Source organism: Triticum urartu, chromosome 2A (assembly GCF_056163025.1).
Source record: "Triticum urartu cultivar PI428250 chromosome 2A, HENAU_Tu73, whole genome shotgun sequence".
Taxonomy (NCBI): domain Eukaryota; kingdom Viridiplantae; phylum Streptophyta; class Magnoliopsida; order Poales; family Poaceae; genus Triticum; species Triticum urartu.
The window spans coordinates 495,092,113-495,164,201 of record NC_141874.1 but is presented as its reverse complement, the minus strand read 5'-3'; the positions used below and the strand labels follow the sequence as shown (position 1 = coordinate 495,164,201).

Genomic DNA, 72,089 nt, shown 5'->3' with positions numbered 1-72,089 from the left:
TGCCCACATGGTACATGAGAAGAACTTCAAGCCCAACCGGCCCCAAAACAACAAGAACAAATCTCAGGGGAAAGGCAAGTTTGATGCAAAGAACAAGCTGTCACATTCTACCAACTTCAAGAAGAATTCTCATAATGGGAAGGGATACAAACCTCAATTTTGGTTGCACCACACAAAACTTATATGGCTGCATCTACCTGTTGTCAGCTAACCTCATGGTGCTCCAGGTATTCCTACATTCGTAACTAGGTACAATCACCACCGCAAGATGAAATAAGCTTATTCGTCCGTTGACTTGCTGATTGCAGTGCAGAACGATCCTGTCATGTGTGAAGTAGAAAACAAGCAGTGCAGCCGAAGGTGGAAATCAACCAAGGACTTATGACATTATATATAATCTTCCTCAGGCAGGTCAGTATCCCCTTCGTCTAGATGATCATGTTTGTCATGCCGAGCTATTGATATGTGCTACTGTTTTGCAACACCGTTTAAGTATAGCTATTGTTTTCCTATCTTTTCAGATTCAGGACAATGAAGATGATTTTAGGGGAACTGCACAATATGGACTCATGTTGAGTCATCTCTATTGCCTCATGTGTTTGCTGCAAATGTGTCAGCATTAATTGCAAGATGAGGCAACTAGCTAGCTATGGAGTTGCCAACATGCTCAAAGTGCTCGCAACATTGAGAAGAAACAAGCATGCCTAGGAAATTAATGCGTGCGCAGGGAGGCCCTTTGCTCAGAGAAGCATCGACCGATTTTCTTTATTTCCACACCTTCTCACAACTTTGTATTGGTTATAGTATGGTGAATCATTGAGATGCATAAACATGCTGAACTTTTGTTCTTCTGAATGTTAGTATGCATATCGTATCTTCTGAAGCTTAGTATAATGTAAATGTTGACTAGCCTATGAACCTTCACAATCTAGTAAGTATATTGTAGGCCTGTTATTTGACACCTCACTTTGCCGCGCTACGCGACCAGTGTGAGTGTCTGCATCCAGTACCGCATCCTCTAATTTGGTGGATGCCAAGTTGAAAAAGGTTACTGATGAGTAGCCATAAGCTGGAGGCGTCTCTTTTTTTCTTTTGAATGGGCAATAAGCTGGAGAGTGTCTCGGGATGCCTCTGGCACAAGGCCCTCCAGTACGAGACACAGGCAGCCGACTGGGACGATACAAAAGCCTATCCATCTTAAAGCCCATTTGTTTTTGTTTTTTGCGAGGAGAAGCCCATATTTCTTGAAGAGGGGGCGATCCCAAGAAAACCCTCCTTCCTCCTCGCTTCCACTTACGCTTCCGTCTCGCCCCAATTCCCCCCACTCCTCATCTTCCTCACTCTTCCCAAAAAAATGCTCACCTTCTTCCTCACTCGTACAGAAAATGCCTGCTCCTCTTCTTCCACTCCTACAGAAAACCCCAGCCCTCCTTCTTCCCCACTCGCACTGCCACTAGGCTCATTCTGGCTACTCTGCTCAAACCTGTGAGCTCGGCGCGAAGCCCACAAGGAAAATGGAGTCGGCTGGCCCCATCGCCAAGAAGATGAGGCTCCCGCCAGCAGAGACGCCGGTTGTAGATGCTGCACCTGGCACCGCGGGGAGAAACAGCGAGCCCCCCCAACCCGGATCTAAGGAACCGGTAGAATCTGCGGTGGACCGCATTAGCGATCTCCCGGACGTCATCCTTGAGGAGATCATCTCGCTTCTCCCCACCAAGGGTTGCTGCCGCACACAAGTCCTCTCAACTCGGTGGAGCCCTCTATGGCGCACCGCGCCCCTCAATCTCGACTGTCGTCAGATGTTTGTCCTTCCTGAATTTGATCTCCTTAGAGCCATCATCTCCTCTCACCAGCAGGGCCCCGTTCAATGCCTCTGCATCCCGACACGCTACCTGCTGTCCATACCCGGCATGGTGGACGCTTGGCTGACATCCCCTGAATTTGAAAAACTCCAGCAGTTTGAGTTCTACCATTACAGCGAAAGTTTCATACCACGAACATACCAAGAATTCGTGCCCACACCACCGTTGTCCATCTCGCGGTTTTCCTCCTCTCTCTCCACACCGCCACCTTCGCCCGGTTCCATCTACTAGACAATCTGGTACAAATGCTTCGACTCCCACTGCTAAAAAACTTTCGCTTGTGGTGGTTTATCTGTCAGAGGCCTCACTACACAGCATCATCCACTCCAGTTTCCCTGCCCTGGAGCGCTTGCTGATTGTTTTGGGAATATAAATCCCTATCAGTTGTCTCCAAATAAAGTCGCCTCACCTTAAAAGCATTGGAATTTGTTTTGAAGGACAGCAGCTCATCATCGAAGATGCCCCTTCACTTGAAAGGTTGCTCCTTGATAATTGTTATAAACCTTCGCAAATAACTGTCGTCTTTGCGCCCAAACTGGAGACCTTGGGTGTAATTCATGATCTGTTTAATGATCACAAGAAGTTGGTGTTTGGATCCTCACTTTTTCAGGTACCATATATTATCATCTACAGATTAGTAATCATAAGCTGCATTTTTCATTTGTGTGCATAAGTTTTATATCATCTTGGAGTACACTTTGGGTACTAATATTATGTTATATGCTCAATGAAGAGTTCGTCCATGGATAGCCTATCAATGCTGCTGGATTCTGTCAAGATCTTATATACCAGAATGTATAGTTATGATCTGAACATAATTATTGGCTTGTTGTGATGCTTTCGGTCTCTGGTGAATTTTTATATGGAGGTGATGATTTCATGCACATTGAAAGACTATATATATTGTACTAGAATTAACCGTTCAGTTGTTGCTCTTTCGACATACTCCTTTTTCAGACCTTAACTGTTTTCAAATCTTCATGTCTACTTAGGTACTACAAGCACATGGACAAAAACGTATAACCAATCGGTCGCGTAATAACAACCAGGATTTTCTCAGTTCTCATGACGTTTGTTTGAGGACAATAACGATGGAAGGATATGCATCCAACCAGGCAAACAGAAGCTTTGTCACATTCTTCATGTTGAATGCGAGGTTACTATTGTCCATGAGGCTTAAGTTTTACCACAAGAGATTTCTCACAGACGGACACATTGAAGAGCAAAAAAAGAAGTTTCAGGTGGACAAATGGGCTTCTAAACGTGCTCGGCTTCTATTTACAACAAGTTGTAGTCATCGTGCAATAAATTTTTATGCACAGGATGTTGATTTTATGGATCAGACTGATCCATTTGTTTGTGACTGCGAAAAAGAGTGGTTGGGTTAGATGTTACTGCCATGTTCAATTTGGGTTTTGTCTAAAAATTTGATGAACAATTAATCCTTGGGCTTTTTGTACCGTTTGTAAGCTTGAGTTGCATGTTGTTGCCCTCGTACTCCCCTCCACCTGCCACTATACTGCCACATCTTCCACGGTTGCTGTTCCTTCCCATCCGAGGCCTCACCGTCGTTCTCCGCCTTGGTTCGCTCGCTGTGCCCGCCTCCGTATGGCATTGTCAACATGGTCAACAACCAAGATGAATCAGGAGATGATTGTACGTGGAGAGGCTGACAGTAGGGACCCACCAGGGTCATTGCATTACACAAGCAGGTGCCTCGTTATTACAAGCCAAAAAAATACTTCCTCCTAATTCCTCACTGCTAGAAAATCACTTAAATGTCTTAAAAGGTCAAATGACCCCTGAAATTTTCCAAAATTTGACATGACAGTTGTATTAGTACTACAAAATTTCTCGTTCATTTAAAACACCATCTGTTGCCACTTTACTCCAAATTCGTCTTTCACAGCTAATAAAAAATATGTAGAACATCACACACGGTTGTTTTCTAGGAACCATTTGCGATGAAAATATCTGGGTCTATTTAAGTCTTCCCCTTAAGCTTCGCCGGCTCGTCTGCTCCATTGCCGGCAACCCCCGAATCCATGAATCCTAATCCCCATTCCCGCACCCCCTTCTTGCAAAGACAATGCCGTGGAAACACTTCGTGAAGGCCTGTATGATGGTCACGTCCCCCCCCCCCCGAGCATCGTCGCCTACGCTGAGAATGCTGCCGCATCCGCATTGAGCGCAGCCGCTTCCATCGAGAGGGAGTCTACAGCAGCCGACAGGGCAGCCGCGGCAGCCGAGACGGCTGCAGCTGCTGCTGCGACGGCGGCTACAAACGCCGAGAGCACTCGAGCTGCTGTCCGCGCCGCCGATGTCGCCCTGGCCCGGGTCGAGGCCATCCACGCCAAGATCGAGGATGCACATGCCAAGATATTCCAGGCCACTTCGGACTCCAGCATGCAACCCACGTCTGAAAAGGCGATGGTGGCCATGGAGCACATGCTTCCTCATGAGGTCGTCGAGGGGAGCTGGAGATGCAGGAGGCGGCGGAGATCGAGGAGCGCCGGGAGGAGGACTTGCGCGTGGCCGAGGTCGAGGTAGAGAAGAGTCTATCCGTTGAGGAATCGGCGGTGGAGTACCAACGCTAGCTCTGGCGCAGCCACTACTACGAGTAATACAACCTTGAGGGTGGCACCGAGGACGAGGACGCGGTCGACTTCAGCAAGGGGGACGCGGAGTCCACCAATGGCGGCATGTCGCCAGGACAAGTCATGGACGTCTCATCTCACACCGGTGATGCATAGGCCAGCGCAGCGGCGAATTTGTTAAAATTACACAACGAGCGGATAACACCAGGAACCCAGCAGCTTGCCCAGTTGTTTTTTTAGTTTTAGAGACGGAGCTTGCACGCTGTGCAGGGGCTGTGGCCCGTCTAGCCCATGCTTATGCTTTTATTTAAGCACATGACGAGCCCAGTTGATATCTTTTTTCTTTCTAAAAATGGCTAGCCCAATTCTTTTTTTTAGAACACCAAAACTGAGGCCTACTTGCTTTTCTCAGCCCTGCTGGGCAGCAAATCTTTCAAGACGAGGAGGGAGGGATGTAAAGTAGTAAGAAATGGGCTTCCCCAGAAAACGGGCTATAAGTTGTAAGAAATAGGCTGTAAATTTTTAAACCAAAGCCAACCGGCAATTACATTAAAATATCATTTTTCTAGATTTCTCTACTCTCTACTCTTATGAAAACCAAAGCCAACTGGCAATTACATTAAAAGATCATCTTTTCTCCCACAAGATAAACTACTCATACAAATGCATCTTCATCATCTTGCTAGTGAAGATTTTAAATTTCATTCATTTTTTTGCGGAGAATTGTTTTTTGAATTTTATTTTGATATATTTTTTAAAAATATATTTTTAATGCGACTCGAAATTTCGTGATTAAAAGAGTTCAGACCCCACCGAAATATGAAAATTTTCGTTGAATTTTTTAGCAGTGCCCAGAATATATGGTCTGTAATGCTAATAAAAAGAATATGGGCTTCAAATATCCTTAAGAATTAGAAAATGGGCTGTAAATTATTGAAAATAATGGCTAATGGGTTGTATGTTGTTTTTCAGATTTGGAGACTAACTTCTGGGCCTACTAGGTTGACGATGATGTTGTCCTAAATTATTTTTGACGCGTACGCAAGGCTTTGTAAACTTGGTCAACACAGAGTAGTGATTGTTGGATGTCCATCCAACGGCCACCGTGCTTCTTCAATATCTGATCTTCCTGCTCCAGCCGCCCAAACCAGCGCCGGCAAGACTGCCTGCTCCCTCCTCCTGTGGCTGGCTGTGCTGCCGCCAAGCCATCCCTCTACCCACCCGCACATCCTGTTATTTTTCAGCGATGTCGACCTCACCCCGCAGCCGACCAGTCAGCACTCGTACACCCCTCAGCGTGGGCATCCGCTGCGGTGGCTTCACCGGCTCCGGGTCGTTCCCGTCCTGGGCCTCGCCCTCGTCCACCGCGTTTGTGCTCTCGACGCGCCGAGGTCAACATGGTCAACAAACAATAGCCATCGGAAGAGGCTGACAATAGGGGTCCACACAAGGAAATGCCTCCTTATTACGCGAGAAAAATGATTCCTCCACCTGACAGTTGGGACCCACCAGAAGGGCCTCTGTATTTCTTGAAAAAAATGTTCCCCCCGATGTCAGCTCGGACCCACCAGCTATATCTTCGCACACAAGGAAGTGCCTCCTTATTACGCACAAAAAAATGAATACTCCCCCTGCTAGCTGGGACCCACCATTGTGGGAGGCTGACCTGTGGGCCTACTAAGATGACGGGGACGGAGGGATTTGTCAACTTAGTCAATATGAACGATTCTAGCTCCAGTGACCGTACGATGTACATCCAACGGTCGTAGTGCTTCTTCAACCTCTGGTCTTCTTGCTCCAGCCGCCCAAACAAGCACGCCGTGCCGCCGGCTCCTGCCTCCCATGTCCGGCTGTGCTGCCACCGCTGGCCAAGCCATCCCTCTATACTTACCCAGACCTCCTGTTATTCTCCAACGACAATAGCCTCACACCGTAGCTGAAGCAGTCAACCCACGTACTCCCCTCCGCGTGGGCATCCACTGCCGCGTCTTCCCCAGCTCCGCATCGTCCCATTCCTAGGCCTCGCCATCTTCCACCGCCCTGTTGCTCTCAGCGCGGCGTGGTCAACGTGGTTAACGAACGACTTTGATCGGAAGAGTACTGTACGTGGAGAGGCTGACAGCTGGGTCCACGGCCATAGCAAGGAAGTGCTTCCTTATTAAACAGAAAATAATGATTCCTCCACCTGACAACAGGGACCCATCGGATGGGCCACCGTATTTCATGAAAGAATGTTTCCCCCCTGACTGCTAGGACCCACCAGCTACATCTTCGGACGCAAGGAAGTGCTTGACAGTCGGGACCCACCCGTTTGAAGCGTACAAAGCGTTGTCATTCTGGTCGTGAATGTGTACATACATATGATCAGTCTGTCTGGAGGTTGTAGCGATGCCATGGCCGTGTAAGGAAGGGCACGTGTCGTAGTAGAGGTGCCCATGTAGCATGTACACGTACGTACAACGGCCAGGGTGCAAGAAAGTAAATACAGCCACATACGTACATACGAGCTGGGTCTCGAACGCCTACTCGCGCATGCGTAGTCAAGGCTCGTGTACATGGTTGTGGCTGGGTCAGAACGGAGAAAATGCGTCGTCGTCGTGTTCATGGGGAGGCAACCGGAACGCGTCGTGTTCATCGGGAGGCAACGAAACGCGTGTTGTTCATCAGGAGCCAACCGGTTTGGACGGAACAGCCGATGGAAACTAGGCCTGGCGTACCACAGAACAGAGGAAACGGCCTTGTGTTCGACCGGCCACGGTCGAAATGGGATCCTGTTCATCGAGAGGGGTCTGGCGTACTGTAAAACGGAGGAAACGGACCTCCTACGGTCAAAACGAGGTCTTGTTGATCGGGAGGGTGTGGCATACCGCAAAATAGAGGAAACGGACTTGTGTTGGAGTGCTATGGTCGAAACAGGGGTCCTGTTCATCGGGAGGTGTTGGGGATATTACTACTGGAGGTAAACCGGCCTTATGTAGCCGGGTTGACTCCTTGAAGATTAGAAGCCCATGAAGACGTAAAGATGCTAGCGCTTTACGGAGGGCCCAAAGGCGAGTTACAATATGTAAATGTAAACCGGCCTAGTCATGTAACTTGTATAGTAAGATAGAAAGAAAGAGGCCGAACCGGATACGTTTATGAACTGGCTTCGGGACTCTGTAGCCCGGCGGGCATCAACCTATGTATATAAAGGGACGACCCGGCCGCGGTTTAGGGATAGACAACAACAACTCGAAAGCCAGACAAAGCAGATTCGCTCCCTGGCCTTCGAAACCCTAGCAATACCAATCACAACTAGACGTAGGCTTTTACCTTCATCGAAGGGGCCGAACTAGTATAAACTCTCGTGTCCCCTTGTCCGGTTTAACCCCTTTAAGCTAACCCGTTGTGATGGCTCCACAACTAAGTCCTTTCACGAGGACATCTGTCGTGACAAACCCACGATAGTTGGCGCCCACCGTGGGGCTATCGCACGATGGTTTCGAGTTCTTGAAGGGCAGCTTCGATGGACTTAAGGGATACGCTGTGGGCCGGATGACGAAGAGTCGCCGCGGCAAGCTCTACATCGACAACGCAGGATGGGGTCCCAAGGCCAATTCAATCGAATACGGGTACCGAGTCCCCTTTGGTGGGATTCACGTCTTCATCGGCAAGATCGGGGAACCGGCCCCCGAGCCGGACATCTGCACCGACATCATCGAAACGGCTCAGCGTGCAAGTACTTCGCCGGTTCAGCCCGAGGCAAGGCATGTTTTCGTAGGTGTCGTCCATGGATCAGGGCACGAGGACGGACCGGTGTCCGAAGGAGAAACCGTAGTCTGCTCTGATGACGAGTCTTCTCGAGAAACCGAATCGCTTTACCAGTTGCAGGAAGGCCGGATTGAGGGAGGATCCGTTGGCAACAGTATTCCGGATTCCCCCGGTCTGCCAAACCGGGCCGCCATCTTCATGGCCGGCACACAATCGGCGCCTCATTCATCTACCGCTGCAGCAATGCTCTCCGGTTCAACAACGGCCACACCAGCAGGGGCAGGAAGCTCGGCGCCACCTCCGGCCCAAGTCTTATCTGATTTGTTCGATGCTCTGGCAACATTGATGTCCGCGGAGGTAGACGCAGCAGCCAGGGATCAGCACGATGCGGAGATTGCAAAGGTGAAAGATCAGATAGCCCAGGCCAAGGCGGACCTGGCGGCAGAGAACACCAGGATGGCTACGGAGCGGGCCGAGTTGGAAGCACAGGCTTACCGGATTAGACTGGACCAGAATGCTTCAGAGGAAGTCATGAGAAGAAGGTACCGATCACGTCTCCCGTAGGTTTATGAGCCGCAGAATCTTTTCAACACGCCAGGCACAGGAGCTGGTAACCAACCCACACTAAACCAGGCGGGGGCGCCGGGAGCAGGAGCGCCGGTTCAGACGCGCACGACGGACCTGCCTCGCCAGAACAACATTGTACCATCAACGCCGCCCGGGCATTATTCCAACCTGTTGGACAACATTGTGGCCGCTGCGTCACGCCTGGCGGCCCTCCCAACCGACGGCGAGTCACCAATGGCAGTGGAAGCACGTCGGGCCAGGGATCTCCTTCAGACAGCACTAAATCAACAGCAAGCATATTCACACAGCCGTGAGAGGATTCACTCCACTCCCCGCCCAACCGGAGTTATAGCAGACACGTGGAAGATGAACCGGCCGTGTCCAGTAGTACACGCCGCCGAAATTCGCCACGAGGGAACAACCCGGCTGGAGGAGGTGCCAATGCACAAGATGTTGTGGATCATGGCCGCGCACGTCGAGAGGCCGAGTTGACAGCTCGACACGAGGCGCGACAGCATACTCCGGTTCACCCCACTGCCTCCGTGGAGCCAGGGGCGATGTTCAGTTCCTTAGGGGTACCGTGTTTATCTCCTGCTTTGCGTAATGTGCGACTACCCAAGGATTTCAAGGGACCTCGTAAGGTACCAAATTATACCGCCGATTTGCAGCCAGAGGCGTGGGTGGGGAGCTATGAGATGGCAATGGAGATGTTAGATGTGGATGAGGCGGTGTGTGCTAAATATTTCACCATGATGTTAGAAGGAACAGCTCGCACTTGGTTGAAGAGCTTGCCGACCAACTCTATTGGATCATGGGCCGAATTGAAGCACCGATTTATCCAGAACTTCAAGGATATGTGTAAGCAGCCGATGTCAATTGTAGATCTGGCCGCTTGTGTCCAAGAGGAAGGGGAGTCCACGACCCATTGGGTCAAACGGGTCTTGGCGATTTTGCATTCGTCAGATCGTATCAACGCAGACACCGCAGTGTTAACGTTATAGGGTAATTGCGGTTTCAAACCGTTGAAACAGAAGTTGGGAAGGCTCAAACGTCACTGCACATGTCAACACTCATGGCTGATTTGGTTAAATACGCCGATTCAGATAATACCAAGGATCCGGATTCAGAGGAGGACAAACCGGAGAAGGGTAAGAAGACCGGCAATGCCAAAGGCCAACAACACAATCTGGTAGGCCATGGAAACACTGGTAAGCGCAAGGCCGACAGTGGTTTGGACTTTGTCGCAAATACCAACGCACAGGAGAATGGCCAACGCCATAAAGGCAAGCAGTCCTAGAGGGGTGGAGGTCCAGGCAACAATTTGGAGCGTTTGTTAAATCAGCCCTGTCCAAAGCATGGATCAAAGGAGAAACCGGCATCACATCTCTGGAAAGATTGTTATATCATGCGGGATTTCAAGAATTCCAATATGTTCCAATATGACAACGGCCCGCCCGGCGGTTTAGGAGGAGGTTTCCACGGGTCGGGTTATGGAGGCGGTGGTTCCGGTTCAGGGTTTCCAAGCAATCAAGCCGGACATGTCAATCAAGGACACCAAGGCAACCAGAGAGGTTACAACCATCAGGGGGGGTCAACAGCAGCAGCAGCAGTCGGGTTATCAGAGCAATCCCAAACAGCTGAACAGCGGGCAATATCATGTCTTCACTACTAGTTTGTGCAAACGTGACCAGAAGCTTCACAAAAGGGTAGTCAACTCTGTTGAACCGGCAGTACCTCAGTATTTACGCTGGTTGGAGCAACCTATTTTGTGGAGCAGAGAGGATCACCCGTCCCGGGTTGATAATCCAGGTCACTTGGCCTTGGTGGTAGCCCCTCAAGTTGGGGGATACAAGTTCACTAAAGTGCTCATGGATGGGGGAAGTAGTATCAATATTTTGTATTATGATACATTCCGCCGTATGGGGTTGACAGATAAGGATCTTAAACCATCGAATACGGTATTTCATGGTGTGGTGCCTAGTAAGTCTGCATATCCTGTTGGTAAGATAGCTTTGAAGTTAGCTTTTGGAGATGACTACGATTCAAGGTCAGAAACAGTGACATTTGAGGTGGTGAAGATCAAAAGTCTGTATCACGCTCTATTTGGGCGGCCGGTTTATGCTAAGTTTATGGCAAGGCCATGTTATGTTTACCTGCAGCTTAAAATGCCAGGTCATAAGGGGATTATCACAGTACATGGAAGTAGAAAGATTGCTTTGGAGTGTGAAGAAGGCGATGCGGCTTATGCTGAGTCGGTTTGAGCCACGGACGAGTTAACATTCTATAAGGAGCAAGTTGATCCGGCAGACATGACCTCCTTAAAAAAGCCAACCATGGAACATGATCCAGCATTGAAGTTCAAATCAGCTATGCACTAAGATGGTTGACTTTGTCCCTGGCGATTCATCCAAATAGTTCAGCATCAGCGCTAACCTGGATCCCAAATAGGAAAGCACGCACATCGAGTTCATCCGTGAGAATCGGGACATCTTTGCATGGAAACCTTCTGACATGCCATGTGTACCGAGAGAACTCGCTGAGCACACACTCAACATTGATCCGAAATTCAAACCGGTCCGACAGTTCCTCCGCCACTTCAACGAGGAAAGTCACAAGGCCATAGGTGAAGAGGTCGCCCGTTTGTGGGCTGCTGGGTTTATTGTTGAAGTTTTTCATCCAGAGTGGTTAGCCAATCCGGTGCTGGTTCTTAAGAAAAACGGCACTTGGCGCATGTGTGTGGACTACACAGATTTAAACAAGGCTTGCCCTGCAGACCCCTTTGCTCTCCCTCGCATTGACCAGATAATTGATGCTACGGTGGGTTGTGACCGTTTGTGTTTTTTGGATGCTTACTCTGGTTATCATCAGATCAAAATGGCGGTTAAGAACCAGGAGAAGACAGCCTTTATAACTCCCTTTGGAGCCTTCTGCTATGTTTCCATGCCCTTTGGACTCAAGAGTGCCCAGGCAACTTACCAGCGATGTGTTTAGAATTGCCTTCATAATCAAATTGGGCGCAATGTCCATGCGTATGTAGATGATATTGTGATCAAATCCAGAAAGGAGGAGACTTTGATAGATGATCTACAGGAAACTTTTGACAATCTCCGGGTCTACAAGATGATGCTCAATCCGGAGAAATGTGTTTTCGGTGTCCCGGCAGGCAAGCTCTTAGGCTTTCTGGTTTCAAACAGAGGCATTGAGGCTAATCCGGAAAAGATTGCAGCAATTACGTCCTTGGCTAAACCGGCGTGTATTAACGATGTGCAATGTCTGGCCGGCCGGATTACAGCCTTGAGCCGGTTTATCAGCCACCTTGGAGAGAAGGCCATTCCCATATATCAGATGCTCAAGAAAACGGATAACTTTGTCTGGACTGAAGCAGCTGATAAGGCGTTTGAAGATCTGAAGAAACAGCTCATGGAACTGCCCGTGCAGGCAGCACTGATCGATAAAGAGCCCTTATTATTATATGTGGCTGCTAATGCCCAGGCTGTCAGCGTAGCCATTGTGGTAGAGCGCAAAGAGCCTGGCAAAGAGTATCCGGTTCAACGGCCGGTTTATTATATCAGTGAGGTGCTCATTGAGTCAAAACAGAGGTATCCGCATTGGCAGAAACTGGTGTATGGGGTGTTTATGGCAAGCCGGAAGCTCAAACACTATTTTCAGGGCCATCTGAAACGCCCTCGATGCGGCTATAGCTCCCACGTGTCGAGGCACGACTTAGAGACATAACCGCATTGAAAGCAATGTCGCAAGTCAGGCAATCATTACAACATCCCATGTAACATATAACAAAAGGGGGAGATACATAGTTGGCTTACACTCGCCATGTCACATCAAAGTACATAAATAACATCCATCATACGAACACTCATGGCCCGACTACGGCGCCAAAATAGAAGAAAACCCAACATGCGACAAGGCCCTGAATCAAACCCCAACTAGGCACCACTACTGATCATCAGGAAAAGACACGTAGTAACGCTGAGAGTCCTCGTCGAACTCCCACTTGAGCTCGTACTCGTCACCTGGAGCGGAATCACCTGGACCTGCATCTGGAGTTATAGTATCTGTGAGCCACAGGGACTCAGCAATCTCGCACCCTCGCGATCAAGACTATTTAAGCTTATAGGAAGGGTAAGGTGAAATATGAGTGGAGCTGCAGCAAGCGACTAGCATATATGGTGGCTAACTTATACGCAAAGGAGAGCGAGAAGAGGAGGCAAGCACGAGCGAGAAACTAGAGGAACAACCTGCGCAAACATTACTCCAACCTGCGCTAACTCAACTCTGACTAATGCAGGCATCGTAGCATTGGCATAGCAAAGAGCGAGCAAACTAGCATAGCAAAGATAGTGGTGATTTCAAGGGTATGATCATCTTGCCTGCACAGTTGTCAGAGTTGACTGGATCCTCACAAGCAAACTCAACGGGCTCCTCGGTAGCGAACTCATCTCCCCTCTCTACCCAAACAAGACAAACAAGCAACAAGGATACAATCAACCACGTGCAAGACCAAGCAATATGATGAAATAAAGATATGTTATGCGGGATGCGATGCGGGATGCAAAATGCAAGATATGACAGGAAATGCATGAACCTGGCCTCAACTTGGAATTCCAAGGGTTCCACCGGAAAGATGAGATGAAATCGCTTGAAAACGATATAAAGATCATCGGAATCGGAGTTACGGTTTGGAAATGGCAAGCGTTTTAAGAATGACACCGGTCTGCGATTTACAGCAAGTAGGAATCTAAATGCAATGAAATGAACATGCTACAGCCACCAAACATGACAACAAAATACATGGCAGGGATGCACACAAGATGCTTAACAAAAGACTAGCACTGAGCCACGTCCAATTCATCCATTATGAGGTTCAAACAAGCATGGCAAAAACGCAAATGCAAAACACATTCCAGACTTGGTGAAATTAACACTTGTCTGAAATTTCAGATCACGAAGCCCTCTTCGGAGCAGCAAAACAACATGATACATGACCTGATTAAGACAAACAAGAACATGGCATGGAGCTACTCAACAAGCTTAACAAAAGTCCCTAAGTGACCTGGGGCCAAAAGGGATCACAAAATATATAACGGGCACACGAACATAGCTAAAGCACAATCAGTTTTGAGACTTAGTGAAAACTGAGACATGCTGAAATATAACTCACGAAGGCATGTAAACGAGCTCGATGCACTCACCACGGTGCAATTCATGGCAAGACAATCATACATCCATAAATAAGGCACAAAATACAAGCTAGACATGGCAATAACAATGGCATGGCATGTACGGATCAACTACAATAACATCGGCAAAATCGCAAACTAGTTGACGATCTGCCCAGATTCACAACGAAGCAAAAGTAGAGCTCTATTGACTCAAGCTAGGGTGCTCCATAATTTCAAACAAAGACATTGATGGATAGAGCATAACATGATTAACAAAACTCCTTTACTGATCATCCTCAAAAGAGGCACGGATCACTAGGAAACAAGCTGAACATATGGCATCATGGACTAAATAATCCCAGACTTAGTGAAAACAACTAAGTCTCTGAAAACAGATTTCCCGGGTGCCTCACTTTGCAAGCTTGCACAAGTCACCACACAAATCCTAAAAATGCATGGATTGCACCTCTGGAAAGAAGATAAAATCCTTAACAAAACATATGAAGGACTCACAGGCATAGCATGCACACAATAATCATGGCAAAAATGACAAAAGTCTAAGATGAACTAGCAGATCTGACAAACTCACGAAGCCTCCTTCTAACAGAATTTTGGGCATCAAGATGAGGTCAAATGAAAATGATGCAATGGAATGAAATGATGTACTCATCGAGACAAACATTTTGATATACTATACATCCAAAACGGAGCTACGGATGCAAAGTTACGGGGCCACAAACATGAGCATATGAAGCAAAAATTCTGGGACTTAGAAGAAAAAACGAGGGTTAGGGTTTACTGTAGCTCCGGTCCAGATCTGGATCGCGCGGAGCCCGAGGACACCGGATCCTAACCGGAGCTACGCTGGCGACCCGGTCGGCGACGATGGACGGAGAGGAGGCGCGGGCTCACCGGAGCACGAAGAGGCGGCGGGCGGCGGTGGTCCGGCGGGCGCAGACGCGGCGGCGGCGACGACGTCGGCGGGCGGAGGCGGCGGGGTCGGCGGTGGCGTGGCGGATGGCGGCGGCGGCGCGCGGCACGGAAGGAGGGAGGAGGCGGCACGGGGCGGCTGGGCCCGGAGGGCTGGGCGCGGGCTCCCGGGCCTCGGCGGCGGCTGGCGGCGGAAGCGCCACGTGGCGGGCGGCGGATGGCTGGGCGCGGCAGGGCGGACACGTCCGGCCCGTTTCGGACGTGTCCGTCGGGAGGGGGGAGCGGCGGATCTGGAAAAATTAGGGTTTCGAGGGGGGGAGAGATCCGAAAAACGGGGGGGCTATTTATAGGCATAAGTGGAGCTAGGAGAGTTCAAATGAGGTGCGGTTTTCGGCCACGCGATCGTGATCGAACGCTCTAGGACATGGAGCAGAGTTTGGTGGGTTTTGGGCCAAATTGAAGGGATGTTGGGCTGCAACACACACGAGGCCTTTTCGGTCCCTCGGTTAACCGTTGGAGTATCAAACGAAGTCCAAATGATACGAAACTTGACAGGCGGTCTACCGGTAGTAAACCAAGGCCGCTTGGCAAGTCTCGGTCCAATCCGGAAATGTTCAATCCCCACACACGAAAGAAAGCTAGAAATGACCACCGGAGGAGAACGAAGCGCCGGAATGCAAAACGGACAACGGGGAAAATGCTCGGGTGCATGAGACGAACACGTATGCAAATGCAATGCACATGATGACATGATATGAGATGCATGACAAAGAAAACAACACACGGAGACAAAGACCCGAACCCGAGAAATAAATATAACTTAACGCCGGAAACGGCAAGAGTTGGAGTATAAATAGGGAAATTTACATCCGGGGTGTTACACCATCCTATCACAGTAGTCAGTTCAGCTCCTCTGGGTGACATCATTCAAAACAGAGAGGCAACTGGCCGGATTGCCAAGTGGGCCATTGAGCTCAGACCCCACGGGCTCAGATATATACCCCGCACGGCGATCAAGTCCCAGGCACTCGTAGATTTCATCAACGATTGGACGGAGTTATAGGCACCCGAGGAGAAACCAGATAATACATATTAGACTATTCATTTTGATGGGTCCAGACAGCTAGAGGGTTCGGGGGCTGGAGTCATATTAACTTCCCCACGAGGTGATAAGTTTTGTTATGTCCTCCGTTTAATGTTCCCTTGTACTAATAATGCAGCTGAATATGAGGCTTTACTCCACGGTCTTCGGATGGCTAAAGAGATGAATTCAAGCCGGGTTAAGTGCTTCGGCGATTCAGATCTAGTGGCTCAGCAAGTGTCTGGCACTTGGAATTCTAAAGACCCACTCATGGCTGCATATCGGTGAGAGGTGGACACAGTGGCTAGTCACTTTAAAGGTTATCAGGTGGACCATATAGACCGGCGGAAGAATGAAGCGGCGGAGGCTTTAAGTCATCTTGGTTCCCAACGTAAACCGATTCCGCCCAATGTCTTTCTTGATGTGTTGCATAATCCGTCAGTCAAAATACCAACCGAGGAAGATTTGGATGTTCCTGATCCAGAGGCTCAATTGGTGGCAGCTTTGCATGCCATACCGGATTGGACGATCCCATATCTGGATTACATGAACCTGGGCGAGTTACCAGCTGAGGAAACGTTGGCTCGACAGATAATCCAGCGTTCCAAGTCCATGACCATACTCAATGGGGAGTTACATCGTTACATGTTTCAGGAGCGATTCAACGATGTGTTTCTCCTCAAGAAGGTTGTGAGATTTTGCAAGAAATTCATGAAGGGGATTGCGGTCATCACGCCGGTTCAAAGTCGTTGGTTGCTAAAGCTTTTCACCACGGTTTTTACTGGTTGACGGCGCATGCTGATGCGGAGGATTTGGTCAAAAGATGTGATGGATGTCAAAAGTTTGCCCGTCGTGCGCATGTTCCGGCTCAAGAGTTACGGATGATTCCAATTATGTGGTTGTTTGCCAGTTGGGGGCTGGATATGGTTGGACCCTTCAAGCGCTCCAAGGACAAGAAGACCCATCTATTAGTAGCAGTTGATAAATTCACTAAATGGGTAGAGGCAGAGCCAGTCAGCAAGTGTGATGCAGCCACAGCGGTTCAATTCATCAAAAAGGTGATATTCCGGTTTGGCTTTCCACATAGCATTATAACAGATAATGGCACTAACTTGTCAAAAGGAGAGATGGAAGAATTCTGTCAACGTGAGCATATCCGGCTTGATCTAGCATCAGTGGCTCACCCCCAATCTAATGGTCAAGCGGAAAGGGCAAATCAAGAAATTCTGTGGGGTATCAAACCAAGGGTTATGGTTCCCTTAAAGCGGACGCCGGGTTGTTGGGTCGACGAGCTACCTTCTGTGTTATGGAGCATCAACACCACGCCCAATAGGTCTACGGGTTACACGCCTTTGTTCATGGTTTATGGAGCAGAGGCGGTTCTTCCTAGTGACATCCGTCACGATTCGCCCCGTGTGGCAGCTTATGTTGAAGCTGATAATGAGAAGGCACGTCAGGATTCTCTGGACCTGTTGGATGAAGAGCGGGATCTTGTAGCAGCGCGTTCGGCGATTTATCAACAAGATCTCCAACGTTATCACAGCCGCCGGGTTAAAACTAGAACCTTTCAAGAAGGTGATTTGGTGCTCCGGCTCATCTAGGATCAGACTGATATGCATAAGTTATCCCCCCTTGGGAAGGACCCTTTGTGGTCAGCAAAAATCTGCACAACGGATCCTACTACCTCATTGATGTTCGAGAGCATGAAGACTCACGTCAATCGGAGGAGGAGACAAAGCGGCCATGGAACATAGCTCTCCTTCTGCCTTACTATACTTGAAGCCATAGGCTTTTTCACCTGTACATATTTATGACAGTGTATATACCATATAATAAACCGGAGCCTCCGTTATAAGCGGGGTATCTGTTCTTTCTTATATCATATGTGTGCTTTTACAAGTTAACGGTCAAAGCAGAGTCTTTGTTAAATCGGATTTAGCAACTGCATAAAGATAAAGAAAATCACTAGGGGGCTTGGTCATGTTTGAACCACAGCTACACCTCTTGATAGGCATTTCAGCCACACAAGGAAAAAATTGTGGAGCCAAAGAGAGTATTATACACTGTACAAACTCAAACATAGGCACACACTGAGCATCGCTCACAAAGTTACTTGGGGGCTCTTTTTTGCAAAGCAACAAAGAGTTTGAAAGGACCCTCGTAATTGGCTATCAAGCCACGGCTTGGAAGCCTGGTGTATTCACCTAAAACTCCGGGTTAACCTGCCTTCATCAAGTAAGCCACTCCTATCCAGGTAATCCTGTCATGACCCATCGAACGTATGACAAGTCAATCTTTTACAGACCTTGAACTTGTCATAGTTAAAACGGTGATTGGTTAATTGGAGGCCCATCTTAAAAGGCTTTGTTAAATGGTTTAACTCAGAGGCCTGGCAGCCCATGAAAAGCCTCGATTTGGAGCCTGGCAGCTCATAAAAAGCCTCGCATATTTTCCTATTTGAATTCTGTTTGTTGACAATCTAAGTATTTTTTGATAAACCGGCATCCTTGATCCGGCTTGCTTTCCAACCACCAGCTATTGGCTCGTGATCAGTTATAAACCGATGGTCACTGACCCGGTATGGTTTGACTAAATCACCAGTGTTATGAAGAAAATCCGGTAGGTATACCGGTCCGGTTTAATAGATAGACCAGCATTATGAAGATGAGATTATCAAACGTATCGGGTTGGTGTTAAACACCTTTCCTGTATACATGTTTGCTCACTCAATGAGGTATGTTCTGTACATTATTTTTTTGTACAAACACTTGATTATTCAGCTCAAGTACTATATACTTCTTGGATATTATGACATGTTTAGCGGTAAACCGCTAGACACTTTTAAGTTTTTTGTACCCAGGAAGGCAAGTCATCATAGACTATTCATAAAATATATCCTGAAGGGCAGCACAGATTGTCACAATGGGCTATGAAGCATGCTCGATGGCATGGCAGATAAACAAAGTTTCAGCTATCCTATTACATGAAGCTTTAAAGCGGCTCAATAGTGCCATTGTTTTTCACAGTAGCCATATAAACCGGCGACCGGATTAGGACTCTTCATCACGACGGTTTGACGGTTGCGGATCAGTTGGTGTACACACTTCTTCATCCCTCCCCAGCCGCTGGAAATCAGCCGTTGACCAATCGATTTCGATTAAAGCTTGGAATACTGCTTCTTCATGGATAAGATCGGAAGGGTTAATATCAGGGGCATAAGTGTGCTTACGAATCGGAGGCACAAGTTCTTCGACTTCATGGATCTCGGCCGGTTGTCTTTTCCCTTCTGCATCATAAAACAGATGAAAATGGGACAAATCGGTGTCTTCAGCTAATTTGCTGGCCGCTGGCCGCATCTCTTTGGTCAACCGTCGAAGATCATCATTATCAAAGTTTGAACCGTCTTCTTTAACGCCTGGATACCCTTTAATGATATCCTCCGCTTCAAGATCTGGAATCCAGGCCTTGGCTCAAATAAGGGCAGTTAATGCTCTGGCTCTTGCAGCGGCTCTTTTCAACTCGGCAATACGCGCCGGTAACATGCCCAGCTTCTCAAGGGTTTCCTTAATCAACGTTGGCGCCGGTTTGTTATAAGCCGCTGTACTAATGGCTCGCTGAGATCCAGAGTATAGCTGCTCAACCAATGTGTATGCCGCTTTGAGCTTCATCCGCATATCTGCACCAAGATGAGTGATCCGAGTTCCTGCCAAAGATTTTTTCAGCACCGTGGTCAGTTTTAAGATTCATTGACTGATGCAACATACATAAGCAGATACTTACAAAAGATAGCAGAGGTCATAGCGTTGATTTGGCGCTTCAAACCGGCTAGTTCTTCAGCCACCGGTTTCAGGGCTTCCTCGGCATCTACGGCTCTTTTGGTCAAACCGGCTTTTTTGGTTTCCCATGTAGCACGATCTTGATTGAAGGATTCTTTCAATTTTTCCATTCCGGCCAGGGCCTGGGTCAGCTCCTCTTTGGCTTTTGCAGCTTTGGCTTGTTGTGACTTCACATTTTCTTGCAAGTCAGAGTTTTTGGCATCTTTGCTTCTCAGTTCAGCCTGCAACATTGAAGGTGTCTTCAACAAAACAACATATATATGCACTAAGTATAAAGCATATAACAAGTTATCCACTTCATACTTGGGGGCTAATTCTTATTTGCTCTCAAATACTACCTTCTATGCAAGTCTCCAGAACAATGCAAGTATTATCCTTGACACTTGGGGGATAATGTACGTTTGTTCTACACTAGCGTTGTGGATTAAAAACCGGATTAACTTGCCAAGTTAAACCGGCCTTTGGGGGCTATGCTACAGAACGCTATCTAAATTTTCAAACATGAGTTTTATCTATGATTGAAGACACGCCTTGGCAAGGATTAATGATGGGATGCTTAAAGTATTACAAAAACCCGGTTTATGATTGACAATCATAAAATGGCTCTTGGGGGCTACTTAGAATAGTATTTCAGCTATAAATCAATGTGCAAGGGAGAAGAATTTACCTCATATTGTTCTTTCATCAAATTCACCAAACCGGCTTCATAATCCCGGTTTGAGTGCAGACGGTTCAAGAAGCTGGAATGAAGCTCATCAGCATTAAGATGAGCATAATTTGATAAGTCGCTGCTCCATTTACCTTTATCCCTGGCAATTTGCTCTTCTTTGGCACTATGTTGAGCCAAAATGACGGGATGACCAAGAGAGTTGTGGCCTGCTCCAGTAATAATAACGTCATCGCCTTGGCCTTCAGGATTTTGGGCGGATGATGATGGAATTTTAGTGTCTTTCATTCGATTAGCCCGGTTTGGTTCTGCCGGTTCAGCATCAGGGGTGGCAGGCTCAACATCTGTGGGTTCGTCAGTATGTTGGCCGTCAAGGGGCTGATCACCAAAAGTTGTTTCAGGATGGAGGCCTTTCGGTTCACCTGTTTGCTCCGGTTCAACTCTTGGTTCTTCTTCTTCAGCAACAGGGTCTTCTGGCGGATTGGTGACCCGAGATTTCTTGCTAGGTCTGGCTTTGGCCCTGCAAACAGAATAAAAAGGGTTAACATCCTGTTCAAAAGATGTAGGGCGCATTGAAAGGAAAGGTTTTTCGTAACTCACCAGCCACAGTTTTCAAAGGGGGGAGTTGAGTTGCTGTCGAGTCACCAGAAGAGGAAGGAGGTGTCACCTGATAATTTGAGTCGGACGGATTAAGAGGCTGTCTGAAATAACCTGCCTTGGGGTAAGAATGGTCAGAAGTAGGAGAGACCTCAGACCGACGCTTCGGAACCGGAGTATCAGGTAAACCGGTAGAGGTGACCTGTTGGCCACTGTGCCGAGTTGTCCGGCGAGCCTCATGCTGTTGAGTCTTCAAAATAAATGTTGGATCCAAGTGAGCAAGAGGATGAGAAAAGCTTACTTTTCGGATTGTTTGGCGAGGTTTTTGTGTTGGCATAGAGTCTGAACCGGAGGAAAGGGTAATTACCTCTACATCCTCAGCCTGACTAGCTTCGGCCTCCTCCTGAGGAAGATCATTGTTAACAAGATGCATAAAAAGAGAGCCAAGTGAGTCAAGTTCTACCTCAGCTTCTGGGTCATCAGTATCATCATCAAGCTCCATATTAATCCGGTCAGCCGTTTTCCGCTTTGACGTCCGTTTTACGGCTTTGGTCTTCGGGCGGGTTGGCTTGGCCACTTTGTCTCTAGTTGGCTTTGCCGCTTTCTCTATGGATTTCCGTTTCCAGAAGGGGTCATCACCCTATACATATAAAGAAGAAGGATTACAGCTTGTATAAGTCAAAGGTATTAGAGATGAAGAGGAAGTGTAATGCTTACAGCAGGCGGTTTGTTCTTGGTGTAGAAGGGACTTAGACCGGTTTGACTACAGACCAGTTCCGATTCATTCAGAATCTTCTTTACACCTTCAGTGACTTCTTCCTCAGATAATTGGATGTTGCAGTGGCGTTGAGGATCGTCAACCTCATCGGTATATTCGCACATTAAACCGGGATGCCGGCTTAGTGGCAAGATACTCCAGGATATCCAACAGCATACAAAATCCACACATGTTAAACCGTTTGCCATAAAGGCCCGGAGCTTGGCGATTTGAGGAGCATGTTTTTCCCTTTCTGAGGAGCTCAGGCGTTGTGGCACTGGGTGAGTATTGGATAATCTATGATCTCGGAAGCCGGGGAGGGGATTCTCATCTTCAGGCGAAGTGTCTCTGCAATAGAACCATGTTTGGTTCCATTCCTTTGGGTGGCTATGGTGTTTGGCATGAGGAAATTCCACTTCTTTCCGCTTTTGAATCGAAACACCACCAAGCTCTGTATTCAGGCCATTCACAAACTCTGTGCGCCGGTTTAAGTGAAAGAAATCCCGGAACAATTCTGCAGTTGGTTCTTCCTGTAAATAGGCTTCACAGAAGACTTGGAAATTGCATAAGTTGGAGACTGAATTAGGACCAATATCTTGTGGATGCAGTTGGAAGCTGGCAAGCACATCTCGATAAAATTTTGACCCTGACGGTTTGAAACCACGACTTATATGGTCAACAAAGATTACCACTTCGCCTTGTCTTGGGGTTGGAGGATTCTCAGTTCCTGGGGCTCGCCATTTGATCTCCGTTTTCTTAGGCAGAGAGCCAATGCTAACCATCTCATCCAGTTGAGCCTCAGTAACCCGGGAACGAGCCCAGTTGCAGGCAGTGAATTGTTTGGCCATTGCAAAGCGAACAAACTGAAAATGAAAGGCCGTTTTATAAATTATGCATGATCATACACAAGATACAAGGGAGTAAGAAATGTACTAATATAATAAATGGTACAACCCGGAGACTAGTATAATGAGAAAGAAGGTAATGCTAGCACGGGATTGATCAGACACTGTTAAACCGGAGCGTAATTATGAAGGTAACATGCTCTTCCGGTTTACCAGAGGGCTAATGGCATAGACTATTTATCCAATGTCAAATCGCTTATATTGGTGCGAGGAGAAACAGATCTCACAGTGATGTATAAAACTTTCGGATCTAGAGATAAGACAGAAAAGCAAAAATAATTGGATCTTGAAGGGGTGCAGAACTGAAGCAATTTTTGACTGACAAATCAGTTCTTTGCGCATAAAGATTTGTGATGATCATGGTAAGTAAGCTACGGTAAGAGATGTATCAAGCATGAAGTGTCCATCTATTAAAGGAAGAACATGGAAGAATAGCACTGATGAACTTCGGAAGAACTGCGAGGAATATCAAAACCCTAGAACAGATCTATGGTGAAAAAAGCAGAGAACTTACCGGAGCTAGTGAGGAAGCGGAAGGGCACCGCAGTTCTCTGGTGCGTTCAGGGCGATGCAGCGGCCCAGGTCAGAGCAGAAACGACGGTCGACGGTGACGGCGGAGTTCCAGAGGCTGAGCGGCGCGAGGAAGACGATGCGAAGAGGCACGGGGGGAAACAGTAAAAATGACCCCTCGGTCCTATTTATAAGGCGAAGTGAAAAATGGCAAGTGCGGGAATTGAGGAGTCCAAAATATGGATAAGTTAATAAAGGTGTCGCCTCGACAAATGGATATATATTAAATGAAGGAAATCTCCGATATCAACGGACGGATGACGTCAGGACGGTTTATCGTAATTTTGAAGTATGACGTCACGGCGGTTTACAAGATCAAAAATGAAGACAAGAGAGAAGATTTTTTCTAAAGTGTGGAAGATTGACATGAACAAGTTCAAACCAATCTGGGGCCTAATGTTGGGGATATTACTACTGGAGGTAAACCGGTCTTATGTAGCCGGGTTGACTCCTTGAAGATTAGAAGCCCATGAAGACGTAAAGATGCTACGCTTTACGGAGGGCCCAAAGGCGAGTTACAATATGTAAATGTAAACCGGCCTAGTCATGTAACTTGTATAGTAAGATAGAAAGAAAGAGGCCGAACCGGATACGTTTATAAACTGGCTTTGGGACTCTGTAGCCCGGCGGGCATCAACCTATGTATATAAAGGGACGACCCGGCCGCGGTTTAGGGACAGACAACAACAACAACTCGAAAGCCAGACAAAGCAGATTCGCTCCCTGGCCTTCGAAACCCTAGCAATACCAATCACAACTAGACATAGGCTTTTACCTTCATTGAAGGGGCCGAACTAGTATAAACTCCCGTCTCCCCTTGTCCGGTTTAACCCCTTTAAGCTAACCCGTTGCGATGGCTCCACAACTAAGTCCTTTCACGAGGACATCTGCCGTGACAAACCCACGACAGGAGGGGTGTGGCGTACCGCAAAACGGAACTCCACGGGATATTGTTCATCTCCACCGTCGACTGCCTCCACGGGCTACTGTTCATCCACCGTCGACTACCTCCATGGGCTACTGTTCATCCCCCGTCAACCTCCTCCAGCCTCCACCTGCGACTGTTCATCCACGGGCTCATGTTCATCCAGCCTCCACCGCGCGCTCCTTCACCGGCTACTGTTCAACCAACCCTCTACATTTGGTCCTGTTCAACCACCCCTCCATGGGCTACTGTTCATCCAACCCTCTACCGGCTACTGTTCAACCAGCCCTCCACCAGCTATCGTTCAACCAGCCCTCCATGGGGTCTTGTTCATCCAGCCCTCCACGGGGTCCTGTTCATCCACCGGCTCGATCGATCGGGGTCCTGTTCATCCAGTGGCAATGGCCTCTACTACCACGGGGTCCTGTTCATCCAACCCCCCATTGGGAACTGTTCATCCAAACCCCCAACAACGCTCACTGTTCATCAAGAGGCAGCATCGATCGGCTTCAGTTAGCAGCAGTAGCGAAGGAATCACTCGGGTTCAGTTAACAGTAAGGGATCGATCGATCGCTCGGGTTCAATAACACGTAGCCTATAGTGCAATCGCCCGAGTTCAGTTAGAGCGCAATGCCTCGCACACACGCGCGTACGTACGAGAGAAATGCGCATCGCTCGGCTCCCGACCACCCACCATAATCGGGAACTCCCCTGATATTTTCCTCGCCCTCGCTTCTACCACGGTTTTCTCCATCATGGACGGCCCAAAGAATGTCATGCAGCTGTGTCTCCGGCTCGCCCAGGACGAAAAGCCCATTTTCTGTCATGCTTTTTTGTCATAGAAGTAGGAGCCCACCACATCTATGATGATACCGGGTTTTGTCACAATTATCGTCATAGAAGTGTCATAAGCATGACAGAAAAAAGTTCGTTCGGCCCAAAATGTCACGGATGTGTCTTTTTTTGTAGTGTATCTACTATCCATATTACACTTGTATCATCATCTCTTCGCCGAACTAGTGCACCTATACAAATTACCATTGTATTTGCTGTGTTGGGGACACAAGAGACTTTTTATTATTTGGTTGCAGGGTTGTTTGAGAGAGACCATCTTCATACTATGCCTCCCACGGATTGATAAACCTTAGGTCATCCACTTGAGGGAAAATTGCTACTGTCCTACAAAACTTTGTGCTTGGAGGCCCAGCACGTGTCTACAAGAATAAAGTTGCGTAGTAGACATCAAGCTCTTTCTGGCGCCGTTGCCGGGGAGGTTAGGTAAGCGGCACTCACATCCTGTTAACGAAGATCTTTTCTGGCACCGTTGCCAGGGAGGTGAGTGCTTGAAGCTATATCTTTAGATCTTGCAATTGAATCTTTTAGTTTCTTGTTTTATCACTAGTTTGGTTTATAAAAGAAAACTACAAAAAATTGGAATTGAGGTTGCATCATATTATTCATCTTTATAATGTATTTCACAAAAATGATGGAAAGTAAAATTGTGCTCAATTAATAGAAGAAGAATTCAATAGAATGTTTGGTATAAATGATGGGCAAGATTGCAATGTTGTTAGTATGAATTCTTTGAATATCCATGATGCTAATGATATGCAAAGCCGTAAGCTTGGGGATGCTATGTTTGATGAAGATGATATTTTTAGTCCCCCAAGATTTGATATGAAAATTTGTTATAATGATTGCATGCCTCCTATTTATGATGATTATAATGATGAAAGTGGATTTGGAGAGGTCATGACTTTATTTAGTGATGAATCCACCATTTTGGATGAGGCTTCAATTGATTATGATAACAAAGTTGCTATCTATGATGATTATGGTGATGACATGTATGCTATAAAGAATAATGATAACCATGAAACTTGTCATCATGATTTTAATTTTCACTCTCATGATAGATATTTTGTTGAGTTTGCTCCCACTACTATTGATGAGAATAAATTTGCTTATGTGGAGAGTAACAAAATTTCTATGCTTATGCATCATGAAAAGAATGATTTATGTGATGGTTATATTGTTGAATTTTTTCATGATGCTACTGAAAATTATTATTATGGGGGAACTTATGCTTGTAGGAATTGCAATAATATCAAGTTTCCTCTCTATATGTTGAAAGTTTTGAAGTTGCACATGTTTTTCCTTCCTATGCTAGTTGATTCTTGCCCCATAAATTATTTGCTCACAAAATCCCTATTCATAGGAAATGGGTTAGACTTAAATGTGCTAGTCTTATGATTCATGATGCTCTTGTTATGTTTGAATTCTTATCTTTTATGCGAGCATCATTGAACTCGTCATGCCTAGCTAAAATACATTAAAGAAAAGCGCTTGTTGGGAGACAACACAACACTTTTACCTACTGTTTTTGTGTGTTCACATGATTACGCTACTATAGTAATCATGTTTTATTGCTTTCATTTCAATAAAGTGCCAAGTAAGACCTTTGGGGTGGCTTACGGTGATAGTTGATTTGATATTGCTGAAAAACAGAAACTTTTGCGCTCAGGAAAACTATTCTCATTTTTAACAGATACGTGATAAAATGTTGATTCTTTTTGCAGAAGATTAATAGACAAATTTCCCAGGTTTTCCTAATTTTTCAGAATTTGTGGAGTAGCATAAGTATGGTTAGAGTACAGATTACTACAGACTGTTATGTTTTTGACAGATTCCGTTTTCAATGCAAAGTTTGCTTGTTTTCTAGTTTCTATGGCTTATATTGCTCAATAATTGTGGAAATGGTATTCTTCAGTAGGCATTGTGTGGAAACAATTATGAATCTTGTCTTTGACAATAACAAAAGTGAAATGGTTTGCTTTTTATCATACTAACCTATCTCACAAAGTTCCGTTAAGTTTTGTGTGATTGAAGTTTTCAAGTTTTGGGTGAGATGTCGATATGAGGAGAATAAGGAGTGACAAGACCCTAAGCTTAGAGATTCCCAAGGCACCCCAAGGCAATATTCAAGGAAGATCCAAGCAACTAAGCTTGGGGATGCCCCGGAAGGCATCCCCTTTTTCGTCTCCAACATTATCGATAATCTTACTTGGGGCTATATTTTCATTCGTCACATGATATGAGTTTTGCTTGGAGCATCATTTTATTTTGTTAGTATTTGCTTTATTTTATTTAGAGTAATGTTTTACACCTTTTATTTCAATAAAAGTGGCAATGGTAGCCTTTACCATGCTTATTTTGCAAGCCTACATGTTGCTGTCTGAAAACCGAAAGTTTACCGCTGTTGCAAAAATTCCCTAGAAAAGTCAGAATGTGATAAAATGTTGAAAATTTTTGAAAAATAAGATCTGATAAATTTTCTACAGTGTGGTAAATTTTCATAATCTTTGGAGTTTAATAAGTATTGATAATCTTGCATTCTTTACAGACTGTATTGTTTTGGCAGATTGCTGTTATGTTGGCATCGTTTGCATATGTTTGCTTGTTTAATGATTCTATTTGAGGATAGGAGTATTAAATATGCAGAGGCATTTAGTATGAAATGTTGAATAATAATTTTAGTGATTTGCTACAGTATAGAATGATAAGGTTTTGCATTGGTTTATACTAACTTATCTCACGAGTTCTTGTTGAGTTTTGTGTGGATGAAGCTTTTGAGATTTAGAAAAACCGTGATATGAGAGGAATTAAGGAGACGCAAAAGCTCAAGCTTGGGGATGCTCAAGGCACCCCAAAATAATATTTCAAGAAGTCTCAAGCATCTAAGCTTGGGGATGCCCCGGTAGGCATCCCACCTTTCTTCATTAACAATTATCGGTTAGTATCAGTTGAGCCTAAGTTTTTGCTTCTTCACATGATGTGTGCTATTCTTGGAATGTCATTTTATTTTGTTTTTGCTTGCTGTTTTAATAAAATGCTTAGATCTGAAAGTTTTTGAATAAGAGAGAGTCCTCAAATAGCTACATATTTACTTAACCACTCGCTTGATCTTCACTTATATCTTTCTGGAGTAGCTTGCCATTTGCTCTAGTGCTTCACTTATATCTTTTTGAGCATGCTGTGCTTTAGTATTTTTGAAGAAATTCTCTCTTGATTCACTTAAATTACTTTGAGATAAATAAATAGTATGCTCATGATCTTCACTTATATTTGTTTGAGATTATCAAAAGCAATACATGAAAATTAGTTCCAAAGTGATAGATATCCAAGAAGGATATAATAAAAATTTCCATGAAGATCATTGGACAAAATAAACTTGATTCCTCGTAATAGTTTTGAGATATGATGATGTGATATGTGGGTCATGTTGATGGGTAATTATGCTTTAGTAAGAATATTGGTGTTAAGGTTTGTGATTCCCTATGCAAGCACGAAAGTTAATAGTTGTGCAATGAAATTACATCCTACTTGTGGTGCATTATTCGGTGTTAATTATGCTCAATGCTCGCTTAAGAGATTATTCATTTCTTGGTTGGCCGCTTCCCAATCTTTTGCTGCCTTCATTTTGCACTAAGTATGATCACTACTTGTGTATCCAAAATCTTTTAAACCAGTTTTGCCACATGAGTCCACCATACCTACCTATATGTGGTATTCTTTTGCCGTTCTAAGCAAATTTGTATGTGTTATCTCTAATTTTCAAAATAAATTTCTCTTTTGTGTGCTCGTACCGCTCGCGAGGCAGTGAGGGTGGCCAATATTTTCCATGCTAGATGTGTTATTATCACGATGAGTGTTTATTCACTTGTCATTGCACGAGAGTAAGGCAAAGGTATTAGGGATGCCCAGTCCCGAAATAAAAAATGAATTTACTTTATGTTGTCAAATAATAAATTCCTTGGAAAGTGTTGGTATGGAAGGCACCCGTGGATACGGTTAGCCATGGAAAGTGAAAATATGGTTGAAAAAAGGAATAAACTTCATTTTCTGTTTGGGAACCGCCTATGATATATCTAGCATGGAAAGTGTTGGGAGTAAGTCATTTTTGTTGACAGGAAAAGCATGGGGAACGATCCTATTCAACCGGCTGATTTCCACTGCTCCATTAGCCGCCTTTGGTGTTCGCCACGTGCCCCGGTGGTCCCGGCCCAACCTTGTCCATCCTTTCCATCGAGAATTTTCATCCTTGTCTCTTCTTCTCCTTTCTCTCGTGTACTCGCTGCCCCGCACTCAACCAAAGACCCCTCTCCATCAGTCGTCTACCACGGCTGCTGATGCTTGCTGCAACTCTGGCCCACGTGTTCCCAGCCTGCCGCTTCTGCTTCTACATATAGCATTGCTTCAAGCGCAGTTGAGAAGCACAACATCGACCCCGCCTCCCGCTCCGCCGTTGTCGCAACATCCGCCAGTGCATCGCACCTTTGCCGGAGTCGCCGGAGCCATTTCTGAAACTAAGTTGTTGTTTCTGAAACAGAGCTACTGTTTCCGAAACAGAGCTATTGTTTTTTCACGCAGGTGTTCATGATTCAGAGTGGAACAGAGCTAGTGTTTCAGAAACAAGAGCACATCGAATATTGTTGATGGGATTTGCTAGTTGGAGCTTCAGGAAACAAGAGCATTGTTGCAGGAAATCAGAGAAGACTAGATCTTGCAACAAGAGCATTGTTGCAGGAAATCAGAGAAGACCAGATCTTGCAACAAGAGCATTGTTGTAGATCGGGCAGCTATCAGGTCGGGCATCCAACGGTCGTCGAGGCGACAGATAAAAATAGAAAATCGGTCGGTGGACGCGTAGCTTCGCCCAAAAGCATGCCACCAAAAATGTTTTTATCTCTATCTTTTTCGCTTTGAGCTCTGGCACCTCTACAAATCCCTACTTCCCTTTGCGAAGGGACTTTCTATTTACTTTATAAAATTTTTATTTTTATTTGAGTCTCCATCTTCTCTTATAAAGCACCAACTAGGGGGCACTATGATCGTACTTGAGTATTGGGTGTAGCTAATATGCGAGTGTGTTTCATGAATGGATCAATGATTGAGCATCATGGGCTAGGGATAACTTATTTTAGCATTGATATTTTGAAAAGACATGGTTTCTTGTTGGTACGCTTGAGTATTTAAGTCCTCATGTCAAAACTAGACTATTACTTTGAACCATATAAAAGTCCAAATGTCCATACTACAAAAGAAAGAATATGTGATGAATATGATAGGTAGCTTTCCACAACAAATATTCCATTTTCAATTGCTACTTTATCATGATAAGTTTTATGAAAAAGAATTGATGTTTTGATGCTAGGAAAAGTGATTGAAATTATCACTGATCAAACTTATGCACTTTGCTAGCATTCACACTTCATAAATTATTTCTTTTATCATCTACCTACTCGGGGACAAGTAGGAATTAAGCTTGGGGATGCTAATACGTCTCCAACATATCTATAATTTATGAAGTATTCATGCCATGTTTACAACAATTTTATACGCTTTTGGTATGATTTGCATGGAACTAACCCGGACTGACGCTGTTTTCAGCAGAACTACCGTGGTGTTGTTTTTTGTGCAGAAATGGAAGTTCTCCAAATGAGCTGAAACTTTTTGATGATTTTTTTGGAACAAAAGAGACCCCCGAAGCTTCGTGGGAGGGCCAGAAGATCCACGAGGAGGGAACAACCCACTAGGGCGCGCCTGGTGGGCCTGGCTTACCCCGGTGGGTTGTGCTCATGTCGAGGCCCATCTTCGTGTGAAACTGACGCCAAAAAATCCTATAAATAGAGAAACCGTCAGAAATAACCCTAGACCAGAAGTTCCGCCGCCGCAAGGCTCTGTAGCCACCGAAAACCAATCTAGACCCCGTTCCGGCACTCTACCAGAGGGGGGAATCATCATGGTGGCCATCTTCATCATCCCGGCGGCCACCACGATGAGGAGGGAGTAGTCCACCCCCGGGGCTGAGGGTTTGTACTAGTAGCTATGTGTTTAATCTCTCTCTCGTGTTCTTGAGATGTCACGATCTTGATGTATCGCGGGCTTCGTTAATATAGTTGGATCATATGGTGTTTTCCCCTCTCTATCTTGTTGTGAATTGAGTTTTCCCTTTGATATTTCATTTCATCGGATTGAATACTTTTATGGATTTGAGATCAGTTGATATATGTCTTGCATATGAATACCCGTGGTGACAATGGGGTATTATATTGATTCACTTGAGATATGTTTTGGCACTCAACTCGCGGATTCCCGAGGTGACATTGGAGTAATCTATGCATAGGGGTTGATGCACGTTCTCGTCTTTTGTTTCTCCGGTAGAAATCTTGGGGCACTCTTTGAGATTCTCTGTGTTGGATTGAGTATAATGAATCTGAACTTGCTTTGGTGTTATTTTAGTATGAACTCTTGATAGATCGATCGGAAAGAATAACTTACTGTTATTTTAGTATGAGCTCTTGATAGATCGATTGGAAAGAATAACTTGGTGTTATTTTAGTACAAACTCTTGGATAGATCGATTGGAAAGAATAGCTACAAACAAATTCTGCTTATGTTCTCCGCTAGATAGGAACTTTGGAGTTATTCTTCATCGCACGTTGAGAGATGGTTATATGATCCAATTATATTAGCATTGTTGAGAGATTGCACTAATGAAAGTACGGACCCCAACAGAGTTTATTTTAAACTAAATTTAATTAGCGGTAGGGACCCACGTGTCAGTGGGTCAGCGGGGTGGGTTAGTGTAACAGGCCACTCAGGCCGGCGGTTAACACCGGTGGCCAGAGAGGCCACAGCGGAGGGCTGTGGGGAGCAGGGCCCGGCGTCAGCGCAAGACCACGGAAGTGGCATGGTGCGGCCACGCGCGGGCAAGGGCAGGCGGGCGACGCCAGCAGCAGGTGGCAACGCTTGCGGCGAGCGTGGTGCAGGGGCGAGCAGCGGCGGGGGTGCACACAGGACAGGCGCGGACGGCCGAGGCGTGGCAGGGCTTGCGGCTAGGGGCCGCACGACAAAGGCGGGTTCGGCCGGCGGCGGCGGGAGTAGGAGGCGAGCAGAGCCGCATGAGCAGACGGGCATGGGTGTGCACGTGCGACAGAAGTGAGGGCCGGTCGGGGGCGGCAGGGGTGGCGCAATAGTAAGAGCAGCAAGACAACACATGCACACACAGGAGCGAAGCTCCCGTCCATGGAGGACTCGTCGGATGCGGGCGACTACGGCGACGGGTCAAGGTTGAGGAATGGGAGGTCGGAGGAGGAGCTCACAAGGGGGGCTCGCAGACGTCTCGGTGAAGCCAGAGGGGCTCGGGGAGGAGCGCATCGACAACAATGGGGGGTGGCGTCCGAGGTAGAGGAACGAGTCAATGACGACCGCTCGGCGTAGCCTTGCTTGAATCGGTCGTCGTAGGGTACGGGGTCGACGACGGCGCACCCCTGGGACACCACCTTGTGGCTCGGGGAGGCTCCTGTCCACACGGACGATGAGGTGGCGTCGATGAGTGCACTCGGGGGTGGAAGAAACAGTCGAGGGAGCGAGCGAGAGAAGAAAAAATCGCGTCTAGGGTTCGAGGGAAGGTGAGGGTGGTCTTGTCCATTTGGCGGAAGCCGCGGGATGGGCGACAGGTAGCCCCGGCGCTATGGATGGCCGCCACGGCATCTGCCCCCTCCTGTAGCAGGAGGTAGAAGGAGCCCCATGTTGGGCTGGGCCTTACTAGTCCACCATGCTTAAATCGTTTTCTTTTCTTTTCTTTTTCCATTTTGTACTTCTGCCGTTGTTTTGCATTAAGTTGGCCCACCAACCAATGTTTGCTTTGAATGAAACTTTGCAAATAAATTACACACAATATTACTAGACCACACACAAAGTTCCACAATGTTTGGAAAAGCATAAGTGTTTGTTTTATTTTGAAAAGGCCAAAATATCTGCTGGTGGACCATTTATTATTTTTCCTGAAATTTTTTTGTGGGCCAAATGATGTTGATTTCTACATGATAATTCCTTAGTGATTATTTGCAACGTAACCAACATTTTTGTATTATTGATTGAAGAAATAATAATTTGACTTGAAATTTGAATTTGCTTTGATTTTTATCAAGTGGCAATTTGGCTTAGTTAAACTTGATGATATGGCACCATTAGTGTGAGGTCACTATAGCATGACACTGGGGGTGTTACAGGAAAGATGGCCTAGCACCACCATCGGAGCAAGCCCGCAGCGGATCCACTAGTCGGGTGCCTTATCTGCCACTTCAGATGGCATCCATTGGTGCCGTCGCCTCCAACGTAAGCTCACACCGATTGTCCGTGTTGTCACTGCATTAGGCGCCCAATGAGAGGAGGGCCCAACTCGCCGCTAAGAGAGCATCCGAGGATGGCCTCTTGGGTCCTTGTCCCCGCGACGTCAAGCTCGGAGTCGGAGGCCAATGCCAACAATGCACAAGGGCACAGATGCGCCGGATGTTGCCATTGTAGCGACACAGCCGGGGTCAAGGGACAACGTTCCCTCCGTGAAAGGAAGAAGGTGTGCCTTGCAACGACGATTGGCTACAAGGATGCATGTGTCTGGATCCGTGCGAAGCGGAGCTGGGCCGCCGTTGAGCTCACAACGGAGCAAACTCAGGCCGTCTGTGCCCCCCGAAGAAGGATGATTCAGGCCTTGTATGGATTTGAGGGTTTAGATATAAGGGGACAACAGCGAATGCGGGCAAGGGCCGACGTTGTGAAGTCTAGAGCACCTACAACCGTAATACCCAAAAGCCGACCCCCAAGCGCTTGCGAACGCCCCCGAACGCGTCAGCGGACAGTGACCGAACACCACACCAAAAACGTCCTCCACAACCATAAAACTCAAACTCCATACATCAAATTTATAATGCCCATGCAAAAAAAGACCTATGTATTACATACATAGGTAAAATTACTCATCGTTAGAGATATCGATGATCTCCGTGCCCGATACCGGGTAGACGGGCAAGTGCAAATGCTCATGCGCCTGTGGAAGCTCCGACATCTTCCCGGACTCTAATTTGGCGAATAGCGCCTCCGTCGTCGCCTGTTCTTGCTGGATGAACTGCCGGTTGGCCTCGACGTAGTCCTCATCTTGGGTGGACTCAAGGATGGCGGTGTGCTGCGCCATCTCCATCATTTGGGTGGCCTCGTACTTTGCCTCTGCGTCCGCCATGGCGAAGCCCGCAACCAGCAACGCCTCCTCCAACACCTCCTCCTCCATGGGCTCTGCTTCTGGCGGCTGCTCCCCCTCCTCCTCCCTCGCCTCCTCCTCCTCTTCATCCTCCGATGGGTTTAGCAAATCCAGAGGAAGGCCAACGGCGAAACGAGCAACCCGCCTCGCCTGGATCTGCTCCAACAGTTGCACCCTCAGCTCCCGAGAGAGCATGATGTAGGTTGTGATCCGACGCCTCAACATTGCAAGCGGTGGGTGGAAGTGCAAGTGCCGGCGGTGGAGAGGAGAAAGGGGAAGAAATGGGTGGGCTAGGGTGCTACTGCCGTCGTCCGGCTTAAATAGCCGGCTTCCTCCCTCGGTTGGCATGCCAGAGCGGCGCAAGCGGATGAGGCGCCCGTAGGACCAGCAGTCTCTCTACATGACCGCGTGGGCCCTATCTGTTACTCCTATGTGGTGGGCGGGCCCGGACAAGTCCAGGCCTCTCTAGTTGGGTGGCTATGGGAAGCCCAGTTGCCGGCTATGGGGAGTGTCGGTCAGTCCGAGTGTTTGATCCAAATATGGGAAGCCCAGTTGGGTGGCCAAAACTCGCTCGGACACTAATCGAACGTTTAGAGCAAGAATGAGGGATTCGGTTGTAGATGCTGTTAGTGGGTCAAAGTAAACTATTTAATCTAATGTTTCAATTACTTCCGAATTAGGGGTAAATACTACTCTCCGTTCCAAAATAAATGACTCAACTTTGTACTAACTTTACTAAAGTTAGTACTCACTCCGTTCGGAAATACTTGTCATCAAAATGGATAAAAGGGGATGTATCTAGATGTATTTTAGTTCTAGATACATCTCTTTTTATCCATTTTGATGACAAGTATTTTCGGACGGAGAAAATATAAAATTGAGTCATCTATTTTGAAACGAAGGGAGTAGGAAGCTTCTCTTGGCTTCACGTTCACAAAAGTCAGCAATCTGTCAAAGGCCACGTGGAAATCTTACAAAATCTTCACCAGCGTATGAAAAGGCCGAGGCCTCATTTGGTTTGAAAGATTTTTATAGAAAAAACATAAAAACAAGGATTTCATAGAATTTTCTTGGATTCGATATATAGAAAAGGCGTACAGAAATTATATATAAATATTATTTATTTCCTGTGTTTTAAGAGAAATCAATACATCAACTCAAAGCTTATTTTGCGCATAAGAACTGAGAGAAGACAATTCTTTAGGATGACAAATGTCATTCTATCAAATTCATATACTATTCATAATTCTTATATTTTAGTTTCCTTCAAACCGAATGAGCCCCAAACCTATGGTCAATTCCAAAACATCGCCAAAACCATCACACGGTGCTAAGCTTTGCAAGTACTTCCTCCGTTCCGAATTACTTGTCTTAGGGTATCTAGCACTAAAATGAGTCGTATCTAGACAAATCCAAGACAAGTAATTCGGAACGAAGGGAGTAGTACTTTAAAATATGTGCTAGATGAACCTAACGTGGCATCCACGTTTCCCATACTATTACAAAACGCAGCATATGCGTATCGTCGTATGCTTGTGTAGCACAAAAGACCAGTAGGACTTGCTGCTGATAAACTTAACAGAGTCACATAACCCAATGTATGATGTCACCTCGTTCCAATGGCAAAGATTTTTAATCTCAGTCCGCACTTCTATCGGATTCTTTACAGCATAACACTAGGTACAATAATGCATGAATATGCCAAGAATAAACACTGCTGTCTGTGTGTGATTGCTCAAAACTTTACGCAGTATGTTCCCAAAAATATAGCCATCTTCTGCAAAGAAGCGATCTCGCTTTGCATCGGTGATATGGCAAAAAAAATCCTCATGCAGATGCAACTAAGATAACTGAAACGTGGGCTCTGAATTGTCTGGGCTTGGAACATAACTGGAGCAAAAATGGCACTCTTTTTCTCTGATTCGACCGCTATTAACCCACTGTCCATCCATGTTGTGCAAGCACTTCACGAACCCGTGCAGCCACATCAATGGCATCGTTCAGAGGAGGGTAGCTCCAGCTGTCTGACATCTACAATGGAGGAAAGGGTCATGTAGACATGCCATGAATTTGCTCTTGAGAAATGTGTGGCCAGAAAGGGGAAAAGGAACACTCTCGTTTCTCGCAATATGGTAAAATTGTAACAGAAGTACACGATTTGGTCTTGATAAGGAGTAACTAGAGAGATGTGAACTGAGAAGGGATAGCAAACTTACATCTTCCGATCCAGTTAAAGGACGAACAGCCCCTCGTTTCTGCAGAGTGTTGTGGAAATCTGAGAATTTCCACCTGCAATGCTCAGTTCCAACAACATAGACCGGCTTCCTGAAAGAGAGGTAATAGGAAGCTTAGCTACTTACTGTCCTAAACAGGAACAACGAGTATAAGTATACAGCACTAACTCACCCAGTGCTGCACGCCTCACTTAGCATACTTATCGAGTCTGCTGTTATGATGAAAGCATCGGCCCATGCAAGATGCCCTAGGTGTGGGTTAGGTTCTGCAGCATATGAAAATTCGGATCAGCATAAATTCTGCATTGCGTTGAAAAATCAAAACATCTGAAAATGCCATTTTTTTTATTTGGTACTATCTACCTTCACCACCCCAAATGTAGAACTTTGGATGTGTGCTGAACTCTCTCAATATAAGATCGGACACCTGCCAAAAAAAGGGTTCCAAAAAATTAACTGTGCACAATTTCATAAAACAAGATATGAGCAACCAATGGTCCTACCTTTTGTGGTGTTCTCCTGGAAAATGAAATTCTGACACTTCCACAGGTCTCTGAAACATTGTGCAGTGAGCTTACCAACTGCTTGGCAAGGTCTACACCATAATTACAGTTTCCTGAGAATTGAAATGCCATGCATTAGATCTATATATATCAGCATGTAAGCAGAAACTGCTCAAACTGTGGTCTCAAAATTCTAAAAGTACGAAGCAAGTGAATGCATAAAAATGCTTGTATTTTGTTAGCAACAGCAACTTGGCAAATTTGAACAAGATAAATAGAGTAGTAATAATACCCCCGCCCCAACTCACACACCCAGGTCTCCAAAATATTTTTCAATAAATTTTTTGAAGTATCTTTTATCATTTTAATGTGGTTAACTCCAATCTAAATAATCATACAGATATCATTGGCCAGATATTTAGAAGTTTCACTGCACACATCCCAAGACGCCACTCCTGTGTATGGAGGGAGTAAGATGAAGAGAAAACATGTGGAATGCAAGAGTTTACACGAATGAGAAAAATGGAAGGCGCGGCTTCGAAATTTATTTACCATGTCCTGTTTCTATGAGCATACAGTCTAACTTAAATTCCACAATTAAATTGTGCGATACATGATCAGATGCAAATAAAAATAACTTGTCCTGCTTGGTTTCATGATTTTGTAAGAAGAAAAACGCAGTATAACAATGGAATTCCTGATAAAGTGTAAATTTGGGATTAAGGCATTCAGAAAATGCACGTACTCCATCTCAGTTCGGAAGGTTTATCTTCATGATACAAAATACTTTGTTTCAGGTGATGTATATTAGAGTTGAGTGTTTGCAATTAGTAACAAAACCTTATTTAAGTTGGCAACCCTGTCTATTAAAGTAACCCAACAAGGCAACAACCCCATCTTTTAAGATGTAAAATGTATTATATTTATACCTATTATTGCATTAAAGCATACTACAGCTAAAGACATCAAATTTATTCAATTGGCATACTCTAACACAAATGCTGTTCTAATCCAGAGTGCATGAAATATCGGCTACTGAATAACATGAGATTGTTCTTACTCGATAATATGCGTACCAAACCCAAACAAAAAGGAAAGGGCAGGATAAATCAGTAGGTCAAGATATAGGGCCTGTTTGGTTGATGACTAATAACTTTGCCACAACTAACCTTAGGCAAAGTGTGGCTGCCACAAAAAGTGTGGCTAACAAAATGGCCACCACAAGTGTGGCAAGATTTGGCAAAAAATTGAGCCTATGACATGTGGACCATATGGCAAGCCACAAGTGTGGCAATGAACCAAACACATGCCTAGAATGTTGTGGCATGACTAAGGTTAGGCGTGGCAACCTTAGGCTGGAAACCAAACAGGCCCATAAATTGGTTCTCTTGCCACAGTCAAATAAGTCATCTGTTTTGTAGTTATGTGTAGTGTGTCACAGATGGTGGGGCAGCCAACCATTCGATGAACTACTCCAACTGGCGTGCAGAAATGATGGGGGGTTACATAGACATTGCTACTAGGTGAGATAGGGGGCATGGGCATGAGGCCCCAGCCTTCAACAGAAAATCCAGAACATGAGCTTCACATTCGTGTACTGCACTAAATGATATGGAGGACATCGATTTGGCAACGCAGTGGCTTGTTCAATGGCATGTCGTGAAACAGGGATACGACAGATTTTCTCTAACATGTAGGCAGGAAGGGAAGGAGGAGTTTACTTGTTGGTCCTCCAATATTTACTACTACCAATGGCTTTGGCAAGGGAGCAAGTTCATCATGCCAGTTTGTAGCAGCAATGCGTAGTGCAGCAGAATCTGCTTGGTGAAGTGCTCCAGACGTCAGGACCTAGCTTTCCAACGTTCAAAGTTTAGAACTAGAACAGCTGGATGAAAACATATGAAGATTTGCAAGGAAAAAAAAAGCAGCATACCACATTCGGACCGGGTGGTTCTCGTGGAGTAATCCATCTCCGGAAAAGCCACGGTACTTCTTGTTGTCCCTTTGCAGTTAAAGCGTAGTAATCATGGCGAGGAGTCACCACCAAATCGAACCTATCAAGGCGATACCTGGGGTGTTGTATCTGACATAGAAAATACAGTATAATTAAACTCAGCTCAAATTTGGATGGCAAGCAGCACAATGGCTCATATCCCTAGCTGAGTAACAACTGAAAAATTATCAAATAAGCCACTGATATTTGTTTCAGTATCCTACCTGAATGACAAAGACATTATCTGGAGCTAAACACCTTACAGAGCTTGCATATGGTATGGTATCACGGCCACAAGCAACAACTATGGCCAGGCCTTCCCTGAAAGCGAATCAAACTTTGAGGAAATAGAGCAGAAGAACTATATGCCAGGAACGTTTGAATACTTATGGCGCAAACATACTAAAGAATGTTTAGGCTAGCCTACATTTTTCATATGAAACTGACCAATCAGAAGTATGTTTTAATAGGTTGCCTATTTCAAATTCATGAAAGAACACATTCTCTTTCAAATGTTCTTCCTGGAAGTATGGTACAAGTATTCAAGGATATGACATGTTCGACATAGTGGTATGTCACGATAGTGATACTGATATGACATATTCTTACAGGTTCCATCACCAAGAAGAGAAATGAAAACGAATTATATGATTCTACTATATCTTCCTGATATACCAACACAAGCTCAGCCATAAGCAGTCAGTGTGGTGATTATAACTTATAATTAAGTCATAAAGTTGTTAGACCAGGTAATAAAGTAATCAACGACATAAGCAACAATATAAGAAATGTGAACCTTACTTCTCGAAGGTATCACGGACCATTGTCACTATCCTTTTGGAATCTGCTTCTAGTATAGAAGACAATCCAAGAGATTGAACATTACTGACAGGATAAGGTGCTGACAGTTTTCCTTGAAACAGTGTTGTGAATGTCGTGTTAGACAGTATATGTCTGAGTACTTGGTCCACCATTTTATGCAAGGAGATAGGGAGAAAGTGCAGCCACTTGTTGATTCCTCCGGTTGGCCTGATAATACGCTGCATGACAAAACATATTTCAACAAAAAAGTTAATAATGAGAGTACTCAAGATCCATAAGAACGGCAAAAAAAAAAAAGCATACTGAAGAGGTCAGTGACATAGTTATATAATTGGACCTAAGAAAAATACCGAGAAAGATAAAGATAGCGAATATCAATAAGAATTTGCATTATATTAAGTTCCTATTTATATTGTTAACCGAACTAATACACATGCATATGAGTAACTACAGACTAGACAGAAATGACAAGCATTATATTAACTTTTCACTGGCATGGTTTTCTTATTTACTATGTTGTTAACTGAGCCCATGCAGGACTATAAGTAACAGCAATCCAGAAAGAAATGACAATCTATTTAGAGTATTTGAAGGTAGAGCCATTCCCAGATTCCAATCAGTACGTCACAACCCAAAATTCAATCCATGGACACCACATGACAAAGAGAGCACTAAGGCACTACATGCTGCTGAAACCCCATGAATGCACAGAGCAAAGGCCAGGCCAAGAATTAAGCGGTACCAAATCCAAAAATCGCCATCTGAGAATTAAGTGGATGAGACGTTTCAGAATTAACTTGACAGGGTGACAATAATGTTTACCCCCCTAATTTGCAGCAACAGACTACAACACTGACATGGTAAAAGTTTTAAAAGAAGAGACTGTAGTGACAATTAACGAACCCCTCTAAAAGCTAGAAGCAATCCTCTTACACTACTTACTGAGGTCAAGGCTATGTTGTGCTTAAACCATGATTACACCTCCAAAACCAAGCCTTGAACATGTTGCTCTTACTCTCTAGCAGCTTGCGTTTAGGAATGATGACTAGTTGCCATATAAGAGCAACTCTAGTAGAGTCGCCATATCGGCTCGATCCTTAACCGCCTGTTTGGCGATTTTGACCGGAAAGTCTGCTCTAGCAGAGTCGTCATCCCGCCCTGGATCGCCGTAATTTATGGAGGCCGCTCCAAATCAAGCCCCCCGAGCCTCCATATTTGGAGGCCGTGGGGTGTTGCTTTGGAGCGCGCTCCATCACTAACCGCCCACGCAGGAGGAAAGTTTCACCTCTCTCCTCATCCTCCCGTGCGGCCCATCTTCCTTCCATGCCAATAGCGCGGACAGCAGAAGCTCATCTCAGCGGGAAACGGGCCAATTAATGGCGGATGCCGCATGCCCAACTGCCCGTGCAATCTGCCGCCATGTTTTCCCGCTGCCTGGTCCTATAAAAAGGCCGTCGCCACCCCGTGTTGCCCCAGAGCTCCACTTCCTCTTCGCCTCTACTTTCACCATGCCGCTTCCCCTTCAGCTGGACTGGGTTCCGCTCTTGGAGGAGGAGGAACGGATGCTCGACAAGGAAGTGGAGGAAGAGGCCGCCGAAATCGATGAGGAGATGGACTGCCGCGGCGCGTTGGAGGCTGCGCAGGAGGGATCTTGCCACAACAAAATCTTCGAGACCATCGTCAGGCAGGCGTTGGCGGCGGGGAGGGACCACGCTGTCTAGCTTGAGTACGAGAAGGCATCGGCGGATTTTGTGGTGGAGAGGAAGCATGACAGATGGCGCAAACTCAACACAGAGACGGTCAGATTCGGACGAATCACGCCATATTGGGCCTTGCCCCCACTTATAAAGCCATCCCCGACCTCGACGACCGCACGGGACAGGAATGGGACGAAGACGAGGTCACCCAATTCCGCCGCTCCAGCCTGAACCGCGACGGACTGTCACACCGCCTCGTCTAGACTCGGCACATATGTGCCCCCGTGCATGGCATTTACCATCGACATGGGGCTCAAAATCAAGCTATAGTCACTAAATATATGTAAAAGAGACAAATTTTGAACACATATGATATAAAAATGTCATTAATCGACTTTTCTCCCTCCATGTAACAACTTTGTAACGCAATGTTTAGTCAAGTGTTCAATCCCTCAAATTGAGTGTATGAGTATTGAGGTGATGCAATAAAAAAAGAAAATAATATGGAGGCTGCAATATGGCGCATTTGAGTTTGCGCGTTGCCTCGGCAGCCTCCATAATATTACGGAGCGTGCTCCCTACATGTTTTGGAGGCTGCCAATATGGTGACTCTGCTAGAGATGCTCTAACATAGTATCTAACAACAGCCATGTCAAGGTAGTATAATGTTACAGCAAAAATATAAGATGATCAAATCAACCTCTTATCAAAGCTGAGTGCAAAAGAAGAGCTAACAAAACGCCACATCATCTGAAATGCTTTGTGGCGTCTGATAAGCATCCAAGAAGCCAAATACATATTTAGAGCTTCTTCTAGAGAATTCACTTTTAGGGAATACCTGAATAGGCTCAACCGGATAATTCTAGAATCCACTACTTTTGATCCTCTTCTAGAGAATTCACTTTTAGAAAATACCTGAATAGGCTCCTGGTACATGTACTTCAAACAAAACATAATTCCAGTAACTAAATTATACACATCCGCCTAATCTTCTCCGTTGCAAGTAAATTGGTTGCAAGCAACGGCCTTTATTCTAGTAAAATTAACTAAGCAAATAATTAAATCGCAATACGCGATGCCACGCTAAGCTGATGACATGATTAACAAGGGCACTAACAACGATCCTGTCACACAGTCATAGCAGGACGAGAGGAAACGAGAGGGGCGGCGCTCTGCTTACGTAGAGCGTGAGGCGGTCGGCCAGGCCGAGGGCGCGGACGAGGCCGAGGCACTGGTTCTCGGCGCCGGCGCAGCCGTTCCCGATGACGACTGCGCGGCGCACCGCGGCCACGCCACCCGCGAAGATCTCCGGCGCCCGATCCACCTCGCCCGGCGGCTCCGGCAGCAACAGCGGCCGAATCGACATGGCTAGCTCGCCGGCTGTGAAATCGGAGCGGGAGGAGCTGGGCGTGGGGGCCTGGGGGCTGTGGCTTGGGAAGCAGGACGCGAAGGGATCAGTGAGGGGCGACTCGAAGGGCGATGCGATTTGGTGCGAGCCAGTCTTGCGGGAGAAGTTTGGTTTTTCATCCCTTTTTGCGTCTGCCGAGAGACGGAGGGAGTGGCCTGGTGGGGAGCGGGGGTTGGAAAAGGGAGGAGGCGACTTTTTTTTGAAGTTACGAGTAAGTTTTTTTTTAATAAATGATACTTTACTTTATGAAAATATGTATGTGGCAACCATGTGACAGATTGCAAAACTGCAATACGATCTTATCAGTGTCTGTTTTGAATCCGCAACAGTGCCGTCGGATCCCAGCCTCCCGCGCTGCCCCACGAGCTCCTGCTCCACGAGAGGCCAACATTCTGGAGGAGTACGCCGTGAGAGCCGAGGCCGCCGTCGAGGACGAAAACGATGGCGCCCAGCCGGCCTCGTCGCCCGACGCCATGTTTGACGCGATCCTGGTGTTGGGGAACGTAGTAACTTCAAAAAAAATCTACGCACACGCCAGATCATGGTGATGCATAGCAACGAGAGGGAAGAGTATCGTCCACGTACCCTCGTAGACCGTAAGCGGAAGCGTTATGAGAAGGCGGTTGATGTAGTCGAACATCTTCACGATCTGACCGATCCAAGTACCGAACGCACAACACCTCCAAGTTCAGCACACGTTCAGCTCGATGACGTCCCATAAACTCCGATCCAGCAGAGCTTCACGGAAGAGTTCCGTCAGCACGACGGCGTGTTGACGGTGATGATGTTGCTACCGACGCAGGGCTTCGCCTAAGCACCGCTACGATATAATCGAGGTGGATTATGATGGAGGGGGGCACCGCACACGGCTAAGGGATTAATGATCAACTTCTGTGTCTAGAAGTGCCCCTTGCCCCCGTATATAAAGGAGCAAGGGGGAGGCCGGCGGCCCTCTATGGCGCGCCAGGAGGAGGAGTCCTCCTCCTAGTAGGAGTAGGACTCCCCTCTTTCCTACTCCTACTAGGAGGGGGAAAGGAAGGGGGGAGGGAGAAGGAAAGGGGGGCGCCCCCCCCCCTCCTAGTTCAATTCGGACCAGAGGGGGAGGGGTGCGCGGCCTGCCCTAGGCCAGTCCTCTCTCTCCACTAAGGCCCATAAGGCCCAATATTTCTCCCGGGGGTTCCGGTAACCCTCTGGCACTTCGGTTTTCTCCGAAATCACCCGGAACACTTTCGGTGTCCGAATATAATTGTCTCATATATCGATCTTTACGTCTTGACCATTTCGAGACTCCTCGTCATGTCCATGATCATATCCGGGACTCCAAACTACCTTCGGTACATCAAAACACAAAAGCTCATAATACCGATCGTCACCGAACTTTAAGCGTGCGGACCCTACGGGTTCGAGAACTATGTAGACATGACCGAGACACGTCTCCGGTCAATAACCAATAGCGGAACCTGGATGTTCATATTGGCTCCCACATATTCTACGAAGATCTTTATCGGTCAAACCGCATAACAGCATATGTTGTTCCTTTCGTCATCGTTATGTTACTTGCCCGAGATTTGATCGTTGATATCTCAATACCTAGTTCAATCTCGTTACCGGTAACATGATAGTGATAAATCGGTAAGAGACATCATAGATCACACCATATCTAATAAAGTACGGTTATGACGTTCGGACACACCATTACACTCTGGTGTTCCAGGTGGCGTGAGTTGCGAAACTATTCCGCATTTGTTTCAAATGAAGACCAGACTCGTAACTCAAATATTCTCCTCCACGATCAGATCGCAGAAACTTTATTTTCTTGTTACGATGATTTCACTTCACTCTGAAATTCTTTGAACTTTTCAAATGTTTCAGACTTATGTTTCATCAAGTAGATATACCCATATCTGCTCGAATTATCCGTGAAGGTCAGAAAATAACGATACCCACCGCGAGCCTCAACACTCATCGGACTGCATACATCAACATGTATTATTTCCAATAAGTCAGTTGCTCGCTCTGTTGTTCCGGAGAACGGAGTCTTAGTCATCTTGCCCATGAGGCATGGTTCGCAAGCATCAAGTGATTCATAATCAAGTGATTCCAAAAACCCATCAGCATGGAGTTTCTTCATGCGCTTTACACCAATATGACCTAAACGGCAGTGCCACAAATAAGTTGCACTATCATTATTAACATTGCATCTTTTGACTTCAATATTATGAATATGTGTATCATTACGATCGAGATTCAATAAACCATTTATATTGAGTGTATGACCATAGAAGGTTTTATTCATGTAAATAGAACAACAATTATTCTTTGACTTAAATGAATAACCGTATTGCAATAAACATGATTCAATCATATTCATGCTTAATGCAAACACCAAATAACATTTATTTTAGGTTCAACACTAATTCCGAAAGTATAGGGAGTGTACGATGATGATCATATCTATTTTGGAACCACTTCCAACACACATCGTCACTTCACCCTTAACTAGTCTCTGTTCATTCTGCAACTCCCGTTTCGAGTTTACTAATCTTAGCAACTGAACTAGTATCAAATACTGAGGGGTTGCTATAAACACTAGTAAAGTACACATCAATAACATGTATATCAAATATACTTTTGTTCACTTTGCCATTCTTCTTATCTGCCAAATACTTGGGGCAGTTCTGTTTCCAGTGACCAGTCCCTTTGCAGTAGAAGCACTTAGTCTCAGGCTTAGGTCTAGACTTGGGCTTCTTCACTTGACCAGCAACTTGCTTCCTGTTCTTCTTGAAGTTCCCCTTCTTCCCTTTGCCCTTTTTCTTGAAACTAATGGTCTTGTCAACCATCAACACTTGATGCTTTTCTTGATTTCTACCTTCGTTGATCTCAGCATCACGAAGAGCTTGGGAATCGTTTCCATTATCCCTTGCATATTATAGTTCATCACGAAGTTCCAGTAACTTGGTGATAGTGACTAGAGAACTCTATAAATTACTATCTTATCTGGAAGATTAACTCCCACTTGATTCAAGCAATTGCAGTACCCAGACAATCTGAGCACATGCTCACTGGTTGAGCTATTCTCCTCCATCTTTGTAGGCAAAGTGCTTGTCAAAGGTCTCATACCTTTCGACATGGGCATGAGTCTAAAATACTAATTTCAACTCTTAGAACATCTCATATGCTCCTGGCATTCAAAATGTCTCTGAAGCCTCGATTCTAAGCCGTAAAGCATGGTGCACTAAATTATCGAGTAGTCATCATATCGAGCTCGCCAAACGTTCATAACGTCTGCATCTGCTCCTGCAATTGGTCTGTCACCTAGCGGTGCATCAAGGATATAATTCTTCTATGCGGCAATGAGGATAATCCTCAGATCACGGATCCAATCCACATCACTGCTACTAACATCTTTCAACTTAGTTTTTCTCTAGGAATATATCAAAATAAACGGGGAGCTACATCGCGAGCTATTGATCTACAACATAGTTATGCAAATACTATCACGACTAAGTTCATGATAAATTAAAGTTCAATTAATCATATTACTTAAGAACTCTCACTTAGATAGACATCCCTCTAGTCATCTAAATGATCACGTGACCCAAATCAACTAAACCATGTCCGATCATCACGTGAGATGGAGTAGTTTTCAATGGTGAACATCATTATGTTGATCATATCTACTATATGATTCACACTCGACCTTTCGGTCTCCAGTGTTCAGAGGCCATATCTGCATATGCTAGGCTCGTTAAGTTTAACCCGAGTATTCTGCATATGCAAAACTGGCTTGCACCCGTTGTATGTGAACGTAGAGCTTATCACACCCGATCATCACGTGGTGTCTCGGCACGATGAACTTTCGCAATGGTGCATACTCAGGGAGAATACTTGTACCTTAAAATTTAGTGAGAGATCATCTTATAATGCCACTGTCGATCTAAGCAAAATAAGATGCATAAAAGATAAACATCACATGCAATCAATATAAGTGATATGATATGGCCATCATCATCTTGTGCTTGTGATCTCCATCTCCGAAGCACCGTCATGATCACCATCATCACCGGCGCGACACCTTGATCTCCATCGTAGCATCGTTGTCGTCTCGCCAACTATTGCTTCTACGACTATCGCTACCGCTTAATGATAAAGTAAAGCAATTACATGGCGATTGCATTGCATACAATAAAGCGACAACCTTATGGCTCCTGCCAGTTGCCGATAACTCGGTTACAAAACATGATCATCTCATACAACAAAATATAGCATCATGTCTTAACCATATCACATCACAACATGCCCTTCAAAAACAAGTTAGACGTCCTCTACTTTGTTGTTGCAAGTTTTACGTGGCTGCTATGGGCTGAGCAAGAACCGTTTTTACCTACACATCAAAACCACAACGATAGTTTGTCAAGTTAGTGTTGTTTTAACCTTCTCAAGGACCGGGCGTAGACACACTCGGTTCAACTAAAGTTGGAGAAACTGACACCCGCTAGCCACCTGTGTGCAAAGTACGTCGGTAGAACCAGTCTCGCGTAAGCGTACACGTAATGTCGGTCCAGGCCGCTTAATCCAACAATACCGTCGAACCAAAGTATGACATGCTGGTAAGCAGTATGACTTGTATCGCCCACAACTCACTTGTGTTCTACTCGTGCATATAACATCTACGCATAAACCTGGCTCTGATACCACTGTTGGGGAACGTAGTAATTTCAAAAAAAAATACGCACACGCAAGATCATGGTGATGCATAGCAATGAGAGGGAATAGTATCGTCCACGTACCCTCGTAGACCGTAAGCGGAAGCATTATGAGAACGCGGTTGATGTAGTCGAACATCTTCACGATCCGACCGATCCAAGTATCGAACGCACGACACCTCCGAGTTCAGCACACGTTTAGCTCGATGACGTCCCACGAACTCTGATCCAGCAGAGCTTCACGGGGGAGTTCCGTCAGCACGACGCATGTTGACGGTGATGATGTTGCTACCGATGCAGGGCTTCGCCTAAGCACCGCTACGATATACACTACAAAAAAATACACTTCCGTGATGATACGTGTTTGTCACAGTAGGTCGCATTTTTTGTCATGCATGTACATCCATGACGATTTTATGACAGAATCAAGATAGTCATACTTGTGTTGTCGTAGAAGTGTTCCATGACATTACCAAAATTATCATCATGGAAGTGTCCACTTCCATGGCGATAAATCACGCGTCATAGAAGTGCTTTCGTCAAGGGTGACCGACACGTGGCATCCACCGTAACGGAACGCCGTTAAGCTATCGGGTTGGATTTTGGATCCGATAACCCGTTAACAACCCTGACCAATGGGGAATTTCCACGTGTAAAATTCTGATTGGCCGAAGGAAACACGTGTTGCCTCACCGTTGGGACAGATGTCATCCACTCATTGGACAGGAGGTGCCTATGATAGGTCGACACGTGGCACGTCCCAACAATGGCCCATTTTGGTGAAAAAGGTCGGCCCAGTAAAAATTAGCAGGCCGGCCCATATAAGGCCTACTTGTGTCAGGCCCATTTAAGCCCACGTCCCATACGAGATGTGCCAATTCGGCCCGTCAACGGCCCGTTAAAGATTTGACACCATTGCAGCCCATCGTCAGTTCGAGCCCGTTAACAGCCCGCTATATATTTGGGCTCAATATCAGACCGATGAGATTCTGTTAACGGCCTATTTAATGGATGGGCCATTTTTCAGGATGTACATCTTTCGGCCTTTTAGCGACCCATTTAAATATTGGGCTAATTTCCGGACCGGTGTGTCTTCCAGCCTGTTGACGGCCCATAAATCTAATGGGCCATTTGTAGTCGGACCTGAGTTTCGGCCTTTTAGTGGCCCATTTAAGTGTTGGGCCAATTTCTGGCCTGGTGTCACTTTCAGCCTATTGACGGCCCATAAATCAGTTGGGCCATTTGTAGTCGGACATGAGTTTTGGCCTTTTAGCGACCCATTTAAGTGTTGGGCCAATTCCCGACCCTGTGTGCCTTTCGGCCTGTTAACGGACCATAAATGAGTCGGGCCATTTGTAGTCGGACCTTAGTTTTGGCCTTTTAACGGCCCATGCCCTTCATGGTCCAATACCATCCCGGTTTCTCTTTCGGCCTGCTAAAGGCCCACAACACAGTTGGGCCGTTTACAATACGATCTGACTTTCGGCCTCTTAGCGGCCCATGCTCTTCATGGTCCAGTACAAGCCCGCTATCTCTTTCGGCCTGCTAAAGGCCTACAGTATAGTTGGGCCATATGTAGCCCAAACTTAGTAAAGGCCTGTTAACGGCCCGTGAAATAAATTGGGGCCACCTGTTGCCTGCTTCGATGTCGGCCTGTTAACGACCCGGGAGGTAAGAGGGTCGACCATTAACTTTCCGCCTAGTAACGGCCCATTAACTTAATGGGCCCACTAAAGTTCGTTCATGTCTTTAGGCCAAATTAGATAATTTGAGCCCATTACGACGAGCAATTATGCACAGGACCAAAACCGATCAAGCAAAGGTATGACATACAGGGAATAACGTTGCACATCCAGCATATATTACAGGAAATTACATCCACTAGGCAATCAAAGATTGATGCCAGTGCAAATAAATGAGCATAACCTAACCATCTACAACGTCACAATCTGCAACCTCAGCACAGATGACGCCCATAAGCATGTGGGCAAGTTCTTGCTGCTTTGCTACACTGTCTCTGAAAACATTGATCAGTTGTTGTGTCGCATGACTATGCACCTCTGATTCATCCACCATTTCCATCATTGCTTCAGCCATTAATTGGTTCACAAACATACATTTATTCCATTGCATTCGAGACAGAGGATACTGAACAGATTCAGATGGCGATTTTGGCAATCTTGTATTATTGATAGTGGAGAGTGTCTCGACCACTACATCATAACATAAATTAGGACGGGAACCAAACAGATTAATCATGATTTATTGCCATATTACCTGGCCTAGATTTACTGGAAAGAAACAATGGGGTTGCCTTGCTGTTTTCAGAGTTTGTTTTCTTATCTTCAGCAACCTGCACAAAATTAACACACTAGCATTGCTATCATTGGCCAAGTCAGATAATAGGAAAGCAACATTGACACAATGAACATTTGGGCAACTAGCCTACACCAAATTAATACAATATGGCACAACTATCATCAGCCAGGTAAGGTAATATGAAAGCAACATTGACACAATGAATGAATGGGCAACCAGAGAAGCACTACAATTCAGTAATGTGCGTGATATGAGATAGTACATTCATGCAACTTAGTATGCAAAACTACCAGGCAGTTTTCCTTACAAAAATCAACATTGGCGACTTTAACATTTTGCTACAACTAATTTTAGATCTGATAAAGGTTAGATTCACGCCGATTAACAAAATACATTGTAACACCCCGGATGTTACTTTCCCAATTTGTACTCCTACTCTTGCCGTTTCGGCGTTAAGTTATTTTATTTTCTCGGGTTTGGGTCTTGTCTTTGTGTGTTGTTTTCGTTTTCATGCATCTCATATCATGTCATCTTGTGCATTGCATTTGCATACGTGTTCATCTCATGCATACGAGCATTTCCCCCGTTGTCCGTTTTGCATTCCGGCGCTTCGTTCTTCTCCGGTGGTCATTTCTACCTTTCTCTCGTGTGTGGGGATTAAAAATTTCCGGATTGGACCGAGACTTGCCAAGCGACCTTGGTTTACTACCGGTAGACCGCCTGTCAAGTTTCGTACCATTTGGACTTCGTTTGATACTCCAACGGTTAACCGAGGGACCGAAAAGGCCTCGTGTGTGTTGCAGCCCAACACCCATCCAATTTGGCCCAAAACCCACCTAAGACTTCTCCATCATCTAGAGCGTTCGATCACGATTGCGTGGCCGAAAACCGCACCTCATTTGGACTCTCCTAGCTCCCTTTACCTCTATTTAAAGGCCTCTCCTCGAAAATCCGGACCCCCTCGTCCGAAACCCTAAAAATCATCTCCGCGCCGGCCGGACACGTCCGCCCTGGCCGGACACATCGCCGCCGCCCACTCCACGCCTGCCACGTCACCGCTGCCACCCGCGCGCCGCCGTGGCCCGGAGGGCCTAGATCCGGCCCCCGCGGCCCAGATCCGGGCGCCGCCCCGCGCCTCCGCCCCCGCCGCCTACCGCGCCCCGCCGCCGCTGCTTCTCCGTCGCGCCGCCACACCGCCCACACCGTCGCACCTCCTGCCGCCATGCGCCATCGTCGCCTCGGCCTCCGCACGCCACCGCCGCCTCGGCCTCGCGCCGCCACGCCACCCGTCTCCAGCGCTCCAGCGAGCCCCGAGCCGGCCCCCCTCTTCCTCCCTCTACTCCGGCCGCCGGACGGCCATCAACGCCGGCAAGGCTCCAGCGAGATCCCGGCGAACCTCGGGGCACGTGCAAACCCTAGATCTGGGAGGTTGAATTTCTACTAAGTCCTCGAAATCTCAGATCCATGTGCTCCTATTCATAGCCTCGTATCTCCGCATCCGTAACTCTGTTTTTGGCATATAGCATATCAAAATGTTCATCTCAGAGAGTACATCATTTCATTCCATTGCATCATTTTCATTTGAGCTCATCTTGATGCCCGAAATGCTGTTAGAAGAGGGCTACTTGAGATAATTTGTCAGATCTGTTACTCCTTTTAGCTTTTTGTCATTTTTGCCATGATTATTGTGTGCATGATATGTCCATGAGCTCTACATATGTTTTGTTAAGGGTTTTGTCATCTTTCCAGACGTGCAACCCATGTATTTTTGTGATGTGTGTGGTGACTAGCACGAGTTTGCAAAGTGGTGCACTTGGTAATTCTGATTTCAGCGACTTAGCATTTCCACTAAGTCCTTGAGCTGTTTATCTCATATAGCCATATGTTCATGTTGTTTCCTAGTGATCCGTGCCTCTTTTGAGGATAATCAGTAAGGATGTTTTGTTAATCTTGTAGTGCTCTATCCATCCATGTATTTGTTTGCAATTATGGAGCACCCTAGCTTGAGTCAATCGAGCTCTACTTTTGCTACTTTGTGAATCTGGGCAGATTGTCAACTTGTTTGCAATTTTGCCGATGATGTTGTAGTTGATCCGTGCATGCTATGCTATTGTTCTTGCCATGTCTAGCTTGCATTTTGGGTGTTCTTGGTAGATGTATGCTTAGTTGGTCATGACTTGCTCCATAGTGAGTGCATCGAGCTTGTAAACATGCCTACTTGAGTTATGTTTCAGCATGTTCCAGTTTTCACTAAGTCTGAAAACTGATTATGTTTTTGCCATGTTCACATGCTTGCAATCGTTTTTTCTGATCCCTTTTGGCCCAAGGTCACTAAGGGACTTTTGTTAAGCTCTTTGAGTAGCTCCATGCCATGCTCTACTTTTCCATGTTCAGGTCCTGTAGCATGTAGTTTTGTTGCTCCGAAGAGTGCTACCTGATCTGAAATTCCAGACAAGTGTTAATTTCACCAAGTGTGAGATCTGTTTGTCATATGCATTTTTGCCATGCTTGTTTGAACCTGTTAATGGATGAATTGGCCGTAGCTCAGTGCTAGACTTTTGTTAAGCATTATGAATGCATCCCTGCCATGTATTTTGTTGTCATGTTTGAGTGTTGTAACATGTTCATTTCGTTGCATTTAGATGGCTACTTGTTGTAAATCGCAGACCGATGTTATATTTGAATCGCTTGCCATTTCCAAACCGTAACTCCGATTCCGGCGTTCTTTATATCGTTTTCAAGCGATTTCATCTCATCTTTCCAGTGGCACACTTGGATTTCCAAGTTGAAGCCAGGTTCATGCATTCCTTGTCACATCTTGCATATGCATCCCGCATCGCATCCCACATAGCATATCATCTTTGCATCATCTTGTTGATCCTTGCACGTGGTTGATTTGTGTCCTTGTTGCTTGTTTGTCTTGTTTGGGTAGAGCCGGGAGACGAGTTCGCTAACGAGGAGCCCGTTGAGTTTACTTTCGAGGATCCAGTCAACTCTGACAACTGTGCAGGCAAGATGCCTACCACTTGAAGTCAAGATGATCATACCCTCGAAGTCACTACTATCTTTGCTATGCTAGTTTGCTCGCTCTTTTGCTATGCCAATGCTACGATGCCTACCACTTGCTTTCAAGCCTCCCAAATTGCCATGTCAAACCTCTAACCCACCATGTCCTAGCAAACCATTGATTGGCTATGTTACCGCTTTGCTCAGCCCCTCTTATAGTGTTGCTAGTTGCAGGTGAAGATTGGAGACCGTTCCTTGTTGGAACATTTATTTACTTATTGGGATATCATTATATTGCCATGTTATCTTAATGCATCTATATGCTTGGTAAAGGGTGGAAGGCTCGGCCTCTCACCTAGTGTTTTGTTCCACTCTTGCCGCCCTAGTTTTCGTCATATCGGTGTTATGTTCCCGGATTTTGCGTTCCTTACGCGGTTGGGTTATAATGGGAACCCCTTGATAGTTCGCCTTGATTAAAGCTTTTCCAGCAATGCCCAACCTTGGTTTTACCATTTGCCACCTAGCCTCTTTTCCCTTGGGTTTCCGGAGCCCGAGGGTCATCTTATTTTAAACCCCCCCGGGCCAGTGCTCCCCTGAGTGTTGGTCCAAACTAGAGTCCTGTGCAGCGCCCCCTCGGGGAAACTCGAGGTTTGGTTTTAGTTGTATGGAGCGCTCATCTGAGTGTGCCCTGAGAACGAGATATGTGCAGCTCCTATCGGGATTTGTCGGCACATTCGGGCGGTGTTGCTGGTCTTGTTTTAACCCGTCGAAGTGTCTTGAAGAACCGAGATACCGAGTCTGATCGGAACGTCGTGGGAGGAGGTTTATTCCTTCGTTGACCGTGAGAGCTTGTCATGGGCTAAGTTGGGACTCCCCTGCAGGGTTTTGAACTTTCGAAAGCCGTGCCCGCGGTTATGGGCAGATGGGAATTTGTTAATGTCCGGTTGTAGATAACTTGAACCTTAACTTAATTAAAATGAATCAACTGAGTGTGTTACCGTGATGGCCTCTACTCGGCGGAGTCCGGGAAGTGGACACGGTGTTGGAGTAATGTTTGCGCAGGTTGCTCTCTAGTTTCTCGCTCGCGCTTTGCCTCCTCTTCTCGCTCTCTCTTGCGAACAGGATAGCCATCATATTTGCTAGTCGCTTGCTGCAGCTCCACACATATTTACCTTGCCATACCTATTAAGCTTAAATAGTCTTGATCGCGAGGGTGCGAGATTGCTGAGTCCCTGTGGCTCACAGATTACTATTACACCAGATGCAGGGCCTGATGATTTCGCTCCAGGAGATGCGTTCGAGCTCAAGTGGGAGTTCGACGAGGACTCTCAATGTTACTATGTTTCCTTTCCTGATGATTCGTAGTGGTGCCCAGTTGGGGGTGATTGGGACCGTGTCGCATGTTGGGTTCTCTTTTATTTTGGCGCCGTAGTCGGGCCATGAGTGTTTGGATGATGTAATGTTATTTATGTTCTTGATTGACGTGGCGAGTGTAAGCCAACTATGTTATCTCCCCTTTTATTATCATATAACATGGAATGTTGTGAAGATTGCCTAACTTGCGACATATGCCTTCAATGAGATTATGCCTCTAAGTCGTGCCTCGACACGTGGGAGATATAGTCATATCGAGGGTGTTACAAGTTGGTATCAGAGCCAGGGTTGGCAGAGGACTCGTCAGATGTCATCATGGGTAACCTTCCAGTTAATGATATTCCTGCAAAAGTTCTTTTTGACACGGGTGCATCGCATTGTTTCATTTCCAAACCTTTTGCATCAAAGTATGAGTGCGATTATCAGTATCTGCAAAGTTCCTTGCAAATTGTGTCACCGGGCAAGCAGATGATAGCTAACACCTGCGTCCTGGAGGTTACTATCACATTGGGCGACTACAAGTTCCTTTCTTCCCCAATTGTTCTTGGTAACTCGGATATTGATCTTATTCTCGGAATGGATTGGCTTTCTAAGCACAAGGCACATCTTGATTGTGCTGCCAGGCAGATTCAATTGACTCATTCGTCTGAGGATGTAATTGTCTTTGCTGCTCGGGATAGTACCATCCGTCTGTTTTCTCTCAATGAGAAGGGTGAATTGGATGCCATCTCTCAAATTCCAGTCGTTTGCGAATATCAAGATGTTTTTCCAAAAGAGCTTCCAGGAATGCCTCCGCACCGGCCAGTTGAATTCGTCATTGATCTTGAGCCCGGCACGGAACCTATGTGCAAGCGTCCTTACAAGCTCGGACCTGAAGAGTTGAAGGAGCTGAAGAAGCAACTCGATATTCAAGAGAAAATGGGTCTCATCCGGCCTAGTTCTTCTCCATGGGGTTGTGGTGTTCTTTTTGTGAAGAAGAAGGATGGAACGGACCGACTTTGTGTTGATTACCGTCCATTGAACAAGAAGACCATCAAGAATAAATACCCACTTCCCAACATCAATGAGCTGTTCGAACAACTCAAAGGTGCTCAAGTATTCTCAAAGCTTGATCTCCGTATGGGTTATCATCAGATTTGAATCCGTGAGCAAGATATTCCCAAGACGGCTTTCATGACAAGCTATGGTTCATACGAATACACTGTCATGTCTTTTGGCCTCGTCAACGCTCCTCCGATGTTCTCTCGCATGATGAACTTCATCTTCAACGCCTACACCAATGATTTCGTTTTGGTCTATCTCGACGACATTATAGTTTTCTCGAAGAACAAGGAAGATCATGCCAAGCACTTGCGTCTGGTACTCGATAAGCTCAGGGAACATCAGTTCTACGCCAAGTTCTCCAAGTGTGAATTTTGGCTCGATGAGGTTCTTTATCTTGGTCATATCATCTCTGCCAAGGGCATTGCCGTGAATCCTGAGAAGGTGTCTGCAATTGTGAATTGGGAACCTCCTCAGAACGTGAAGCAACTCCGTAGCTTCCTCGGTCTTGCAAGCTATTGCCGAAGATTCGTTGAAAACTTTTCTAAGATCACGAAGCCTCTCTCAAATCTTCTTCAGAAGCACGTCAAGTACGTTTGGTCTCCGGAGTGTGACATTGCTTTCAACACTTTAAAAGAGAAATTGATCACTGCTCCAGTTCTGACTCCGCCTGATGAATCCAAGCCGTACAAGGTCTTTTGTGATGCCTCTCTCCAAGGTCTTGGCGCAGTATTGATGCAAGAGAAGAAAGTTGTTGCTTATACCTCTCGCCAATTGAAGCCCAATGAGAAGAACTACCCCACTCATGATCTCGAGTTGGAGGCAGTTGTGCATGCTCTTTTGACTTGGAGACATCTCCTATTGGGAAGAAAAGTGGACATTTTCATTGATCACAAGAGTCTCAAGTACATCTTCACTCAGTCTAATCTCAACCTCAGGCATACTCGATGGGTCGAAATGATTCAAGAGTATAATCCGAGTATTGAGTATACTCCAGGCAAGGCCAATGTGATTGCTGACGCTTTGAGCAGAAAGGCTTACTGCAACAGTCTGATTCTCAAGCCTTATCAACCCGAGCTTTGTGCAGCTTTCCGCAAACTTAATCTGCAAGTTGTTCCTCAAGGTTTCCTCACCAACCTTAAAGTCTCTCCTACCTTGGAAGACCAGATTCGCCAAGCCCAGCTTCTTGATGCTATGGTGAAAAAGGTGAAGATTGGGATTGCCAAGAGTCAACCCAAGTACAAGTGCTACCGCCTTGATGACAAGGACACTCTCTGCTTTGAGGATCGTATTGTTGTACCCAAAGGTGACCTCCGTAAAGTGATCATGAACAAGGCTCACAATTCTCTCCTCTCCATCCACCCTGGGAGCACGAAGATGTATCAGGACCTCAAGCAAGCTTATTGGTGGACTCGAATGAAGCACGAGATTGCTCAATTCGTGAATGAATGTGATGTCTACAGAAGAGTGAAGGCAGAACACCAAAGGCCAGCAAGTCTCCTCCAACCTCTTGCCATTCCAGAATGGAAGTTTGACCACATTGAAATGGACTTCGTGACTGGGTTTCCAAATTCCAAGCGTGGCAATGATGTTATATTCGTTGTCATCGACAAACTCACCAAAGTGGCTCATTTTCTGCCTATCAAAGAGTCGATCACTGCAGCTCAATTGGCGGAACTCTATACCTCTCGGATTGTCTCTCTGCACGGTATTCCACAAGTGATATCTTCAGACCGTGACAGCATCTTTATCTCAAAGTTTTGGGATTCTTTTCAGAAGGCCATGGGCACCAACATCCGCTTCAGCACAGCTTTCCATCCTCAAACTAGCGGTCAAGTCGAGCGTGTCAACCAGATTCTTGAAGATATGCTCAGGGCTTGTGTGATCTCCTTCGGCATGAAGTGGGAGGATTGTCTTCCTTATGCTGAATTCTCCTACAACAACAATTTTCAAGCAAGTTCGGGCAAGGCCGCATTTGAAATTCTGTATGGCAGGAAGTGCCGTACCCCTCTCAACTGGTCTGAAACCGGTGAACGTCAGCTTCTTGGAAATGACTTAATCACAGAGGCAGAAGAAATGTGCAAAGTCATTCGAGATAACCTCAAAGCAGCCCAATCCCGCCAGAAGAGCTACTATGATAGTAAGCACCGTGATTTGGCTTTCGAGATCGGAGATCATGTTTACCTCCGCGTCTCTCCTATGAAAGGTACTCGTCGCTTTGGTATCAAAGGGAAGCTTGCCCCCAGATACGTGGGACCTTTAAAGATTGTCAGCAAGAGAGGCGATCTCGCCTATCAACTCGAGCTTCCTTCAAACTTTGCAAATGTTCATGACGTGTTCCATGTCTCTCAGCATTGATCCATGTGCTCCTGTTCATAGATCCATGTGCTCCTGTTCATAGCCTCGTATCTCCGCATCTGTAACTCCGTTTTTGGCATATATCATATCAAAATGTTCATCCTAGAGAGTGCATCATTTCATTCCATTGCATCATTTTCATTTGAGCTCATCTTGATGCCCGAAATGCTGTTAGAAGAGGGCTACTTGAGATAATTTGTCAGATCTGTTACTCCTTTTAGCTTTTTGTCATTTTTGTCATGATTATTGTGTGCATGATATGCCCATGAGCTCTACATATGTTTTGTTAAGAGTTTTGTCATCTTTCCAGAGGTGGAACCCATGTATTTTTGTGATGTGTGTGGTGACTAGCACGAGCTTGCAAAGTGGTGCACTTGGTAATTCTGATTTCAGCGACTTAGCATTTCCACTAAGTCCTTGAGCTGTTTATCTCATATGGCCATATGTTCATGTTGTTTCCTAGTGATCCGTGCCTCTTTTGAGGATGATCAGTAAGGATGTTTTGTTAATCTTGTAGTGCTCTATCCATCCATGTCTTTGTTTGCAATTATGGATCAACCTAGCTTGAGTCAATCGAGCTCTACTTTTGCTACTTTGTGAATCTGGGCAGATTGTCAACTTGTTTGCAATTTTGCCGATGATGTTGTAGTTGATCCGTGCATGCTATGCTATTGTTCTTGCCATGTCTAGCTTGCATTTTGGGTTTTCTTGGTAGATGTATGTTTAGTTGTTCATGACTTGCTCCGTAGTGAGTGCATCGAGCTCGTAAACATGCCTACTTGAGTTATGTTTCAGCATGTTCCAGTTTTCACCAAGTCTGAAAACTGATTATGTTTTTGCCATGTTCACATGCTTGCAATCGTATTTTATGATCCCTTTTGGCTCAAGGTCACTAAGGGACTTTTGTTAAGCTCTTTGAGTAGCTCCATGCCATGCTCTACTTTGCCATGTTCAGGTCCTGTAGCATGTAGTTTTGTTGCTCCGAAGAGTGCTACCTGATCTGAAATTCCAGACAAGTGTTAATTTCACTAAGTCTGAGATCTGTTTGTCATATGCATTTTTGCCATGCTTGTTTGAACATGTTAATGGATGAATTGGCCGTAGCTCAGTGCTAGACTTTTGTTAAGCATTATGAATGCATCCCTGCCATGTATTTTGTTGTCATGTTTGAGTGCTGTAACATGTTCATTTCGTTGCATTTAGATGGCTACTTGCTGTAAATCGCAGACCGATGTCATATTTGAATCGCTTGCCATTTCCAAACCGTAACTCCGATTCCGGCGTTCTTTATATAGTTTTCAAGCGATTTCATCTCATATTTCCAGTGGCACACTTGGATTTCCAAGTTGAAGCCAGGTTCATGCATTCCTTGTCACATCTTGCATATGCATCCCGCATCGCGTCCCACATAGCATATCATCTTTGCATCATCTTGTTGATCCTTGCACGTGGTTGATTTGTGTCCTTGTTGCTTGTTTGTCTTGTTTGGGTAGAGCCAGGAGACGAGTTCGCTAACGAGGAGCCCGTTGAGTTTGCTTTCGAGGATCCAGTCAACTCTGACAACTGTGCAGGCAAGATGATCATACCCTCGAAGTCACTACTATCTTTGCTATGCTAGTTTGCTCGCTCTTTTGCTATGCCAATGCTACGATGCCTACCACTTGCTTTCAAGCCTCCCAAATTGCCATGTCAAACCTCTAACCCACCATGTCCTAGCAAACCGTTGATTGGCTATGTTACCGCTTTGCTCAACCCCTCTTATAGCGTTGCTAGTTGCAGGTGAAGATTGGAGACCGTTCCTTGTTGGAACATTTATTTACTTGTTGGGATATCATTATATTGCCATGTTATCTTAATGCATCTATATGCTTGGTAAAGGGTTGAAGGCTCGGCCTCTCGCCTAGTGTTTTGTTCCACTCTTGCCGCCCTAGTTTCCGTCATATCGGTGTTATGTTCCCGGATTTTGCGTTCCTTACGCGGTTGGGTTATAATGGGAACCCCTTGATAGTTCGCCTTGATTAAAGCTTTTCCAGCAATGCCCAACCTTGGTTTTACCATTTGCCACCTAGCCTCTTTTCCCTTGGGTCTCCGGAGCCCGAGGGTCATCTTATTTTAAACCCCCCCGGGCCAGTGCTCCTCTGAGTGTTGGTCCAAACTAGAGTCCTGTGCAGCGCCCCCTCGGGGAAACTCGAGGTTTGGTTTTAGTTGTATGGAGAGCTCATCTGAGTGTGCCCTGAGAACGAGATATGTGCAGCTCCTATCGGGATTTGTCGGCACATTCGGGCGGTGTTGCTGGTCTTGTTTTAACCTGTCGAAGTGTCTTGAAGAACCGAGATACCGAGTCTGATCGGAACATCTTGGGAGGAGGTCTATTCCTTCGTTGACCGTGAGAGCTTGTCATGGGCTAAGTTGGGACTCCCCTGCAGGGTTTTGAACTTTCGAAAGTCGTGCCCGCGGTTATGGGCAGATGGGAATTTGTTAATGTCCGGTTGTAGATAACTTGAACCTTAACTTAATTAAAATGAATCAACTGAGTGTGTTACCGTGATGGCCTCTACTCGGCGGAGTCCGGGAAGTGGACACGGTGTTGGAGTAATGTTTGCGCAGGTTGCTCTCTAGTTTCTCGCTCGCGCTTTGCCTCCTCTTCTCGCTCTCTTTTGCGAACAGGATAGCCATCATATTTGCTAGTCGCTTGCTGCAGCTCCACACGTATTTACCTTGCCATACCTATTAAGCTTAAATAGTCTTGATCGCGAGGGTGCGAGATTGCTGAGTCCCTGTGGCTCACAGATTACTATTACACCAGATGCAGGGCCTGATGATTCTGCTCCAGGAGACGCGTTCGAGCTCAAGTGGGAGTTCGACGAGGAATCTCAACGTTACTATGTTTCCTTTCCTGATGATCAATAGTGGTGCCCGGTTGGGGGTGATCGGGGCCGTGTCGCATGTTGGGTTCTCTTTTATTTTGGCGCCGTAGTCGGGCCATGAGTGTTTGGATGATGTAATGTTATTTATGTACTTGATTGACGTGGCGAGTGTAAGCCAACTATGTTATCTCCCCTTTTATTATCATATTACATGGGATGTTGTGAAGATTGCCTAACTTGCGACATATGCCTTGAATGCGATTATGCCTCTAAGTCGTGCCTCGACACGTGGGAGATATAGTCGCATCGAGGGTGTTACAATTTGGTAATCAGAGCCTTCCCCGACCTTAGGAGCCCCATTGCTTGATCGTTATTAGCGGCCGAGTTGTGTCTAGAAAAATGTTTTGAGTCATTTAGGAATTATATATCGGAGAGTTTAGGAATTATTTTTACTTCCCAGTCTCCTCATCGTTCTGGTAAGGCATCCTAACGTAGAGTTTTGACTCTTCTCTTCTCAAATTTCACTAAAAAAAATTTAGGATCACGTGGGTATCTTGGAATCGTTCCGATGGTTTTATGATGAGAACATTGTCTTGGTGCCTCCTGTCAGGGGTTTTGAGGAAGTGTCCCGGGGAGTTGAGCTCTGAGGTGTTGTCATCATAATTTTATCGTTGCAGTTCTGAAATACCTGAGTTTAGTATGCCGACATCCAAAATCTCTTTTATGCAGTTCGTTGGTGAGATAACCTCGACGCCACCCAGTATTGGGGCGGGAGTTCGGGAGTATTGCCATAACTTGTATAACGGATGCTTTTCAAAGGTTGAGGTAGATGGTTTCCGAAGTTTTTCTCGGTTATGTGTTGAAGGATGGATACAGCTGGATGTAGGATTTGCTAGAATTGGGTGAGATATTATGCTTCCCCTGTATCCCCAACACCTGATTGCATAACCGGAAAGGTTCGGGAGTTTCATAGGTGGGAATTCTTGTAGCTCTAGTTCTTCTTCCACGGATATTTGGTTTGAGATTGGGATTTCTTACCGATTATTCGTTCTTGATCCGTACCTTGTTGATTTATTTCTCTACCTTTATTCTACGTGGCTTCTCAATTTATGGATATGTGACCATTTCAAGAGGAATGCATTCGTTCATTGTGTTCGGATGTGAAGACTATATGTTGCAATTTTCATTCCGTTGGATTCAGCTTCAATATTTGTCTATCAATGTGCTAATGGATGTCAACCTCTTCAGGATGGCTCCTCCAACGCGCACGACTCCGAATCCTGATCCGCCACCACCTCCACCTCCTCAGGAGGCATGGCAAGCTGTGATGGCCGCAACCAATGCAAACACACAGTTGATCATGCAAATTCTCCAAGAGCGCAATCAAGGCAACCAAGGGAACCAAGGCAACAATCAGAATCACTTTGCTACACTCAACCAGTTCCTTGCTAATGGGCCAAAGACTTTCAGCAATTGTGTTGAGGCAACCGATGCTGACGATTGGCTTGTGGATCTGTGCAAGCATTTCGAGTGCAGTAACGTCAGGCCTGAGGACTTTGTCAAGTTCGCTTCCTTCCAACTCAAAGATCAAGCTGCAGAATGGTTCCAGCAGTACAAGGACTCCAGAGGTGGACGTGTTATCACTTGGGATGAATTCCGTCAAGATTTCCGAGCTCATCATATTCCTCAGAGCGTGGTTGAAAGCAAGCGTGAGGAATTCCGCAACCTGAAGCAAGGCTCTTTGTCTGTCTATGACTACAACAAGTTGTTTCAGAAGCTCGCCCGCTTTGCCAAGCAGGACGTCCCTGATGAGAAGAGCATGATATACCAGTTCAGGGGTGGTCTCAGAGAAGAAATTCAGCTAGCTCTTGTTCTCTTCGAGCCCTTGAGATACGATGAGTTCTACAACATGGCATTCAAGCAAGAGGCTGCTCAATTAAGGTGTGACGCTTCCAAGAAGCGAGTCAGAGATGTTACTCCTTCTTCCTCTACTCAAGTGGCCAAGAAGCAGAAGTATTGGCTTCCTCCTCCTCCATTCCGTCAGCCGTATCAGAAGAAGAGCAAAGGTGGCAGTGGATCTTCCCACCCACCCAATCCTGGCTTTCAGAACAAGACTTCGTCTCACAAGGACACTCTCTTCTTCGAGGATCGTATTGTTGTACCCAAAGGTGACATTCGTAAAGTGATCATGAACGAGGCTCACAATTCTCTCCTCTCCATCCACCCTGGGAGCACGAAGATGTATCAGGACCTCAAGCAAGCTTATTGGTGGACTCGAATGAAGCGCGAGATTGCTCAATTCGTGAATGAATGTGATGTCTGCAGAAGAGTGAAGGCAGAACACCAAAGGCCAGCAGGTCTCCTCCAACCTCTTGCCATTCCAGAATGGAAGTTTGACCACATTGAAATGGACTTTGTGACTGGGTTTCCAAATTCCAAGCGTGGCAATGATGTTATATTCGTTGTCATCGACAAACTCACCAAAGTGGCTCATTTTCTGCCTATCAAAGAGTCGATCACTGCAGCTCAATTGGCGGAACTCTATACCTCTCGGATTGTCTCTGTGCACGGTATTCCACAAGTGATATCTTCAGACCGTGACAGCATCTTTATCTCAAAGTTTTGGGATTCTTTTCAGAAGGCCATGGGCACCAACATCCGCTTCAGCACAGCTTTCCATCCTCAAACTAGCGGTCAAGTCGAGCGTGTCAACCAGATTCTTGAAGATATGCTCAGGGCTTGTGTGATCTCCTTCGGCATGAAGTGGGAGGATTGTCTTCCTTATGCTGAATTCTCCTACAACAACAGTTTTCAAGCAAGTTCGGGCAAGGCCCCATTTGAAATTCTGTATGGCAGGAAGTGCCGTACCCCTCTCAACTGGTCTGAAACCGGTGAACGTCAGCTTCTTGGAAATGACTTAATCACAGAGGCAGAAGAAATGTGCAAAGTCATTCGAGATAACCTCAAAGCAGCCCAATCCCGCCAGAAGAGCTACTATGATAGTAAGCACCGTGATTTGGCTTTCGAGATCGGATATCATGTTTACCTCCGCGTCTCTCCTATGAAAGGTACTCGTCGCTTCGGTATCAAAGGGAAGCTTGCCCCCAGATACGTGGGACCTTTAAAGATTGTCAGCAAGAGAGGCGATCTCGCCTATCAACTCGAGCTTCCTTCAAACTTTGCAAATGTTCATGACATGTTCCATGTCTCTCAGCTTTGAAAGTGCTTCAATACTCCTGACCGCACCGTCAACTTCGAGGACATTGAGCTCCAAGAAGATCTCTCTTATTGTGAGCACCAGTTGTTATTCTTGAAGAGACTGAACGCAAGACTCGCAACAAGTCAATCAAATTCCTCAAAGTCAAGTGGTCAGACCATTCCGACCATGAAGCTACCTGGGAACGCGAGGATCACCTCTGTTCTGAGTACCCGGCGTTCTTTCAGTCCTAGATCTCGGGACGAGATCCTTTCGTAGTGGTGGAGTGTTGTAACACCCCGGATGTTACTTTCCCATTTTGTACTCCTACTCTTCCCGTTTCGGCGTTAAGTTATTTTATTTTCTCGGGTTCGGGTCTTGTCTCCGTGTGTTGTTTTCGTTTTCATGCATCTCATATCATGTCATCTTGTGCATTGCATTTGCATACGTGTCCATCTCATGCATTCGAGCATTTCCCCCGTTGTCCGTTTTGCATTCCGGCGCTTCGTTCTTCTCCGGTGGTTATTTCTACCTTTCTCTCATGTGTGGAGATTAAACATTTCCGGATTGGACCGATACTTGCCAAGCGACCTTGGTTTACTACCGGTAGACCGCCTGCCAAGTTTGTACCATTTGGACTTCGTTTGATACTCCAACGGTTAACCGAGGGACCGAAAAGGCCTCGTGTGTGTTGCAGCCCAACACCCCTCCAATTTGGCCCAAAACCTACCTAAGCCTTCTCCATCATCTAGAGCGTTCGATCATGATCGCGTGGCCGAAAACCGCACCTCATTTGGACTCTCCTAGCTCCCTTTACCTCTATTTAAAGGCCTCTCCCCGAAAATCCGGACCCCCCTCGTCCGAAACCCTAAAAATCATCTCCGCGCCGTCCGGACACGTCCGCCCTGGCCGGACACATCGCCGCCGCCCACTCCGCGCCTGCCACGTCACCGCCGCCACCCGCGCGCCGCCGCGGCCCGGAGGGCCCAGATCCGGCCCCCGCGGCCCAGATCCGGGCGCCGCCCCGCGCCTCCACCCGCCGCCGCCTACCGCGCCCCGCCGCTGCTGCTTCTCCGCCGCGCCGCCGCGCCAGCAGCCGCCGGACCTCGCCGCCGACACCGTTGCACCTCCCGCCGCCACGCGCCATCATCGCCTCGGCCTCCGCGCGCCACCGCCGCCTCGGCCTCGCGCCGCCACGCCGCCCGTCTCCGGCGCTCCGGCGAGCCCCGAGCCGGCCCCCCTCTTCCTCCCTCTACTCCGGCCGCCGCACGGCCATCAACGCCGGAAAGGCTCCGGCGAGATCCCGGCGAACCTCGGGGCACGTGCAAACCCTAGATCTGGGAGGTTGAATTTCTACGAAGTCCTCGAAATCTCAGATCCATGTGCTCCTGTTCATAGCCTCGTATCTCCGCATCCATAACTCTGTTTTTGGCATATAGCATATCAAAATGTTCAACTTAGAGAGTACATCATTTCATTCCATTGCATCATTTTCATTTGAGCTCATCTTGATGCTCGAAATGCTGTTAGAAGAGGGCTACTTGAGATAATTTGTCAGATCTGTTACTCCTTTTAGCTTTTTGTCATTTTTGCCATGATTATTGTGTGCATGATATGCCCATGAGCTCTACATATGTTTTGTTAAGGGTTTTGTCATCTTTCCAGAGGTGCAACAAATGTATTTTTGTGATGTGTGTGGTGACTAGCACGAGCTTGCAAAGTGGTGCACTTGGTAATTCTGATTTCAGGGACTTAGCATTTCCACTAAGTCCTTAAGCTGTTTATCTCATATGGCCATATGTTCATGTTGTTTCCTAGTGATCCGTGCCTCTTTTGAGGATCATCAGTAAGGATGTTTTGTTAATATTGTAGTGCTCTATCCATCCATGTCTTTGTTTGCAATTATGGAGCACCCTAGCTTGAGTCAATCGAGCTCTACTTTTGCTACTTTGAGAATCTGGGCAGATTGTCAACTTGTTTGCAATTTTGCCGATGATGTTGTAGTTGATCCGTGCATGCTATGCTATTGTTCTTGCCATGTCTAGCTTGAATTTTGGGTGTTCTTGGTAGATGTATGCTTAGTTGGTCATGACTTGCTCCGTAGTGAGTGCATCGAGCTTGTAAACATGCCTACTTGAGTTATGTTTCAGCATGTTCCAGTTTTCACTAAGTCTGAAAACTGATTATGTTTTTGCCATGTTCACATGCTTGCAATCGTATTTTCTGATCCCTTTTGGCCCAAGGTCACTAAGGGACTTTTGTTAAGCTCTTTGAGTAGCTCCATGCCATGCTCTACTTTGCCATGTTCAGGTCCTATAGCATGTAGTTTTGTTGCTCCGAAGAGTGCTACCTGATCTGAAATTCCAGACAAGTGTTAATTTCACCAAGTGTGAGATCTGTTTGTCATATGCATTTTTGCCATGCTTGTTTGAACATGTTAATGGATGAATTGGCTGTAGCTCAGTGCTAGAATTTTGTTAAGCATCATGAATGCATCCCTGCCATGTATTTTGTTGTCATGTTTGAGTGCTGTAACATGTTCATTTCGTTGCATTTAGATGGCGACTTGTTGTAAATCGCAGACCGATGTTATATTTGAAGCGCTTGCCATTTCCAAACCGTAACTCCGATTCCGGCGTTCTTTATATCGTTTTCAAGCGATTTCATCTCATCTTTCCAGTGGCACACTTGGATTTCCAAGTTGAAGCCAGGTTCATGCATTCCTTGTCACATCTTGCATATGCATCCCGCATCGCATCCCACATAGCATATCATCTTTGCATCATCTTGTTGATCCTTGCACGTGGTTGATTTGTGTCCTTGTTGCTTGTTTGTCTTGTTTGGGTAGAGCCGGGAGACGAGTTCGCTAACGAGGAGCCCGTTGAGTTTGCTTTCGAGGATCCAGTCAACTCTGACAACTGTGCAGGCAAGATGATCATACCCTCGAAGTCACTACTATCTTTGCTATGCTAATTTGCTCGCTCTTTTGCTATGCCAATGCTACGATGCCTACCACTTGCTTTCAAGCCTCCCAAATTGCCATGTCAAACCTCTAACCCACCATGTCCTAGCAAACCGTTGATTGGCAATGTTACCGCTTTGCTCAGCCCCTCTTATAGCGTTGCTAGTTGCAGGTGAAGATTGGAGACCGTTCCTTGTTGGAACATTTATTTACTTGTTGGGATATCATTATATTGCCATGTTATCTTAATGCATCTATATGCTTGGTAAAGGGTGGAAGGCTCGGCCTCTCCCCTAGTGTTTTGTTCCACTCTTGCCGCCCTAGTTTCCGTCATATCGGTGTTATGTTCCCGGATTTTGCGTTCCTTACGTGGTTGGGTTATAATGGGAACCCCTTGATAGTTCGCCTTGATTAAAGCTTTTCCAGCAATGCCCAACCTTGGTTTTACTATTTGCCACCTAGCCTCTTTTCCCTTGGGTTTCCGGAGCCCGAGGGTCATCTTATTTTAAACCCCCCCCCGGGCCAGTGCTCCTCTGAGTGTTGGTCCAAACTAGAGTCCTGTGCAGCGCCCCCTCGGGGAAACTCGAGGTTTGGTTTTAGTTGTATGGAGCGCTCATCTGAGTGTGCCCTGAGAACGAGATATGTGCAGCTCCTATCGGGATTTGTCGGCACATTCGGGCGGTGTTGCTGGTCTTGTTTTAACCTGTCGAAGTGTCTTGAAGAACCGAGATACCGAGTTTGATCGGAACATCTTGGGAGGAGGTCTATTCCTTCGTTGACCGTGAGAGCTTGTCATGGGCTAAGTTGGGACTCCCCTGCAGGGTTTTGAACTTTCGAAAGCCGTGCCCGCGGTTATGGGCAGATGGGAATTTGTTAATGTCCGGTTGTAGATAACTTGAACCTTAACTTAATTAAAATGAATCAACTGAGTGTGTTACCGTGATGGCCTCCACTCGGCGGAGTCCGGGAAGTGGACACGGTGTTGGAGTAATGTTTGCGCAGGTTGCTTTCTAGGTTCTCGCTCGCGCTTTGCCTCCTCTTCTCGCTCTCTTTTGCGAACAGGATAGCCACCATATTTGCTAGTCGCTTGCTGCAGCTCCACACATATTTACCTTGCCATACCTATTAAGCTTAAATAGTCTTGATCGCGAGGGTGCGAGATTGCTGAGTCCCTGTGGCTCACAGATTACTATTACACCAGATGCAGGGCATGATGATTCCGCTCCAGGAGACACGTTCGAGCTCAAGTGGGAGTTCGACGAGGACTCTCGACGTTACTATGTTTCCTTTCCTGATGATCAGTAGTGGTGCCCAGTTGGGGGTGATTGGGACCATGTCGCATGTTGGGTTCTCTTTTATTTTGGCGCCGTAGTCGGGCCATGAGTGTTTGGATGATGTAATGTTATTTATGTACTTGATTGACGTGGCGAGTGTAAGCCAACTATGTTATCTCCCCTTTTATTATCATATTACATGGGATGTTGTGAAGATTGCCTAACTTGCGACATATGCCTTCAATGCGATTATGCCTCTAAGTCATGCCTCGACACGTGGGAGATATAGTCGCATCGAGGGTGTTACATACATGTTGATGTAAAAATATAGTGATATACAATAGGTACTTACATCAGCATTGGAGCACAGAGAATTCCCGCAAGATATTTTCCTCGAATACGATCCCAATGGAGGAAGTCTTGTATCATTTAACCTTATTTTATAAAAGAGAGATGGGTAAGAAACATGTAGAAAATATGATCAAAATGCTATAAAATTTCATGATGCAAGGATATGCACACGCTTCTTAGAATGGAGTTGACATTATTTTGCTGGACTAGAGCGGACTAGTTCTTTGGCCACTGGAATCTGCTTATTATCAGTGGGAGTTGGGTTTCTCTGTGCTGGAGCAGTATCTATGAAAAATGGAGTTGGTTTATTATCTCCCGGCGTTTGGATCTTTTGCAAAGACCTGGTTTGTAACCCTTCAGATTCTAACATAGTCGTCTTCCCCTTGCATGCCTTATATAGAAGAATGGCGATTCAGTTATAAAACATGCTACAACAGAGATGGAATAGGTACTGAAGAATAGAAAAGGCATGACATATTGACATGTATTCCCTCCATCCGTAAATAAATGGATGGGTCTAGGCGTATTTCAGTTCTAGATACATCCAGTTTTATCCATTTCTGTGACATTTAATCCGGACGGAGGGAGTATGATGTAAGAGCTAGGGATAGACAGGAAAACATAGTAAAAAACACTGAAAAACCCACTGCAGAACCAAAGTATTCAAACCCACTGATATGAGATAGTACACTCATGCAGCTCAGGATGCAAAACTACCAGGCAATTTTCCTTGCAAAAATCAACATTGTGGCCTTTAATCATACATTTTGCTACAACTAAATTTAGACCAGATAAAGGTTGGATTCACGCCGATTAACAAAAAACATGTTGATGTAAAAATATAGTGATATACAACAGGTACTTACATCTACATTGGAGCACAGAGAATTCCTGCAAGAATCTTTCGTCATAAACGATACCATTGCAGAAATTCTTCTATCTGTTAAGCTTATTTTCTAAAAGAGAGATGGGTAAGAAACATGTAGAAAATATGATCAGCATGCTATAAAATTTCATGATGCAAGGATACGCACACGCTTCTTAGAATTGAGTTGACATATTTTTGCTGGACTGGAGCAGACTAGTTCTTTGGCCACTGGAATCTGCTTATTATCAGTAGGAGTTGGGTTTCTCTGTGCTGGAGCAGTATCTATAAAAACTAGAGTTGGTTTATTATCTCCTGGCGTTTGGATCTTTTGCAAAGGCCTTGTTTGTAACCCTTCAGATTCTAACATAGTCGTCTTCCCCTTGCATGCCTTGTATAGAAGAATGGTGCTTTAATTATAAAACATGCGACAACAGAGAGATGGAATAGGTATTGAAGAATAGAAAGGCATGACATATTGACATGTATTCCCTCCATCCGTATTTCAGCTCTAGATACATCCTTTTTTATCCATTTCGGCAACATGTAATCCGGACGGAGGGAGTATGGTGTAAGAGCTAGGGATACGACAGGACAACACAGCAAAAAAACACTAGTTGAATGTAAAATTGTATGCTAGCGGAATACGTACAGAAATAACTAAGGCAACATACACGTGTATGATTGGGAAAATAAGATGGCATTGCAACAGAGCACTAGAACATCACTTCAATGTAAAAAAACATAGTATGGTAGACAGATGAAGTACATACTGATGAATAACAATGCATAAGATATTCAGAAGCATGATGTCCAAATTAAGCAGATGGCATTGCGATAGAGTAGAATGACATTACTTGAATTTGAAAACATGTTATCATGAATGGAATAGGTACTGAAAAACAGGAAGGCATGACATATTTACATGCATGATCAGCATGCTAAGCACATGGCATTGCAACAGAGTAGATACACTCCAGGACATTATATGCATGTTGTACCCATATCACAGGCCAAGTTAGAGCAAGGACCTTGTGGGGTGAAGAGGATTCATCATCTTTCTGCAAGTCTTCTGAAGAACTGCCTTTACATGTTCCATCATATTGGGTATCATTGACATCAAGTTTATTAGCCTTTACATTGCTCCGTGAGGTTCTTGTGGATATATCAGTGTGTGCAATTATATCTGACATGCATGGAAGACAACTAGTAGTTAGATTTATGTAATGAGTGCCTGTAGGAGACGACATAAATAGTAGGACTGGGGTTAACTAGCAGCAACAGGTCTCATAAACTAAAGGGAGAACACAGATGAAAGCTACAGAATATGTATCATTTGTACTCGAGATTAACTAGATGGCACACAAAAGTATTAAAGAACAACATAGGTAATACTAGAAGTGGTATAATACTATAATCACCGGCATGTGGGATAGCATTGGCTGATGGATGATAACTATGGAACATCGTTACCTAAAGAACAAGTATCTTAGCTGAACTATGGAACAACATTAACTCCTGAACAAGACCCATAAGAGATCAGCATGAATATACAGTGAAATGTGATGATCTATTTTCCATGCTTAGATGAATAACAAAGCCATAAATGTTGCACACAAGTAAGATGAGGGTACAACCTATCTGGCTGCCATCCATAGGAGTGAGCATCATGTGCTGACTTGTCGATGGCCCTGCAGTTGTTGTGGATGTCCATATCAGGCTCGCGCATTTGATGCAGGGAACTGTTGAGTGGGGACTATAGCTCCCTTCTGGTGTATGCTTCCCTTGTTGGAGCAGCTGCGGTGAGTCGGAAGACGGTGTGTCTGAAGATGCAGATAACACATAATGTTAAGAACGACATATCTCTTTGATCTGAAGAAATACACTAAGAGATCAACAGCAAGGTACGAGAGTGGTCACACGTCTGTTGATTGAAGACTAAATTGCGATCACATGATTTTATTTTATTTTGGTACTATCCGATCTACGCCGGATGGCTGGCCGTCTTGTGCCTCCCGGCTGACACTGTTCGGAATCTTCCTCAAAGAGCCAGCGACCAATGGCAGAGCAGCCTTCCTCCACCGTCTATGGCCCCGGCCAAAACCCCGCTCCCCGCCCCACCGCACTGCCGTGGTTGCGCCGCCCCCGGGCCAATCCACAAAGACTCCCTGTCATCCAGATCCGGCGGCGGCAGTACCTTCAACCCATGCAACTCTAAAAGATAGCCATCTAAGCGCTGCTTCCGCGGTGAACTTGCGGCCCCGCGCCCTTATGTTAGACACTAGCCAACCGGCAGCCTAGGAGCTCCGCCGCCTCGAGGGGTGCTGCTTCCCATTGCTAATCGATTGGCCCAGAATAAAAATTCAGACAACTGACACCTAAATAAAGTGATTTGAGATGAGGGTGCAACCTATCTGGCGGCATGGTGAAGTAGGCAGGTCCAGCTGCCGAGTCGGTGAGGCCGGCGCGGTTGCGTTGGCGACCGGCGATAGGGAAAGAGCGATGTCGCGACGATCGACGGCTACGCGGAAGCAGCGCCAGGAATCTGGACGGATCCGAAGTTGGAGCCGCTCAGGCACCGTGAACAACGGCAGGGGTGAATCGGCTTCGATACGGTTCACGTGGCCGTCGTCGAGGCAAAACCAGCAGCACGGAGTAAGAGGCACACGGCCCAGTGCACGACGGAAAATGGACAACGTCTCCGGCATTAGGGAGGAGGGCGGCTGTGAAATTGGTGCGGTGGGGGCGCCATGGAGGTGGGGCTGAGGTTTCGTGGCTCGGGAGAAGGGA

The 72,089-nt window shown here is 46.0% G+C and overlaps 1 protein-coding gene across 1 annotated transcript; it reads right to left on the bottom strand.

Moving 5' to 3' along the window:
* Nucleotides 1-35,883: 35,883 nt before the first annotated feature.
* On the bottom strand, nucleotides 35,884-43,131 carry ELM1 (fission ELM1-like protein (DUF1022)). Its single transcript, XM_048701451.2, has 10 exons — nucleotides 42,753-43,131; nucleotides 39,855-40,093; nucleotides 39,278-39,374; nucleotides 38,994-39,143; nucleotides 38,782-38,908; nucleotides 37,061-37,173; nucleotides 36,921-36,984; nucleotides 36,730-36,823; nucleotides 36,540-36,648; nucleotides 35,884-36,354 (listed from the first exon to the last, which is right to left on the bottom strand). The coding sequence occupies exons 1-10, from the start codon at nucleotides 42,936-42,938 to the stop codon at nucleotides 36,256-36,258; spliced, it is 1,278 nt and encodes a 425-aa protein (XP_048557408.1). The 5' UTR covers nucleotides 42,939-43,131; the 3' UTR covers nucleotides 35,884-36,255.
* Between the last annotated feature and the right edge of the window lie 28,958 nt (nucleotides 43,132-72,089).

What these genes read in the sequence shown, in the direction of transcription:
- ELM1 (XM_048701451.2), bottom strand. Translation starts at nt 42,938, where the DNA reads ATGTCGATTCGGCCGCTGTTGCTGCCGGAGCCGCCGGGCGAGGTGGAT. An exon ending in ATAATGTCTTTGTCATTCAG is followed by an intron (nt 39,144 to 39,277) that starts GTAGGATACTGA and finishes TTTCTATGTCAG; the next exon opens with ATACAACACCCCAGGTATCG. An exon ending in CTACATTTGGGGTGGTGAAG is followed by an intron (nt 36,824 to 36,920) that starts GTAGATAGTACC and finishes CATATGCTGCAG; the next exon opens with AACCTAACCCACACCTAGGG.